We start from the raw sequence: 72,089 nt of genomic DNA on the forward strand, positions 1-72,089 counted from the left end.
TTTTGGACATCAGAGGCTTATTGTTTGCTTTTATTAGGCTTGTATAGATTAGATATGAAGTTTCTGGGGTTTTTTCCACACATTTACGTAAAACATTTAAATTAGTATCTTGGGCTTTAAGTACACATTTATCAATATTCTTTCTGAAAGTGATGGTTTTGATGAGAACAACAAATGCCCATGAAAATCTGGCGAAGTATAAAGTGCTGAGTCACTGCTGTCCTCTGCTGAATTCATTCTGCTCCAGGAAAAATACACAAGTCAGCATAGCAACAAGAATGTCACCAAAGACAACAGCCTTTCTTTATCTGTAGCCTTTATTTCATTGAGTCAGAATATTTTCATTTTGCACTTGAAGACTTTTATTTCAGTACATGAAAAAAATATTTCATATAGCTTTAACAGTTCACAAAAAGAAAACAGAGAACACAGGAGAACAAGTTGAAAGGCACAGCACAGAAATCAAGTGCTCAGATCTGAACATTTTAAAGATCTCAAAAACCCTTCATAAGAGTTATGAATATGTCCTCTCAACTGGCTTCTGAAATACTTGTAACCTTCTGACTTCTCATCAGCTTCTCAAGAAGTTCTAAAAAGGCAAACCTAGGAATTTAGAATTGCTAGGAGTATTTTGTGTCTTCATTGCTACCACCCCAAAGATTTCAAGAACTATTCTACAGTTATGGTGACCATTCATTGCCTTCCTCTCTTTTAATTAACTCGTGCAACTGATGCCATCCTTCACTGCCTTCCTTGCCATTTCTGTAGGAGAGAGTTGTATTGAAACCAGAACAGGCAGTAATAATGTCATGTTCAAATTAAAATAAGTACATGCATGTTTCCAAAGAAGTAACCTTTTATAAGCAATGCTATGCTTCTCAGACTATGAGTTACTATCCTCAAAGTTTTAACTCTTAGAAGAAAGAGTAACATCTTGTAGAAAAATACTAGAGCAAGACTATCTTTATATTAAGCTAAAGAACATTTGAAAAACCATAGGAAACTTTTTCAGTAACATATGTCTATGCTATAAGTTGTGAATTCTACAGGTAAATATTAACAGAAAGAAATCGTTTATCTTAGACATTTTCTGTCTGGGTAAAGAGCACTTTAAAAACTACCTGAAATTTGTGTAGCAAATATCAAGGGAAGATTGTGAAGAACTTGCATCCAGAATCCTCAACCTAGCCTTCCACAGCCATTCTGGATATTCAATTTCAAGCTCTAAATAGAAACAGATGAGTAAAAATAAGTTGTTTCCTATAAAATCCATAAACATGTATTTCAGTTACTCATGTATAGCTACTAATTAGAATGCTTTCTGGATTCTGTTGTATATCTTTTCACTCTTTCCTAGTTCTCTTTGGCCATGGATAATTAAATAGTTATAAGCAGGCTTATCATGAAAGAAATATAATAATTTTTCCTTCTAATATAAAATGCCAAACATTTTGCTTGCACTAAGGAGTGTCTTCACTCTCTACTCCCTATGGAACAGGCTTGTCATTGCAGAGAAGAAGTAGCATTGGAAAAAGTCCGGCTTTGTTTGCCCCAGCAGAGGAGAGCAGTATATCTGTATGGTGCAGGATGCCTTATAAAAACATTTTGTGGAAGGAAGCATCTTACTAACCCAGTACCCAGTGTGCTGTAGAAACTCAACAAAAATGAATGAAGGAAGGAATGAAAACAAAAATTCAGAGATGTAGCCAAACAATATTCATTTTGTCTCCCTTGGCCATAAGTCACAATTTGGTGATAAATTTTCCACTATAGTCATAATCATTCAAATGTGAAATCATCCTTCACATTTATTGACTTGGTAACTGAAAACTTTGGAAAAGCAATCGTGAAGAAAATGGTTCCTTTTCTGTGATTACTGGCACTATTGAATCCTTTAACGGTACTTGACAATCTGTGGTATGTATAATCTGGCCACAAAAGTCTGACAGAATACTGTTGGTTTTGTTATTTCTAAAATATACCATGTCTCTGGCACTACTGAGTTCTAGTTTGCTCCTTTGGTTAGGTTTAAGACTTTAGAATAAAACACGCTTGGCAAAATTATTTGTTAGAAATTTTAGCATACCAGTGAAGACAATTTTAACCCTCCTATTCTTTTGACAAGTAGAGAGGATGTCTCTAGTCAATCAATACATAGGTAAAGAGCACAGAAGTATGCCAGCATTTAAAAAATAAAAAAGGGGTACTATCAAAGTACTTACCATTTTGGCACTTTGACCATGATCTGCGATTCCTCTTGGATCTTTGCTTGCTGGTTTCTAAGGTAAATAAATTATGTTTTTATCAGGAACTGTGCCAGATATTATATCTATGCATATACAAACACACACACACACACACACACACACACACACACACACACACGAATATGCACACACACATACGAGAATACACACATGTATAGACCACTTCTTACTCTACAAAAAAAATCTGTCTGTAAATTGCTATGTGAAATTTTATCAGACTTTTTCCTTGTAAGACGTGTGAACTTTTCCTAGAGCATAATAGGTAATAAATTTTCAAATATTTTTAAAGGATCAATGCTTTCATTCAGATAACATCTCTATTGGAATTCCAGTAAGACTAATTTTTATAAAAAATTGCACTGGTTCAGTGGGGTGTGGAGAGATTTCTTCATACCGCTCTACCACTACCATCTGGCACATTCTAAGTTCCTTTAGTGTGACCCTAGGACTTTGTAGAAACAGAGACTGAAAACTACTCTAGCATCTTTTTAGCCATTCATAAATAAAGCTTCATGGGAATCGCTGCTTTTAAAAATATGGAGTTGAGAATCTCAGTGCTTTCATTGCCCAGTTCTGAGTAGCAAGTGTCCTACTGAGTGACTTTGGTGATGCAAAAATAGAGATTCTAGCCATTTGGGTGATTTCTAGAGACTTGTAAGGGTTCTTTTTTTAAAATTATTGATTCAGTTTCTAATGCACGTCTGTGCTAACTTGACTAATTTGTTTCTATCTCATAAATATTGATGTGGGATTACACCACTGTGGTTAACTGAGGGTTCTAGTGGGGAGCCCTCTGGTTGATCAAGGCCTCACTGAAAACCATCACTGTGTCTTACACCTCAGAACCTAGAGTGAGGCAGTTGAGTCATCGATCTGAGGAACAGAATTTAAGGGGCGAAAATAAACATAGTGATTAAGATGCTATATACAGTATTAGTTAAAAATCAAAATTAATGTGTAAGAAAACATATGTATCATAATGAAAAGAGGTCAGTATGTTAAAGGATCTGCCCCAGGGCTTGCATGGCTACCTCACCCTCCTCGCCCTACTCCCCACCCTAGTAAGTCTCTATGCCAGAGTGTCGTAGTTCTACCTCAAATTAGAGAGCTGTGTTACATTATTGGGCGTTTTTAAGGAGCCAACAAATGGTTAAGTGGCATCAAAATTAGTTTTGAAATGGACACAGATACCACAACCAAGAAAAGGGGCTGGGGAACATACCAGTGTGATGTAATGGGGACTTGAAAAACTGGTTGGCGGGCTCTCCAAGGACTCTGCAGTTCTCTGCTAGTGAAAAGGGATATTATTACACTGCAATTAGTATTCAAGCAAGTACTAGTATTTTTCACACCCTCAAAATAAATGTTTCAGCCATCCCTGGAATGTATTCCTAGTAAATGTACAATTACTAAAAGACACAGGTACAGTATTCTTCCCTATACTGTTATCTTACAACAGGTAGGCCTATTTAGGGACTTGTCTATAAAGCAAACATGCATGAGAGGAGTGGGTATTCTTTATATTAATACATTGGATATGAGTAGCAGAAGGTGCGTCTGTTAGCCAACAAATCTTAATAGCTCTCTGTCTGAGTGCCTAAAATGCCACAACAGCTATGCTCCTCTTTGGACCTTGAAGGTCTTTGAGAACCTCTGGAACTTCCAATTAAAATATAGATATGGGTAACTGAGGGTACCCTCTTTAAAATGCTTTCTATTAACTCCCCAGTAGACATTAATACAACTAGAAAGCATGGAAGTGGAAGCAGAACCTGAGAGAGACACTGGGTGCCAGAGGGGGAAATAGCAAGCAACTGGGAAAGGATACCAAAGACAGACCTTCTTCAAACCCCAGTTTTGCTGAGGACTGGCCTTTGATGGGTAACTGTCAAACAAGCATCAGCTAAATCATTATTGTTTATAGGATTTTGTGCCGAATAATACAACATCCCTAAATGTGAGATTTGAGGCTCTAAACTCTTCTATCCAGTCTGTGTCTATAATATATCATGGTGTATATGCCATCAGCAGTAATTGAATTTATATATATATACTCAAGCAATATTTATCAACCCCCTTTTCTCAGTGCCCCTCATTGAACCAAAGAGCCAAAGACCTTAAAAGAAGCTTACAATCTAGAAATGTAACAAATGTGTCCCAGGCCCTATTAGACTATCTGGTTGACTAATTTTTTATCATTGATGACACACTCAGGCCACCTTCATCTGATCCCCTTCTCTGGCAGTGTGCCTTTTTTGCATATTAATTAAGGAAAATGTAGTTAGGAAAGTAATCGCCACAACACATGAGGCACAGCAGATAATTAACACAAATTAAGTGCCAGTGCTAATCATTGTACTAAGAACGTTTACTTACGTTCTTATTTAAACTTCAAAGCAAATATATGAGATTTATATTAGTTTCATATGCTTTCATTCCAGAAAAATCTCAGCATAAACTTAAAAAACAACCCCATCACACTATATTTTATGTTCATTAGAGTGGATAATTAAGTTTTATTTTGATTATCTTGGGATCTCCATTAGCACAATAAAGAGAACAGATACATAAAAATAATAACAACCCATCATACAACCTGACAATTGTTCACTGTTCATCTCTTAAAACTCCAGTGAAGTTCAGAAGAAGCATTTCCACTAAAATGTCATGTATGTGTTCCTAAGAGTAGGATGGGAGATGTTCTGCAATATAATGCAGTAAAAACCACAGACCTTATGAGATGCATAGAATTGGAGCAAAGCTTTCAAAACTACTGGGACTGTATAACCAGACACCACCAACAACCAAAAAATATCTTAATTTTTAAAAACTGGTATCACTATATTTTTCTTGGCACTTGCATCTAGCAACAGTCAGTTAACTCTTAGCTTAAAACTTGAGGCTTTTTCTCCTTCCTTCAAGACTTAGGTTCTTGTGGGCATTTTCATTGACTTTTTTTTTTAATGTGGTGTACAATTCAGGGTTAGGTACCTAAGTGGTCATTGTATTTTCATTGTTTCATAGGTATAATCTTACCAATAATGTTCTTTCACATCCCTCCATGGTAACCCTCAGCCATCTAAGCATCAAAGAAACATACCTCAAAATAATAAGAGTTATCTATGGCAAATTCACAGTCAACATCATACTGAACAACCAAGAGTTGAAAATGTTTCCTCCAAATATGGAATAAGACAAGGATGTCCACTCTCATTACTCCTATTTAACATAGTAACGGACCAGAGCAATCAGGCAAGAGAAAGACATAAAATACATCCAAACAGGAAAAAAGGAAGTAAAATTACCTCTCTTCTCAGATGGTCTGATTCTATATCAAGAAAATTCTAAAGATTTGATCAGAAGATTCCTAGACCTGATAAACGACTTCATAAGCATCAGGCTACAAAACTAACATTTAAAAATCAGTAGTATTTTCTCCATGTGCCAACAACATTTAAGCTGAGAACCAAGCCAGGGACGTCACTTACAAAAGCCACACAGAAATAATTAAAATATCTGGGAATAAATTTAAGCAAGGAGGTGAAAAATCTCTGCAACAAGAACTACAAAACACTTTTGAAAGAAATCAAAGATGGTAAAAAAAACAAAAACAAAAACAAAACTATTCCGTGCTCATGGATTGGAGAAATCAATATTGCTAAAATGTTCATACTACTCAAAGAAATCTACAGATTCAATGCAATTCTTATCAAATGACCAGCATCATTTTTCATGAAATTAGAAAAAAATTCTTTAAATTCATATGGAAATAACAAAGAACCCTAATAGCCAAAGTAAATGTAAGCAAAAAGAACAAAACCAGAGGTATCACATTACTGGATTTCAAACATTACTACAAGGTTGCAGTAATTAAAACAGCATGGTACTAGCACAAAAATAGACACATGGATCAATGGAACAGAATAAAGAACCCCAAAATAAAGCCACTAATCTACAACCAACTGATCTTTGACAAAGTTGACTGAAATAAACATTGAGGAAAAGACACACTATTCAATAAATAGTACTGGAAAAACTAGCTAATTATATGCAGAAGAATGAATCTGAAACCCTACCCCTTACCATATTTAAAAATTAACTCAATATGAATTAGAGACTTAAGTGTAAGACCTCAAACTATAAAAATCCTAAAATAAAACTTCAGAAACATTCTTCTGGACATTAGTCTATGCAACAAATTTATGACCAAGTTCTTAAAAGCAAATGTAGCAAAACCAAAAATCGACAAGTGAGACCTAATTAAACTAAAGAGTAAAATACACAACCTACAAAATGGTAAAAAATGTTTGCTAACTACACATCAGACAAAGGGCTACTATCCAAAATCAATAAGGAACTTAAACAAGCTGACAAGAAAAAAAAAACCTCCATTGAAAAGTGGCCAAAAAAATATAAGAAAAAATATCCAACATCACTGATCATCAGAGAAATACATATCAAAGCCACATGAGATATCATCACACAATGGTCAGAATGACTACATTAACAAGTCAAAAAACAATGGATGTTGGTGAGGTTAAGGAGAAAATGGAATGTTCTTTTCAATTTTCTGGATAAGTTTATGTAGAATTGGTGTTATTTCTTTATAAATCTTTTAGTAGAATTCACCATTAGAGCCATGTGGGGCCAATGTTTTCTTTGTGTAAAAGTTTTCACTACAAATTTAATTTATTAGATAAAGAACTATTCAGGTTATCTATGTGAGCAAAGCTCTTCTTTCTGAGCAAAGCTTTAGTAATTTTTAACTTTCTAAAAACTTTCATTTTCACTGTCAAGTATATTGAAATAATATTTTTCATAATATTTTCTAGTTGTCTTTTTAAAACTTATAAGACCTTTAGTACTTATAGGACCTTTAGTGATGTCACCTTTCTGACTATTGATGTTGATAAGCTGTACTGGTTGATCAGTCTGGTTGGAAGCTCATGACATTTATTAATCTTCTCAAATAATAGCTTTTGATTTTTTTCTGTTTTTGTTTGTTTGTTGGTTTCTATTTCATTAGTGACCAATTAGATATATATATATTTTGTACTCTGCATATTACAGGTTTTACTTGCTTTACTTATTCCTTATTTCTTGAGGTCATTGATCTGACACCTTCCTTCTTTTCAACATAGCATTTAGTGCTAAATTTTCTTCTAATTACTCATTTTACTGCCTCCCATATATTTTGATATGCTGTGTTTACTTTCACTTTGTTTAAAATACTTCCCAGTTTCTCTTTTGATTTTTTTCTTTAAATGTGAGTTATATAGAATTTGTTATCTAATTTCCAATTGAGAATTTTTCTGATATCTTTCTGTTACTAATTTGTAACCCAATTTTATTCTGAGAAAATATTTTGTAAACTCCAAAAGTTAAGACTTGCTCTATGGCCAAGACTATAGTTTATGCTTATAAACTGTTTCAATAATGCCAAAATTAATGTTTTATTGAGCCAATATATTCTGCTCTGAAATAGTGATTTAGTTGTTGTTCCAGGTTTGGTTAAACCCTACTTTCCCTTCCTCACTTGTGAATTCAAAGCTTCACTTATGGAGCAAAGGGTCACTTGTGGAACCATGTGAAATTGCTCCTCTGTGTCTCCTTCCTCAATCAGGGCTACTTCCGCTTTAAACGCACCTACAGCTACTTTTTAAAAAAAATCAACTATTGCAAACACAAGTTTCTTACATGTAGAGGATGAATATCTGGCAAGATTGGCTCAGTCCTTGTCTGCTGTTCATCACCAAAGTATCCTTTATTCTCTACTCCCAGTGTTTCTCTAGGTGAACTGCCAAGAAGGAAATTGAACAATGACACAAACTATGGGATGAATTTATGGCTAAAATTAAGTCATCTACAATCATTTTAAAATATGGATGCTCAAATTGTACCCTATAACAATTAAGCCACAATGTCTTGAACCCACATTAGTTTTTTTTTTTTTAAGATCCCTCTGTGATTTCAATGTATACAAAGTTTGGAAACCACTAGGATAAGCATTTGAATATGAACAAGACTTACTACTATTCTTACCTACGGTCAGTATGAAGCTTATACTTTTCCCCACTGAGTATCTTCTGTGGCCAGAAAGTTTAGATATTCTTAGTAATGATCCCCTTCAAAACATAGAAAATGCAGACATACCTCTGAACTTGCTTCAACTTAATACATTTTTGGTAGCGAATTAACAATGTTGCAACTCCAATACCAATAGCAATCAGGACAAGTATAACAACCAAGAAGACAACATCTGCAACAATAAAAAAAAAAGAACTCAGCTAGGGCATCAACTGTAGAATAGAGGAATATTAACACATACTGGGACTGTTACCATCCTGCTTCTTCCTTTCGAAAGGACTTTAATTCTACTTCCCTCTCAACTATGTTTATATAAAGTAAAAAGCAAAAACATGATACAAATTATCATTTGTGTTAGCAATTGACATTCCACCCATGATTCTATTATATTTAAGGGAACCACAATCAGCAGGAGAAGTCATGGTTGTCAGTTAATAGTTGACTATAAAAAAAAGTTCTCATCTTGTTCAGGCGTCTTAGAGGACTTAATCCAAATTTAGCTAGAAGAGACTACATTAACTTAAAAGACAATTGTAGTAAATTCAATCTGGGTATCTAAACATGCAAAATAATAATTAAAAGATCTTACAAATCCATATCAACGCACAGCAAACATGCAGCAGATTTGGAAAACAAGAAAAAAGAACTTTCTCAGTGGGTAGACTTTTATTATATGTAAGATTATATTCTAACAGGATGCTCACTAGTGACATTTAAGGCTTCTTTCCAGATTGCAGGGGCCTGGTCTTCCTCACACTGGCAGTGGAGTTTATGATTATCCACCTGGAAGAGCAGTCAACCACATTTCATCAAATTACTGACATAAATTGTATTCTGCACCTCACTTAACTTAGTGCTGGTTCTACATTAAACACATACACACATGCACACACACAAACTTTTAAATTGATTGATTAATTAGACTGCCTACCAAAATCAATATCGCACAAATACAAGCAAACAAAATACAAGAAGCAGCCACGTTTGAAGAAGGCCTTTGATCAAGAAAATGATACTGACACATTCAAAGGCAGATGAACAAGACAGCATGATTTATCTTTCCAGAAAGCATTCGTATCTTTAAATGAACAGACTCTGTTAGGGTCGGACATATCATAGCCAAAGATCAGACTCTAAGCTTAGAAATGGTGAGATAATCATGACATGGGAGAAAAATAGTGGCACAGTGTTTGGTTGTCTTTCTGGGTTTAAATCTTGCCTTTTCCTAGAACACATCCATATGCCTGATTCTCCATCTGTGAAAATGGGCCTAGGAATAGTACTTACCTCTTAAGATTGTCATGAAGATTTTGAAAGTTTATATATGTAAGTTATACTGATGAACCCAGCTTAGGAAAGATGTTACCCATAAATTCTTAGTAACTGCTGGTTTTAAACAGTGTCAATTAAATGGGAAAAAAATACAATGTTTTGGGGTTTTTTTTTTCTCAAAAGCTTTAAGCTAAGGTTGACACTGGTGTAATTTAACTATAAGTCATGCTGCAATAGATCCAACTTAAAACTTCAGGTTTAAACTTTATATGTACATAAATCACTGAATTTCTAGATTACCAGTTCAATAATGAATTTTTTACTTGTGATACTGGTATTTTCTGTGTGTAATGATAATTGATTTGGCTCCTTGGATCAATCTTATTGATGAGATGAAAAAATGGATCCCAAATATATATTTTATTTAAAAATCAGCAAACACATATACACACATATAACATACACACACACACACAGGCTCAGGAATAAAGTACTATGTAAATATATGACTGAAAAGACATTAATTTCAAAAAACACCACCTCTTCCATTTTTTTTGCAGCACTATTTGCAATAGCAAATACATGGGACCAATCTATATGCCTATCAACAGTGGAATGGGTTAAGAAAAAGTGGCACACATACACTATGGAATACTACACATCCCTTAAAAGGTTAAGTCCTTAGCAGCAACATGAATGCAGCTAGAGGCCATTGATTAAGTGAATTAACCCAGAAACAGAAAACTGAACACCCCATGTTGTCTCTTACAAGCGGGAGCTTAACACTGGGTGCACAGGGACATAAAGAAGGGGATGACAGACACTGGAGACTTCTAAAGTGGGGAGGATGTGGAGACAAAGATCAAAACTCTGTCTGTTGGGTTCCATGTTCACTATTTGGATGATGAACTCAGTAGAAGTTCACACCTCACTATCATGCTATATACCCATGTAACAAACCTGCCCAATGTCCCTTTTTTAAACCTAAAATAATAATAACAAAAGAAAGCAGTTAAATCTTACATCATTTTCACTGCACTGAGAGGGGCAATTGGTTGAGTTGTAGACGTTTTCCATGTTTAGACATTCACCATTGCTGCACACCTAAAAATGAAGTAGCCAACGTCAGTTAGAATGACTTACAATGTGAAACCATGATTCATGTAGCATGTGAAGTGTACAACTTAGCATGGCATTCGCATGTGATATTTCCATTTGCAGGATTTAATTAAAAGTGATGCAACTCTTTTCTATTGTGAAATTCTACATATAGTGTCTTCTGTGGATGATGAAATCCTTTATAAATATTTGACAAAGGTCCTGTACATGCAAACATTGTTATTTCAAACTCATTCGTTACTAACATGTTTATGCCCTTATAAATCTTCGAATGCTAATGTATCAAAGATTCTATAATTCCAATTATAACAGGTTCTTCTGTTTCTATGAAGTTTTAGTTTTGATTTAGTGTAACAATCTATGTTTTCTATATCACCGTTGCTGGCATGGTATTTTATTCATATCAATATTTTTATTTATGCTTAATCCTTTTGTTTTAAATTTTCCTTTTTTTGAATGAATTTTATTACCAAAATATTGTTGAATTTGATTTTTGTTTGGTTTACCTGTGCACATTCAGTTAATATTTAGCTGTTTTTACTTTTACTTATAACTAAACACTTATTTATTGCCACTAATTCAAAAATTATATTTAAATTTTGTATAGAGAAATCTTAATCTATTCATATTTATTGTAAAAATGATGTCTAATTTTGCTCCTTTCATTTTATTATATGATTTCTGATATTAGACATTTTAACTTACTTTTAACTAAATTTATCGCATTAACTCTGAAATTTTTTTATTTTTGGCAGGGTCTTGCTCTGTCACTCAGGCTGGAGTGCAGTGGCACAATCATGGCCACTGCAGCCTTAACCTCCTGTGTCAGGAGATCCTTCCACTTCAGCCTCCCTATTAGCTGGGACTATAGGCTCACACCACCATGCCCGACAATTAAAACAAAATTATTTTATAGATATGTGGGGTGTAAGTCAGGATTAGCTACACAAACGAGCTGTGTGCAGGTGAAGCTTGGACCTCCAACTGGCCCTCATTTTCCCTGGTTTAGGACCAGGTACTCTTTATGATGCTACGGGCTGCCCCCCTCCTTCCCTGCCCTGGCAGTGTCCATTGACGGCTGATCCCTCCCTTGTGCTAATGTGATTAATGTCCAGGTTCCACTCAGGAGTGAGAACATTCGGTATTCGGTTCTTTGTTTCTGCGACAGATCACTAATTATGACGGTCTCCAGCTCCTGCAATTTTTAAAATTTAAAAGCTATATACCATTTTCTAAATATTGACTTTACATTAATATATTTGAAGCTAAACAATAGTATAATTTTCAAGAAAAATTCAGCATTAACTCTTCCTTCTGTAAGATAAGACATTTGCCATGCTTTTACTTCTTTTCTTCTCAGTTCAATTTTTTTGATTGAATAAATTGATATTCTAAATGGTGAAAATTATTATTTATTGTTCAAGAGATTTTTAACATTCTTTTAATAAATATGTTATGATAAATACCTAGAATTTACTCAAAAGCCTTATAGATTTCATTGCTTGCAGTCATTTCTTTAATATCCTATCTCCTAATTCTGACTTCTTAATTTAAATATAATTCCCAGCTGACTAGAATACTTTCTTGATTATTTTTCTTTTCAGAAAATAAATGCAAACTATATGCTGCTATATATTTTATTAGTCATGATGTGGTTGAGAATGTCATTCTATTGCCTTACTATCTATATAATAACTTGGCTGTTTGTATAGTTTAGGTATAGTGTTCCCCCAAACCCTGTAGGTGTTACACCACTACCTTCTGGATACTTGTTGCAGAGAAATATAATGGTAATCTGATATTTTTTTTTTTTTTTGAGTTGGAGTTTCACTCTGTCGCCCAGACTGGAGTGCGGTGGCCGCTCCCGGCCACCTCAGCCTCGACCTGCTGGGGCTCCGGCGATCCTTCTGCCTCAGCCTTCCAAGTAGCTGGAATTACAGGCCTGTGCTACCAGGCCCGGCTGATTTTTTAATTTATTGTAGAGATGAGGTCTCGCTGCCCAGGCGGGTCTCGAACCCGCGGGCTTAGGCAATCCACTCACCTCAGCCTCCCAAAGGCGTGGGATTACAGGCTGAGCCATCGAGCCCAGCTACCTGATATTTTTTATGTAGACAAACAATGACCTGTACTTTGTGTTTATAGCGCATATTCTGTTATTGACATTCAAGTCATGAGGGTAAGTAAAAATGCTCAGCTCTCTCTATAAATGTTTCCTAGTACTAAGTAAAATTTTATTTTATGCATTCTTCAGATCAGAAACATTTTAATTACTATTTCCTTAATTATATTTTCAATCTGTTCTGTTTTATCTAAAATTCCTATTAAACCTTTATGAAATTTCTTAGAACTATATTTCCTGTTTTTATTTATATTCTTCTATTTTTAAAATTCCTTTCTCTTATTCTGTGTTCAAAAGAGTAATCAGCCGGTAATCCTAGCACTTAGGGAGGCCGAGGTAAGAGGATTTCCTGAGCCCAGGGATTGGAGACCAGCCCGGGCAACTTGGTGAGATCGTGTCTCTACAATAAATCACAAAAACTAGCCAGATGTGGTGGCATGCATCTATAGTTCCAGCTACTTGGAAGGCTGAGGTAGAAGGATCGTCTGAACCCAGCAGGTTGAGGCTACGGTGGCTGTGAGCATGCCACTGCACTCTAGCCTGGGTGACAAAGAATGAGACTCCAACTAAAAAAAAAAGTATTTAGTTTCTAATATACTGATTTTTTTTGTAGTATCCATTCTATGGTTTGCTGCCCAAATTACATATAAAACAACAATCATAATATATTGTACTTTGAATGCATTGCTTCATCTCAAATTATATTATTTTATATAGATTTAATATATTTAAAATTGTAACCAAAATTTTAACTTTTTTTGGAGAAGGAGGAAATCTTTGAATATTAAGAAGTAGAAAGGAACAACAGAATGAGTACAGATATGGCTGAAGTGCTGATACCACCATGATGGGTGTGGTTGTTTCCTATGTCTTCTCTTGAAGAAACAGACCCTCTTTATGGAGGTACATGGTCACAGCATGCTTATGAGATAAAGAGATATTAACACGTGTTTTCCTATCAGTCCCTTTTTCTAGTCTCTGCCACTCTTAATGAAGGAAGCCCTTTATATCTCAGGCTGATTTTTCTTAACTGTAGTGAATAGCAAATTGTTTGGTATTTTCTTCAGCCTGAGGTCTAATACACTTTATCTTGCTGGATGTCCTGGAATTTTCTAACTTGTGGTTAGCGCACATACCTCAGTCTTCTTTTTTTCTTTTTATTGAGTTGGAGTCTCACTCTGTCGCCCAGGTTGGAGTGCAGTGCCATGCTCCCAGCTACCGCAACCTCGACCTGCTGGGCTTAGGCCATCCTGCCGCCTCTGCCTTCCAAGTAGCTGGAACTACAGGCTCACATCACCATGCCTGGCTAATTTTTTTTGATTTATTGTGGAGACAAGGTCTCACCAAGTTGCTGAGGCTGTGGTCTCGAGCCTCTGGACTCAGACAGTCCTCTCGCCTCGGCCTCCCAACGTGCTGGGACTACAAGACATGCACCACCGCGCTCAGTCTCAGTTTTCACAAACATGGATTTCTTCCCATGTTGATGTTCATTTAATCGTTTTAACGGAAAGTAGTATAGTTAAATATATGAATTGCAATGTAATTCTGTATTACATATTAAGTTCTATTTCCTTTTTTACATTATTATATTTTCCCCAATGTATTTCTCTATTACAAATGCCACTGCAATATGTGTAGGTGCCAGTATGAAGAGAGAGGAAAACACACCACAGAGAACTATTAAATTTCAAATAGTTACTTTTTTGGTAAAATAGCATATGCTTTCTGTATATTCTTCATAGTTAGCTATTGTTTAGAGCATATATTCTGACATTTTCATCTTGGCATAATAAACCCTTTTCAATTTGATCTCATTCTATCTGTTCAACTTCATCTGAAACCACTTCACCCAAAGCTCAAGTCACACTGAAGTTGTTGTTTACCTGAATATGTCATACACTTTGTACCTTGGCATATTGATAAGGTACTTCTTTCTAAAAAGTCTTTTCCTACTTTCTCTGTGTTGAAATGTTGTGCATCGCCAGCCTCGGTGGCTCAGCCTGTAATCCCGCGCTTTGGGAGATTGAGGTGAGTGGATTGCCTGAGCCCGTGGGTTCGAGACCCGCCTGGGCAACTTGGTGAGATCTCATCTCTACAATAAATCAAAAATTAGCCAGACGTGGTAGCGCACGCTTGTAGTTCCAGCTACTTGGAAAGCTAAGGCGGAAGGATCGCCGGAGCCCAGCAGGTCGAGGCTGCAGTGGCAGAGTGAGACTCCAACTCAAAAAAAAAAAATGTTGTGTACCAAGTCAAAGCTGAAATGTTACTCATTTAAGCTGTCACTCCATCTTCTATGAGCAAAATTAGCTACTTTTTTCCTTTGGACTCCCGAGATATATTGGTCACCCCACTATGAAAGCACTTTTGTTGAATTGTGATGATCTGTTTATAAAATTCTCAAGCACACCTAACTTTAGTGTACAGTGACTGGAGCCACAGTACATGGCTAGTAAATGTGGGTGAATGAATACAGCAAAGACTATATGACTACTTTATAGTCACATTAATTAGCAAAAACATCATAATTTCATTAGATGTCTACTGCGAGAAACTAATTAAGTGCATTTAGAACAATGACATATCATTTGCTATAACTAAAATTAGACAAAATGAATATTCATTACAGAGTTATTGCTGCACTGCTTCTCATTAAGAAGTTGTCCTCTTTCTTTCTTTTTCATATATAAACCCCTTTGGAACCAATTTTAGTGTCCAATGCTGTTTTTAAATGGCTGAACCAAGAAGTTTTAATAAAACAAAGGACTTTCATATTACCATTCCATCTCCACATTTTGTTCCAGTAGCAACCAGGCCAACATCTTGAGAATTGTGGTTTAAAAAAATGGTTTTGCATTGGACGGTGATGTTCTGCTCTGAATCCTTAAGATGGTAGGTTTTGCCTTCTCCAAGGAAAGATGACTGCTGTCCCCCAGTGCAGTATATCTTTCCGCATCTGATATTTCTGAAGGAAAGGAAGAGGATATTCACCAACTTGGGACTAGAAATAGAACTTTAGAGACTAAGCTAGCAGTGAAGTGGCCTGGTCACTTTTCTAAACTCAGGTTTCTTGGCAAATTAAAGAGGTCAGGATAGAAAGAGAGAACCACTGGACAAAGTGCTGATTCTGGCAACCAAGATGAGCAGGTAAAGTTGTAAAATGATTCTACTTCTTTTTTATTTCTTTGTGAACTTCACAAGTCAATATTGGCTAAAGTTCACAGAATAGTTCTCATTAGTAATTTGAATTAACATAACTTTAATCAGTGAGGACACCAAGGGTTCCTTCTTATTTTTTTCTTGCATGTAGCATAACAGTTGATCCTGACAACAAACCAATGAGGTTGGTATGATTATAATTTCCATTTTACAGATTAGGCAACAAATGAAAGTCAGGGAAGTGAAGTGATTGTCTATTCTCATGTAGCATATTTAGGAGCAAAGTTGAACTTGGCCATAGATTTGTGTGTGTGTGTGTGTGTGTGTGTGTGTGTGTGTGTGTGTGTGTGTTGTTTTCATCCAAATCCTGTTTTGTGGCATGTAAAATGCCTTGCAGGATGCTGGTAACAAGCCTGAAAGTCTTGTTCCACTCATGTTTTTTAAAACAGATATAACTTCCAAATTCTTCTACTCTTCCAGTTTCAACTTTTACTTTTCTTTCTTTTTAATGACTTCACTTCTTTTCTTCATTCTTTTTTTCACTTTTTCTACTTATGATCCTTCTCCTGTATCTGCTGTTCCCTTTTTTAGTGACATTCTTTCCCCCTCTTTCTTTCCCAAGAATCTTAAGTTTTCCCCATCTCTTCCTTCTATGTTCCATGACCTTAAGGTAATAAATACCAGTTAACACTGTCAGGGATATGTACTCTCTCTCTCTCTCTCTCTCTCTTTCTGCTCCCCTGTCTTTCTAGTCTCCCTAGTCGGAAGACGTATAAAGGTGTCAGAGCAGGAGCCATTCTGATTTTGAAAAAGGCTTTAAGAGTGCACTTACTTCTTTTTTCACAAGGCACTTACTTTTCTTCACAGGGAATGAATCTGTTTTCCTTGTTTTTACAGTATCCAAATTTATTTCCTTTTTTATTCATCTTGTAGCAGATATCATGACTTTCTTTTGCTTCTGGGGTACAAAATGGTATGATAACAGTAGAACAATGAAAGCATGAATATCATGAATCATAGAATACCTTATTTTTAAATGCAATTAAACTTTCAGTATCATGTCATATCATATGGTGGTGAAGCAGAATGGAACAAATAAGTCATTTTAATACTATTCTTTTGCCTCAGGGATATATTTTAGGATGGAGCAGTGATATAAAAAAGTAACAAACGTATATGACTCATATATTAAGATATTCAGTTAATACTGGAGGTAAGATCAACTAATACTAGAGGTAATATCCAGAGAAATGCTAGGTAATATCTTGGAATAATACCACAAATGGCATTATTCCAGTCTTGACTCAGTTCCTATAGGGCAATAGCATAGAAATAAAGGCCATTATCTTTATCAATCATTCACTGTGATTGTCTCTCACCATCATCAAAAAATTCAGAGCACTGATCATCCCGGGTGGGACATTTCCCCATGAAGCAGTAGCCTTGTGCATTCTTGCAAGGAAATCCATTGACTTGAAATCGATCCTTAGGACATGCCGCGGAATGGCCAGTACACACTTCAGGAAAATCACATTCATCTGTTGCTAGTCTGCATATAGACCCTGCTTTTTTTATCTGTTGAAGAAAAACAATGAGCCCGAATCTTGGATACATTTAGGTAGGTAAGGTTCAGTTAGTAGACAGAAAGCTGACCCATTTCATTTAACTAAAAAGGCTTTAAGGATGTATCATAACTTCCTTCTTTACCCCACTGAGAATTTTTATCATTCATAAATGCCTCAGCTTTGATGTAATTTTAGGAATCAAAAGATGGTGTTTTTAAGATTTTGTATTAGAACAGGCTTAGGTAAAGCTGAAATGGACATAAAATGGAAAAAATTATCAGGTATTCTCATTTATGTTGGATTTTCTTCATCTGAAGGAATCCAGTAGATGCCATTTCTCCTGTCTATAATGAGGCATTTTTATTCCCACGAAATCATCCATATGAACAGAAGGAGAATACCTTGACTCGTACTGCTAGAGGGAACTGCATAAAGATAGTCTCTCATTCAGCCATTCAACATACGTTTAACGTGCTGGGTCTGGTTGGTTTTGAAGATGCATAAGACATATTTCTATTCTTTAGTAAGTTTACAATTCAGTAGGTGTGGGAAAAGTGTTAATAAGCCCTTGGACAGAACTATTTCCGGTTGTCTTCCCTTACATTATTTTTCAACCTACCAGCCACTACCTCTTTCTAGTCCAATATCATCCCTTGCCCTTTTAGTTCACTCCTGTAGGAATATAAACTACTCCAGCTGAAGTTAAACAGATTGGCAACGATTTACAAAAGAGAAAGAACAGAGCTGATCATGTGACTTCCCTCCTGAAACACCAAGTCCTGCTTACAAGTCTTTCTGCTCCCCAGACCATAGCACCACACAATGCTCGGACACTGGGACATCTCAGAAACTTCACCGTTGGGTAATTGTAAGCCAACTCCTATTCTGGAATCAGTGGTGTAGGGTTGTCCAATAGTGAGACAGCTCTTGGATCCTACATATGTTTCAACTGAAAGCAGAGATACTCTCTCCCAGCCAAAGACCTTACCTGACATGATTCACAGCATTCTCCTTCTGCACAAGTAAATCCTGGCTTGAGTACACATCTATGTGCATCACAGCATGGATTAGTGCACTCCTGGCAGTAATCAAAAATAAAAGATTAGAAATTGATATGTGCTTTGACTCTTGTTTGAACAGTTAATTAGTTGTGCTTCTATGTAATCTTTCAGAGTTAAGTACTAATGCGTGATCCTTGGCCATGATGTAGAGATGAAGATCAGTGTTTGGAACTGGTATCTGGGACTTTAACTGTGTTTCTTTCCCTCATGCTTTTTAGTACACCACAACTAATGGAACCTTACCTGTAGATTATAAAACGCAAAGTTTCTGATCTTCCATTCATTCGCCTGATGATCTCCATTCCCTTGAAGGGTCTGGCTGCTTCCCTATGCTAAAGTGTGATATGAGATCATACCACTTCTGAAGATCTGATTTTACTTTTTGCTGAAGGTTTCAGGTATTTCAAACTGGAATGTCTTTATTTAATGCATCGTGAAATAATAGCATCAGGATGGTCACTTATGCTCTATCTCTTTAAACAAAATTAAAACCATAAAGGAAACTGTCTGTGTCTAGTCAGGTAAGAATGTGTTAGAATGAAATGGTAGAACCATTGCAAAGAATGCGCAAGACAAGATGATCTGTCTCCAAAATTAAGAACCTCTTCACATTTAATCTGAATTATTTGAAGATATACTTAGAACTACAGGACAGGTCACCATCCCCACTCTGATTATGCAGACTCTAACTGCTGTCCTATTAGACCTCTTTGAAGTGTGCAGTGTCCAGAGCGTAGGTACTAAAAATGCTGTTCTCCAACCAGTGGCATCAGCATCACTTTATAGCTTGGTGGGAATGCAGAATCAGCCCCACTCCATGCCAATGGACTAGGACTCTGTGTTCTAATAACATTCCCTGGTGGCTTATATGCAATTACTAATTTGAGAAGAACTTTTCTAGAACACATACCTATATGATGAGATCTTGAAAGAAATCACTTCTATGTTGGGGAAAAGCAGATTAAGAATTACTTTAAAATTTGCCTAAAGGCTTTTACTAAATGTTTCAACGACCAAGATGACAATAAATATGTGAAAGGTTAGAAGGTTTCTGCTCTATTAAGAAAGAGTTTTCTAATAACAGGAACTGTCCAACTGTGATATAGCCTCACCTCATAAGGCTATGAGTAAAACTCATTTGACTAAGAGAGATTTTGTAGAGCAGATTCCTACAGACTTAAGGACACTCATGAGCCCTTCTCACAAGAAGAGCCAATTAACACATAAGCCAAGCAAATGTGATGTTGCTGATCTCCAGCAAGATCATTATACATGATTCATCACTTGGTAAGAAGAACCATTAGAATGAGGTTGCACCAACCACTTTTTTTTTTCCAAAGGGAGAGAAAATAGCAGACTTTTTTTTTTTTTTGAGTTGGAGTCTCACTCTGTCACCCAGACTGGAGTGCGGTAGCTGCTCCCGGCCACCGCAGCCTCGACCTGCTGGGTTCCGGCGATCCTTCCTCCTCAGCCTTCCAAGTAGCCGGAATTACAGGCATGCGCTACCACACCCGGCTGATTTTTTTGATTTATTGTAGAGATGAGGTCTTGCTGCCCAGGCGGGTCACAAACCCGCAGGCTCAGGCAATCCACTCATCTCAACCTCCCAAAAGGTGCAGGATTACAGGCTGAGCCACCGAGCCTGGCTAGCAGACATTTTTTAAAAAGCTTTACAAGGAACACCATGACTGATTTGCTTAATGATCACATCCCTGCCTAGATGGTAGATGATCATGAACTTTACAATTTAAAGACAGAATCATTTGCAAATACCTGAAGAAGGCCACAGTCACACTCTTCTCCCTCATCCAAATTCTTGTTTCCACAATATTGGAAATCATTGAATTTGTCAGGAAATGGAATATTGAACATACACATTGGCTCATAGTTCTCCAGGTATTGCTTGTATTGGGTTTGACTGCATTTGCTGAATTTGAGTGCAGGAATGCTGTCGATAAGACAAGGTAAAAATAAAGATTAATCATATCAATGCATAGTGTTACAGCAGCTGTGAAAGTTTTATGAAGCAATTAGAAAAGCCAAATATAAATGTTCACTGTTAGAGCAGAGCAGGAACTACGTTCCTTTTCATTGGAAATATCTTCTAAACACAGCTAACTCAGGCTATTTTAGTGAAAATACACTGGCTATATATGCTCCAGCAAATCCTTCCTGAAGCCCACGGTTATGACTGGTTGTCTGTTTGCTGCTCCTGTATCTTTTTTTATTTGGTCGTCCTGAAATTACCACTTATGTGTTTATCTTCCTTGCAAGATTACAAACTTCTCAAGGCGAGGACTGTATCATGTCCAATTAAAAAAAAAAGCAGTTAACACAGAACCCGGCACAGAGTAGTTCTACATAAATCTTTTCTTTTTTTAAAAAACAAACTACTTAACAGTATCATGCATATCCCTAGGTATGCAATATACTTGTTCTTGAACTGAAATTCACCTCCTTGTTGTCTTCTTTTTGCTTTAACAGCCTTGACATTATTATTGACATCATAATTAAACACAGAAGGACTATTAGAGTCTTGGTTAGATGGGATCGGGATGTGAGACTCTGAAAATACTATTAATGTTATGTAGATAATGCTATTATAATGCATACTATTGTATAGATAATAACGTAAAGTTACATATCAGTTGCTGAGTTCTTACTCTGTGCCAGTCACTGCATTTGGGTGTGTTAGCTACCTTACTTCCTTTAATTAATCTGTGGAAACATTGATCATCAACAGGCATGTTTCTTACTAAATACATGCATTATGTGTACCTTCTGTGACAGCATTGAAGATGGACAAGAGTTAGGGCCTAATTGCAAGGCAAGTCACAGTATATGGAGGAATGTTGGACATTCATTTATTCTGTAACTTTGGAGTACCTAGCATGTGCCTGGACATGTTCTAGAACGATGGTTATCTAACAGTGACCAAAACAGGCAAAATCCCCTGACCTCATGGAGTTTATACTCTAGTGAAGGAGTAAACTTATAAATAAGCTAATTATGCAAAACATTAAATATCTTAGATATTGATAAGTACTAAGGATAAAACAAAACAAAGAAAAGGGGTGAAAATGTCAAGATATGTGGTGTGATGAGAAGTCACTGAAAAGTTGATCAGATGGCTAGGGAAGATTTTGCTGGAAATGACATTTAGGTAAAGATGTGAAGAAGGACAATACAGCTTATGGCAAAGATGACAAAACAAGGTAAGCACAGTCTATTCCTCCCCTGAGTGTCTTGGTAGAGATTGGTGTTAATTACCCACACTGTAGTTTTGGGATGTGCCCAGGTGGAATTTTAGAATTTCCCCCACCATATCAATAGAGAGATACTACCAGATGAGAAGACTTAACCCCAAAAGGGAAACTTTTTTTTTTACCATGCCTAGTTTTGTAATAGACCTTTCAGGAAATTTCACAGCATAACAATATATCTTATAGTAACAGAGTTTGATTCAAAAACTACCCCCAAAATATGTAAATAATTCTTTATATTGTTTGAACCTCACCTTCCACCACTATCCATCACGCATTTTCCCAAAGGGCAGGTGCATGGGAAGTTGTCATGCTGCATCCCAAGGTTATGCCCCAACTGGTGTGCCATTCCATTTGCAACTATATTTATGTCAGGTAAAAGATCCTGAAGCAAAAAAATGTGCATTAGAAATTTCCAAAATGTAGTACACAATGCTTTAAACTAGTGGTTAAAAGACCTGGCTTCTATCACCTAGTTAACTAATATCTATTTGAGAAATCATGAACTTAGTTATTTCTTTCCCTCGAATCTCAGTTTCTTTAATTCTATAAAAAGGTTGGGAAAATTACTTTTAAAGTATCTCTAGCTCTATCATTTTGAAATCTTTTTTTGTGACATAGTAAAAGTCATTGCTGGATTTACATAAACTCATTCTCACAAATAGCTAAAACTGTTAACTATTAACTATGGGTTGTGTCTCTCTAAAATTCATATGTTGAAGCCCTAACCCCAAGGCGATGATATTATAAGACAATGCCTCTGGGAGGTGATTAGATCATGGGGATAGAACCCTCATGAATGAGCTGCGCTTATAAGAGAAGCTCGAATGAGATCCCTTAATCCATCTACCATGTGAGGACACAGCAATAAGGCTCCAACCATGAATTAGAACGTGAGCCTTCATCAGACACTGAATCTATGGACCTTGATCTCAGACTTTTCAACCTCCAGAATTGTGAAAAATACATTACTATCATTTATTAGTCACCTAATTTGTAGTATTTTGTAAAATAGCCTGAATGTACTTGGAAAATGTATAAGTATATAAGTACTTATATAAGTAAATCCTATATAATATAACAGATATTATTATCTTCTCAGAATTGGGTAGTCAAAAGGGATAAAAGTAAAAGTAAGTGAAGATCAGGAATAAAAATAAAATTAAACAAGGTTCTTGTTTTCAATGTATAGTTTCACATTACACAGCAATACTATACAACCTTGAAGAGGAAGTTTCTGTTATGAGTAAAACCTATATAAAATCCATAGCAGACCTGGTTGCTAACTTAGTCTATAGTCCTATTTCATGTTTTAATTTCTATATTAATAAAAAGATTAGTTTTCAAAGAGGAGCGCAGTATCCTTCTATTGTGAAGTTAATAAAATACCCCTAATTTGGTTATTTCATTTCACTCATGTGAAGCTTGAAATGTGTCCTAGACAGGTTATAATATCATAGTTGAAGTAATAACAGCCTATATCAGATTAGATTGACTCTCTTATCCAAAATTCTGTTGCAGAAATACCATATGCAAAGCTATAAGCATAAAAATAACTATAAAATAAGTTACATAGTCATTTAAATAAGTACTAACTCTTAAATTTGAGGTCTTAACAAGATGGGACTGAGCATCACAACATCCAGGCAGAGACAAAAAGGAATACAAATCTCTCAGGCAGGGTTATTTAGTGTTTACTAGAAGCTTAGAGATGTGGAAAAAATTAAATAAACAAGGAGATTCAACAGTTTATAGGTCTTATGCTTTCTACAAATGAATTGCAAGGTTGTCTTGATATGAGATATTAATTGGTCATGCATTTTATTATCAGCATAAGAACAATTATCCTCACTTGCTAAATCAGTCATCAAGTTTTATGTGCATTACTCGTCCTTATAAATAGGTATACTTCACATGCAAAAGAACTTTCCCAATCATGGCATGTTGATCTGTATATTATATCCTTTAAAACTCTGAACAACTCTGATTTACCTTAATTATTTATCTATAATTTTTATAAGACATTTATTTTCTCATTTAATAGTAGCACACTTCATCCCATATCTTGGTGGGAATATATGACAAAATACACATATGATGTCTTTCAACAGGACACAGAATACTACAGAAATTTAATTCACACTTTTTGATTAAGTAATATAGCATAAATAAAACAGCCTACCTTAATGACACTGGAAGAATAGTAGGGCAAGCACATACCCGCTGGATAAGACATTCCTTGCGAATGTGCATACAGCCACTTTCCACTATAAAATAGATACAAATAAACTTTTTTTAAAAAGACAGGATTTTGCTTTGTCACCCAGACTGGAGTGCAGTGGCATAATGACAGCTTATCACAGCCTCGAGCTCCTGGGCTCAAAGGATCCTCCTGCTGCAGCCTCCCGAGTACCTGGAACTATGGGAATACACCACTTCGCCCAGCTAATTTATCTCTCTTTTGTAGATACAGGATGTTGCTTTGTTGCTCTGGCTGGTCGCAAACTCCTGTGCTCAAGCAATCCTCCTACCTCGGTCTTCCAAAGTACTGAGATTACAGGCATGGGTCATCATGCCCAGCCAAAAATTATACTCTTAACTTAGAGTGAGGCATTGAATTAACATAAACATCAAATTGTAGTGAACCACCACAATGCCAGTGCCTTTGCACATGAAAGTGCTCTCTTATTTTTGGAGTTCTAGAATTCAGGCTGACCTTAGTTAATATTGATTTCATCTTTAACCTGTGATATACTAAAGGCATTAAAAAAGTGAATGCTATTTAAATTGAAATAGCAGAAGCTGGGTTTGGTGGCTCAGCCTGTAATCCCAGCACTTTGGGAGGCTGAGGTGAGTGAACTGCCTGAGCCTGCGGGTTCGAGATCAGCCTGGGCAACTTAACGAGACCTCCTCTCTACAGTACATAAAAACATTAGCTGGGCATGCCAGTGTGGACCTGTAGTTCCCAGTGCTTGGAAGGCTGAGGTGGAAGGATCTCCTGAGCCCAGCAGGTTGACACTGGGGTGGCCATGAGTGCGCCACTGCACTCCAACCTGGACAATGGAGTGAGGCTCCAACTCATAAAAAATAAAAAAAATTAAAAAAATAAAAGAAATAGCAGAAAGATATACTCAAAGAAAATAAATGTCAGAATCCTATTTTGCTTGAGTTTTGTCTATCCTACACTCAGGTCTGGATAAAAGCACTTACAATAAATAAATTAATAATAAATTCATAAACTATTTTGAAGGAAAAAAGTAACATGATGAATGGACTTAACACCTCGATCAATGAACTATAGTTCAATTTTTTAAAAACATTTAATCAGCCATAGAAACTCAGATTATTTGACGGCTACAGTGAAACATTTAAAAGAGATGACTGCTCTTGGATTACCTAAAAAGACACAGGTAGATGTGTATATTATAAGGATCCAAATCTGGTTTGATTTCAAGAGCAATCAGAGTTGGGCCACTTTAAGAAGAGCCATTGGGGCTGGAGGATCACACCTGGAATGTGATAGGACTCAAAGACAGGAAGGATGGTGAGACTAGATGGTCCCTTTCGGTCTTTTAAGTTTTTGATTGAGAAAATATGCTCTATGACTGTCTTTATTGTTGAAATCTTTGTGTCTCTACATCTTAAGCATCAGTGTTGGCTATGCATCTTGGAGGGACATGGAATTCTGGTTCTTTTTCAACTCTGGACATCCTGGGAGATTACCACATATGGCGGTGAAGCACCAGGGGGAGTATAATCTAGAGTCTAGTAAGATTCTTATGGTCATTTGAAACCAAAAGTAATACCGTGATAATGCCACATATACTTTCTTGCCACTTTGAAACCTAAATGAGTATAGCAGGGAAGAAACATAAGAAACCCAACACATAAGTCCTAAATATAATATCCAGTTGAATATTTAGCAGCATTTCACTCTATCTCCTTATTTGCAGACATCTTATTGATACGAAAAACCACTGGTCAGAATAGGAGACATTCTATGGAAGTAAAAGGTAGTCTACTTACATTCATTTAAACATTTTGGTCTTATTTCCTAAGCATTTAAAATACATGTACATATGCATAATGGAATATTATGCAGCCATAAAGAGGGACAAACATATGGACTTCACAGCAACTTGGATGGATTTAGAGTCCATCATACTCAGCGATCTATCACAGAAACAAATAACAGAGCTCCATATGTTCTCACTCATAAGCAGACCTTGAACAATTATCATAATACTATTAGAAAGTGATTGGCAGTAGTGGGAAACTGCCAGGGGAAGGAAGGGAGGGATTGGCAGTTGAGAGAAACTGCTGGTGAGAGAGGGGCACACCTCATTAACAAGGGTACCTGTGTAATGAACATTTGTATACCTAACCCTGAATTGTACACCATATCTTAAAAAAAAATGTACAAGGATGAGGCAAAGTGATTATCCCTGTCCAGTATGAAGTCTATGGTGATACTTTACTATCATAATTTTGGGACATTCTAGTGCATGAATATGTAAACTCAAACCAGGCACAACTATACCCTTGGAGATATATGCTATGAGCCATCCCAGAAAGAAAAATCAGGAATGATGCTGCTTTGGATATCTGGTTCACTCTCATCAGTCTGCCAAAGAACTGGAACTGACCTCTGACTACAGACTTTATGTTTGAGTCCAAATGAAAAGTTAATGTCTAGATAACAATAGAAAGAATATTAGCATGTCATGTTTGCAGACTGTTGGAGAAATACTGAAATACTAATATTACAGGCAATAAGGTAAATAAAGTGGGCACCACTCTAATATAGCAGCTTTGAGGGATCAGAAAAGATATCATTGCTCCAAAGTAATTTTTCTACAATTTAGCATTCCTTAGGATAACAGGACTATGCTAAATATAAGGTTGCATTATGTTCAGTTCCATAATTGTTTATCATCTTCCACTGGGTTAAATACTGTGCTATAGATATTTTGAATAATAAAAATGATTTTTTTAAAAAGGCCTCCCTTTTAAGAGAATCAATGATGGAGTAGTCTAGACTAATTCAAACTTTTGCTGAGGAATATTAAAGCTGTGACAGATTTAATTTATCAGATTAGTTGTCTGTCCATTTATATAGTAGAGAAGATAGTCTTGAAGGGCGGGTCACTGGATAGGCACACTGTAATGAGAGGAAATGCCCAGAGAGTCCAAAAAGAGAGAGAGTGGGGTGCTTTCCCAGAAAGGCAAGTCTGGGTAGAATATTGGAGTGGCATGTATTGGAGGGTGAGGGGAGTTAGACTGGATACTGACAAGTAATGCAAAATAATTCTAAAAGTGCTTACGTAAATGGCATTTTCAACTTTACCAAGGAATATGAAAAAGATAATCAGATTTTTCCTTTCTAGTGTTAATCAATATTAGAAAAAAATTATTAAATAGTCTTGTTAATTTTCTGTATAGCTTGAAAGAACATTTTGTTCTTGTGTATTACCCCAAATTCAAATGTTTTTAAAAGTTTTTGTTGTTGTTCATTTGTTCAGTTTTCTTTTGTAATAATACACCTAAGGTGTGCAGGAACATAGAGTATTCACATACCTGAGTAAAATAGCATGATCAAAGTTCTTCCTCATTTTAAGGATCATTTCTTGCCAAGCTGCAAAACGCAATAAGGTGGTTTCTATATTTGAATGCTGTTCTATTTTATCTCCATTTGTCCATATTTCAAGGCCAACCAATGTCACCTGGATGTTCAAGGTTTTATAAATCTGTTCAAAGGAAAAAATAATTTTTCACAAATTCAAGTTGCTAGAAAAATCCTTCATCATTACTGTATTCCTTTACATTTACAAAAAACCCCAATGATTTTAATTTGTGAAAGACAGAAAAAAATAGTGCAGGCCTCACTTTACAAAGAGATGTATTAAAATTGCACGCAGGATGTATTACTCAGAGTATTGGGTGAATTTCCCTGAAACTTAATAAAAAAGGTCTACCCTTTTAACTACCATACACCTTATAGGCACTGGTCTTGGAATATGTCTAGAAGAAATAATTTATCGAAGTTCTGAGCTTATAACTGGCCTGAAAGTGTGAATTTACTAACAGTGGCAGGCAGTGGAGTGAATACTCTTTATTCACCTTCATGATTTAGGCCAAGAGCTGATTCTGTGGCGGGTTAGATAGTTAGTATTGCTATTCAAAAATTTAGCTAGGCTTCCACGCTTGATCTCCATGTATGATTTGTAGAATTACCTCTTTTTGTGTCTGAGAAACCTTATTGGGGATTGCTCAAGGCAGGCAGAAACAATTGCAGCCCATAAGCCTTCTTACCCCTATTCCCACCTGTTTTGTAAATACCTTGTTGAGAAAAACTTTTATGCCAGGACAAGAGAAAACAGAATTCAGGCAACTATGATGACAATTTTGAGAGTAGGGACTATGTATTATATCGACTTTTTATTCTATAACAGTCAGCCCAGATAGACTGGAAGAAAGAATGAATGATAAACTATGCATACTGAATTTAGAACAGAAATCGAAAAATCATCCATACAACTAGTTCTTAAGAAGTTTAATACTCATATCATTCCTATAATAATAACCTTGTGTTAAGTTTCTACTTCTCTTAACCTGTTGAATAATATACCAAATTTCATGTGTCAATATAATAGCCAAAAAAGGTAATTTCATAGACATGAGAGCCAGGTTCCTTTTAAACTCTCATGGAGTGAGTCATCAAGTCAAACCATGAGCTCAAATCCACACTGGAGTCTGTGATTCTCATTCTTCTTGTCTTGATCTTAATGTGGAATAGACCTTAGGAGTTGGGTCCTGCAGAGCAAGAATTTTAAAATCTGGATTTTGAGGAACTTCTCTATTCACGAGTGGGCTTTATATTCATAAAACTATATGCAAGTGCAAATTAAAATATTATTTGTCACCCTCTGAATGCATTTTCTTCTAGTGAGAATATATCCTATAAAATAAAAACCATATTTTGTCTGCTAAATGCTTGGGTAGCTTTGGATATACGTATCTGGAAACTTGTGGAGAGTTGAATTTCTCTTTAAGTGGAGAAAGAACTTTGAAATTTCTGAGTTAAAGGAAGGCAAAACCATAATAAAAGTCCAAATGAGAAAGAATCCAGTGAATAACGTGTAGAGGCTTTGTGAAAGGTTAGGAGTCAGTAAGAAGTGACACATGGAGGGCTCACAGATTTCTAGACTATGTTACTTTAAATTTTTCATATATAGTGTATTACAAATAGCCAAAATACTACAAACAGATCAAATATCCCTCAATTGCTGAACAATTACTGACCCAAGAGGAGCCATTCCTTACAGCTTCTTCCTATGGAGGACTCTCTTTATCCTAATAATGGAGCTGGGATATCTTAGAAGGTGTCAGTAGAGAAAGCTGTTACAATTCACAATTTTTTTTAGAGTTATAGTTCATTCTAATTTAGACAAATTAATCATTTAAATGTATTTTGCTGAATGATACCAATTTCTGTGCCAAACCATAGGAAATAAAATATAACTTGAGTGCTTTTTGTTATGTAAGATTATGGAGTAGTGATTTTAAGAAATGAGATTTGGTTGGTAGTGATCGGTTTTCAAATTATTTGTGCGCTGCTTAAATTTTGTGACTAGATCAATGTTTGAAAGTTACCTCAATATTAAATGTCATGAACTAAAATGAAAAAGAACTCAGAGCTATGGTTTGCTGCTATTACTTTTTCAATGGATTTTTGCTAATTAGTCTGCTTGTTGAATTTTTGTGTTTTGTGCCTTAAAATCAGGGTGACTCCAATAAAGATACAGCAAAGATCCATCCTAAAAGATTCTTTGCATTTGCAATTTCAGCTTGATTAAAAAACTATGTAAAACCTTACCATGTTGACAAAATTGACCATTCCCCAAATTCGGTTCCTTAGTTTATCGTGAGGATGACTATTCCTACGGTGCTGGAAATACAAATATCATATCAACATTCATTAATAATAGCTCAAACAAAAGACTTTATTATGAGATATTACAAAGAAAAAATCATTTACATAATAAAGAGAGACGATTCCTTCCAGTCAGCTAAAAAACTGCTTATCTTACACAGAAATAAACTTCTGTCATAAAATAACTACGTACAGTAGTAGATAAAGACATGCTTTAGCTTATACAACTTTAAAGTTTTTCTTTATGATGCTGTCCTTTTTTCACATTACATTATTTTACGTTGTATTAATTTATTAAATGGTTGGTTAGTGTTTTTTAGAATCCATTTTTATCATATCGATTAAATAACACCTGCAGCAACTTCATCAGCCCTTCTGTGTCCATGATGGTCACGAATTAAGGACGATGTAATGACAAAAGTACCCTGGAGCCAGAGATGTGTTCAAGATGGTTGGGAAACTGTCTATCCCTTCTCTTCAGGAACAAGCTAAGAGAGAAGCCAAAGCTGACTTTCCTGATTGAGTCTATTCTGACTTTTGCTCTCTCCTTACAACAAATTACCATTTGCACTTAACAACAACAGAAGACGTTGTGTAGAAATAAATGCAAATAGTCAAACTTCTTTTATAATAAAAAATAAACATAACTTTCCTGAGTCATGCAAGTATCCACTAGTTTCCATTCTATTGTTTTCCCTTTGTCTTGAATATCAAAATACTTCTGGGATATATAGCGCTAGAATCCCCTCAATTTTCATCTCTCACCTACTCAACCGACTCTGCTCTGATTTTTATTGTCACTATTCCTTTGAAATTATTTTTGATAGCCCATAAATGTTCTCTTAATTTCAAATGTGTTGAACACATTTTTCTTTCTGGCCACCCTGTCCACATTTAATACTGACCATTTTCTCTGTTGAGAAATTTTTTCTTATCTTGGTTTTTATTACACTACACACTTCTAGTGCATTATTATGGGTTCTGCTCATCCAGTTAAATACAGGATGGTAAATATATTTCATACTAGGGTTTCCATTGATTCATTGATAGAGATTGCCTAAAATTCACTGTTGAGAAAGATTTGAAGGCTATCTTCGGGATCACAGGGATAAGGCACTTTATCAACCATGATTTTTCAAAGGGGAGAAGAGAGGATGGGTAGGTATGAGCTTTGCATTGTTTTTCTCAAATTTTTATTAAATAGCTGGTGTCTCCAAAAATTCATACATTTGTGTTCTGCTCTTCCTTTTCAAGTTGCTAGCTCTGGGGGCACCATCCATATCCTTACTCCACTTCCCAGCTGAAAATGCCTTACATTGCCTTTAAGATATACAAACTCTTCAACATCATTTCCAAAGACTGCCTTGGTTTGTCCTATCCTATTTGTCTGGAATGAACCTAGCATATTGGATGCTCATTATTTGTCAAATGAAAATGGATGATTCACCATATGAACTTCTTTAAATAAAGAAACAAATATTTAAAGACACTACAAATTTAGCATATAAAGAGCTGTGCATGTAAAGCTCAATTTATTGCACCTAAAATCACACTGAGAAAATCTTTTCCTAGTATCTGGAGCAAAATATTCAATTCGATATACTGTTCTTAGTCTTTACTAATAAATATATTATTATTTAAAACAAAGCTTTTGTTAGCTTCTTTTTAAAAGTTAACATGTTCTCATCAACCTGCTAATGTAAACTTATCCCTTGATCTAGTGCTTAAAATTTAATTCATTAAAATAATTTTTTAATAGGTTATTGTTTCTCCATTTATTTATTTATTTATTTATGAGTTGGAGTCTTACTCCATTGCCCAGGCTGGAGTGCAGTGGCATGCTCACAGCTACCCCAGCCGTCAGCCTGATGGGCTCAGGCGATCCTTCTGCCTCAGCCTTCCAAGTAGCTGGAACTACAGGCACACGTTACAAGGCCCAACTATTTATTTATTCATTCATTTATTTATTTATTTATTGTAGAGATAAGATCTTGACAAGTTGCCAAAGCTGTTCTTGAACCCATGGGCTCAGGCAATCCCTTCATTCCAGCCTCCCAAAGTTCTGAGATTACAGGCTTGAGCCACTGCACCCAGTCTTTCCAATTTTTTAATGTGTAAAAATGTTGTATCTTTCTTTTCAAATAAAATATCTTACTTCTTTTTTCTTATTACATTGGCTAAGAATTTTAGAAAAAGGTTGCAAAAATCAGTTGGCAGCAATGCTTCTTATTCACTATTTTGGAGGAAAAACACCAACATTTTATTATAAACTTAATGTATGGGATAAGAATGGGATCAGAATTTGGTAAAAATCCTTTATTTTCTTCTATTTCTTATTTGCTAAAAAAGTTTTATCATAAATGAGTGTGGAATTATATATATGGGGATACCAAAAAATGTATGAACATTTTAGGAGATGTAATCTATATATTACTCTTCAAAGTTGAATTAAATTATGGTAGCAATGTATAGTATGATGTTTGCTCAACCATGCTTCTGCCATTTTCTTTGTAAGAATATTTGAGATATTTGCATTTTAAAAAATCTATTACTGGTAAAGCAAAGTAATATTCACATTACTAGAGTAAAACTTCATTGTCATGTAAACTTTTGGGGGGATACGCAGTGGATTGACTCTAAATATTTTTAGGACATTTGGAGTTGTGTTTATAAGTGAAATTGCTTATAATTTAATTTTTTCATAATGCTGTTATCTGGGTTTATTATAGGTATTGTTATAGATTGTTATAGTAATGACTCTCAAGGAATCATCCCTCTAAATTTCATTCAGCATTAATTCTAGGCTTGGCCATATGACTCATTTTGACTGAGACATTGTGTGTGTTTTTTTTTAACTTTTAATTTTTTATTTTAAAGATGTGGTGTACTATTCAGGGTTAGGTATACAAATATTCATTATGCAGCTGCCCTTGTTGATGAGGTGTGCCACCTCCCCCATCCCCGGGCAGTGGCACATACACGGCCATCTCGGTGTCGACTTACTAGGCTCCAGCGATCCTTCTTCCTCAGCCTTCCAAGTAGCCAGAACTACAGGTGTGTGCTACCATGCCCAGTTAATTTTTGATCTATTGTAGAGACAAGGTCTCGCCAAGTTGCTGGGGCTGGTCTCAAAACCACGGCTCAGGCAATTCACTCACCTTGGCCTCCCAAAGTGCTGGGATTATAGGCTGAACCACCAAAACCAGCCTTCGTATATTTTTTTATTTATATGTAACTCCAATTGCATTTATTGTTATGTTTTGCTTTCTAACTTTACTTCTACATCAAGTTTTTCTAAATACATATTGTCAGAAGTTTATCTGCTTCATTTAGCTTTTCAAAGAACTAATACTTGGGTCTGTCATGCTATTCAGTTGTTTTGTTTTGTCTTTTGCTTGGTTGCTTTAATGTGGCTCATTGCTAAAATTGTTCTCTTCCTTCTGCCTTCTTTGGATTTATACTCTTTTGTTCTGTAATTTCTCCAGTTGGATTCTTAATTAATTTATTTTCTTCTAAATAGGAATACTTAAGTCTACAAATGTTCTAAATACAGCTGTGCCATCTGTATCTAATAAATTTTATCTTTGCAAATCTTTTCTTTTTGCTCAGCTGTATTTTATTTATTTAGCCGATTAATGTTTGGAAATACATTTTACTTTTAATTTCCAAACCAAGTATCTTAGTGGTTTATTTTTTAACATTTTTTGCTATAATTCCTATGTGGTTGTAGAAAAAAACATAATTTTTATGGTATCTCCTTGTTACTTCTATTTATTTCCTTTTGTGGTCAAATATCCATTTAATTCTTGCAAATGTTTTATTGGACTTGAAAAGAATATATATTTCTGAATGCAGGTTAGTTTGCCAATTGATTATATCAAACATATTTATGTGGTTCAAATTTGTTTTTGCTGAAGTTTTTCCTGATTGACCTAAAATTTTCTGACAGAGGAAAGTCAAAATAAATTCTACTTTCTCTTGTAACCCTGTTTTTTTGGTTGTTTGTCTTTTTATACTATGTTGTTAGGTGTATACATATTTTGTTTCTTTCTGGTTATGAGTTTCTCTTTTTTAAGTAATTCCCCAATTTATCTCAAATAATTTTAAAATCATAAATTCTTTTTATATGATATTGAAATTATTTTTACAGCTTTGAAAAAAGAATTAATTTGTTATCCCATTTCTTAATGAGATTTTTTATGTCTCTGAGAGTGTAGGTATATTTCTTGTAAATGTCATAGTGCCTAATTTTGTTTTATACTCATTTTGAGATTAACTTCTAACAGGTAGATATACTTGTTATATTTACTCTGATTTCTGATCTATTTGGAAAGACTTTTACATAATACTTTCTGGTTTTGTATTTACTATTGTGTGTATATTTACAGTCATGCCTCGCTTAATGGTGGGTGTCCTTTCTGAGAAATGCAGTTAGGTGATTTCATCACTGTGTGAACGTCATAGAGTGTGCTTACACAAACCTATATGTTACAACATACTACACTAAGCTGACCATACTAAGCTACATAGTATGGCTTATTGCTTCTAGGCTTTGAACCTGTACTGAAAACCGTAGGTAATTGTAACTGAATGGTAAGTATTGGTGTGTCTAAAGACACAGTCACAAAATACGGTATAAAAGACAAAGAATGGTACACTTATCTAGGGCACTTCTCTAGATATGGAGCTTACAGGACTGGAAATTGCCCTGGGTGAGCCAGTGAGTAAGTGGTGAGTGAATGTGAAGGCCTAAGACATGATGGTACCTAACTGTAGACTTTATAAGCACTGTAAACCTAGGCTTCACAACATTTATAAAAATATATTTCTTTACATCAATAATAAATTAACCTTAGCTTACTAGAACTCCGACTTGGCAATTATGGAAAGGACTCATTTCCAAATTTCAGCCTTCTGCTCCTCAAGAGTTTTAATTCTTCACATCCTTATATCTGTATTATATATATTGTGGTAGCCAATCTTTGAATTTTACTTACTGTTCTGACATACATTTTCTTCTTCATTTTTAGTATTTAGAGGCTTTCAATGTTTTCTTTTGAGCTCAACTATAGATTGCTAACATGTTTTCAATTTTTGTGTGTTTTGCTCAGCATTTCTATAGGTTCAAAAGGGAGAAGGAAATTCGATTTTGGATGAGTCTCTTGGGAAGCTAAAGACAGAACTTTGAGCCCAGAATGAAACCCTGATTAGAATATTTTTTTCTCTATGTTAAAATCATAATTACCCATTTATAAGGATGAATAAAGAGAAAAGATTTATCTGAAAACTTACCACATTATCATCTGCAACAATGAACAGTTCAACATACTTTTCTTCGTGGATGCTCTGTAAATTTATGGAAAATTCAGTGAGGTTTGACTTTGTTTAGTCTTTCAGGCCAAATAAGAGTTATAAATAATCATGAATCTAGATTTTAACATTTAGGATTTGTTTCTTTGTTTGCAAACTGAATGCTTCATAAGTAAGCTCATGTAAAAAGCATCCATCTATAACTGAGAACTAAATTATAAGACAGGTTACTAGGACTGGCTTTATTCCTTCTGCTTCTCTCCGTGCCTCTCATTTGCAGTAGTTTCAATTCTGAGGAAATATTTATTACACGTTGCTAATTATAGGTCTTTTGTTCTGTGCTCCATGTGTCTTTTTTGTTTTAGATTTAGATACAAGTACATGTTTGTTACATGGGTATCTTACATATTGGTGAGGATTGGGTTACTGGTGTTCCCATTTCCCAAATAGTGAACATTGTACCCAATAAATAGCTTTTAAACACTCAGTCCTCTTGTTATAAAATCCCAGTACCTGGCAGTTGTTCTAAGTTTTCAACTTTCAGTGTGTATGCACTGATCTACATATGTGTTCTTTAAGGACAAATCAGAGGCATATTGTTCAAAGATTTCACTAAGTAATTCTTCTGTAGACTCAGTAATCATTTATTTGTTGATTTATTTAACCAAGAAACATCTATTAGGCATCTAGTATGTTTCAGATGCTGTATGAACTATGGACATTCAAAGACAAGAAACAATCATGTAACTTAACATCTAGTGGACATTTAAGGGGCTCTAGATTAGTTGTATAGAAAAGTCTAAAACTTAAGAGGACTGTGTTCATGCAAATATCTCATTAAAAATTGAATACTTATTTTATCCCTAATAGTCCTCAACCTTTAAAACATTTGGCTTGATGAAAGGGGGAGAGCATGACTGGTCATCAACTCCCCCTAAAATGGTAGGAAAGATAAGGACAGACAAGATCTAGGATTAGATTTCAGGACATTGCAAATTTCATTCTTTCTATCTACTTATAACCCCAATGCTGTCAATCTTTATGTAGGGTTGTAGGTATCTGCCTTTCTTGAAATTGATGAAACAAACTGAGACTTACTTTAATGAATAGACACTTTTTACATAGGTAACAAAAACAAAAGTTTGAATTTCAAATTTTAGATGATGAAGTGCCAGACTCAGAGTGGCAAATACATTTCACTAGCTGGACTCATAATCCCTCCCTCAAGAAAATAAGAGGTGTTTCTCCTGGGGTAAAGATGATTTAATAATAAGGTACTCACTTTCATTTCGAGGTCTTCCTTTGATTTAGTATCCCCTGGGGCAGTTTTCCTGGTAAAATTAAGCTCTGCACAAGAATAATTGGCAGCATACGGCACCCTTGGGTTATATTTGAACACAAAATGGTCTCCCTCATCTGAGTATTTCATCGGTTCAATGAGATATCTTTGCTCAGATATTCTGAAGAATCCTCTGTAGAAATTGGGAAAACAAAGGGTATTCAAAATTTATAATTTCTTGATATCATTTTTGTTGACTTTGCCCTTTCAAGAAAGGAAAACTACAAAGCCAGTGCCTCATAAGCATGTAGCTGTGTGCTTTCAGATGTAAAGAAAAGTGACAACATGTGGCCTTTGAATTAATACCTTTTTCTAAGAGTTAGTTTGTCTGAATTTTCAGAGGTTTCACAGTCCAATTTCTGCTTTGGATGCAGGTAGAGTGGCAAGTCCCACTGGTAGATGCGGACCACTGGCAAGTCTAGAGTTTTTACAAATTGAATTTCTATGTCCTTCATGCATTAGTTGTAGAGAAGTGTATGAAAATAAAAGTACTACTATGAGATAGTTTTGTCATTAAAGAGGTTTTTATTCTTGAAAATATCGGGAGCTCAAGTACATTTCCCATAAATGAAAACATAAGTTCCGTGTTCTTCTGCCTTTGACTACTCCATACCAGCCTCCTTTGTACCTGAGTCCATGATCTACAGATAACTATGGCCTTTACCTTTGACTTTCAACTTACTAGAGACTGGAGCCAGCCTGATTTAGTAAAAAGCTAAACTGTAGTGAAAATTCACAGAACTAGAAGTCAAGGGATCTGGATCTGGGGCACAATTCTTCCATTAGCAAATGGAATGCTCAGGAAAAAAAAGTCTCTAATTTCAGTATCCTGATTTATAACATGAGAGGACAGCCTAGATGATTTCTGGTAATCTTCCAAATCTGAATCCTTTGCTAATATATTGCAAAACTTGTCTCGTTCAGAACCGTGCATTGGACAACTTTTTGTCAAAACATAAATCATAGACTACAGCTGATACTCACAGTTAAAAATACACAGGAGCTTTTTTCCCATTAATTTTTCTATTTGCCAGGGTTGACAAAAAATAAATAAGTGGCGTGAATGTCTTTGAAGAACTGCAGAAAAACTCATAAGGGAAAAAGAAAGATACTTTGCATTACCTAAGACCATTACACGTACTGATACTGACAGCTGAATCGTCTTCATGTATAATGAATCCTTGGTAAAAACAATGATCCTAAAATAGAAGAAAACTCTATCAATATATGTATAAATATTGTTATTATTATCAATATTAATATCTAAATATTTTCTGTTCAGAATGTATCCGTATTTCATTCTAACTAATTATATTTATACTTGTTCATGCATTTATTCATTACACTCTTTCATTTTAAAATATTTGAGCATGCTTTAGAGACCTTTTGCCTTAATGGCACGATTACTTTGTGTAAAGCAAGGTATGGATTCTTTCCTTACAAATATAATAGTCTACTGGGCGATGATACTAGTTTCAGAAATGTGACTCTTTTCCTCAGAAATATTAGTTCTTTAATCCATCCTAAATTTTTAACCAAACTAATCCTCTGGTGATAATATTACAATTTTTCCTAGTTGCCTATGGAAACAAGCTTTGTGTCTGATAATTGCTAAAATTAGGTCTTGCTCTCCAGTCAGTTCCCCTAATGCCTTTCTCTCTAGCCTCTCTGCTTCAATCAAGTTGATATCTTTATTATTACTCCCTGCTTGATGCTCTACCTGTGGTAATCCTACCAGGCAATTATTTTTTCACATCATTTCCATCTGCTCAACTCCTGCCTATGAGCAACACTTTCCATGGTCCTCCAGGGACCTCACATCTTCACAGGCTAATAACCACTCTCAGTATAAAAGAAGGTTACCTCGTTTTCTTCCTGTTCTATTTTACAGGATTGTGAAAAGACTTAGCTCTCAGAGAAGTTGGCAGTTGCTTTAAATAGAGGAAATCTATTTTTTAAAGTATACTTTTTTGTAAGAAAAAGAAATGTTGTTCTTGAATAGAAGAAGGCTGCAGAGGGCATGCTCTGGAAGGGGAATGAGGGTATAAAAATAGAACCTATATCCACTGGAATAACATCAATGATAAATGAACCATGACTTCATGTGAACAATAAAGAGGAGGTCTAAATGTTGTTGCATCAGAAAGACTGGGCAAAGGGGCGAGAATCACCTAAGGATCAATATAACGGAGATTTTAAAGTTGCTTCATACTTTAGATTGTATCCCATTTAGCTTGACCACTTTATTCTTTTTGATGACCTGCTTACTCTTCTTCTAAACTTAACACCATACTGAGTGTACAGAAGTCAGTTTGGTTAAAACAAAACAAAACAAAACAAATTACTAGTCATTGATTTACTTGTTAGACAGTAAGCAGCTCTACTTAGGGTCCACAGGGTCAAATTTTCTACTGTAGTATTACTTGGTGACAGGTATCAATTCAGAATTAATTTCTGACATAGCACTTTCTAGAGCAGCAAAAGCTAGAGTTTGGTTTTAAAATCACATTAGGAAATTATAGTTTTAGAAAAGAGACATAGGAAAGTTCCATAAGATACCATGATCTGAGGATGCCTGGTGAGCATTTCTCCATTTATGTAGTAGTATGTTTCACTGTAATTTGAGGCCAGGAACTCCCTGAAAAAGAGGACAGAGAAGTAGTGAGATTTATTCTAAAACTCTAACAGTTAAAATCAATCATGTGCTAGAGAAGCCTTTGGGTTGCTTTCAAGTCTCAACAAGGTCCTCTTCTACTCAAAACAGAACATCAAAGCCAAGCTGACTCATATGAAAGTCTTCCTACATGAATTTCATGGTTTTAGAAAGATTATGGAAAGCCAGAGAACTTCAGACAATTTTTGTAAAGCAGGATTGGAAAACGTTATCTAAGTAAAAATCTATCTGAGAGCCAAAATTAATACAGAAAAAATGTGATGCATATATTTTAATATATAAACATGAAGACTGCATATTTAGATAAAACAGTACGTATTAATTATAATAAATTCCCACTAACTCATGCCATATTTGAAGTTGAACCCAATCTCCATCCCTTAGTGCAAGACCGACCTATTGCAGTGGTACCTATAACCTATTACAATGAATAGTCTGCCTTACTGTGTTTTTAACAACTACTACTGAATAGTTTTTTTCTTTAACATGCCTTTGGACTACCCCTGGCCATTTCTTGATCTCACCCTCAAAATGAAAAATTTCATTTTTGAAGTGCTTCAAAAGCCAGTTCAAAATACACTTCCTGACTCATACAAGCAGATTTTGAGATTTCTTCCTGTATATGTATATTTCACACTTCCAGAGATCTTTATTTCACATCTACCACATTTTTATCATGTATCATAGAAGTCATCAAGCTTTTTCTGTAAAGACCAAGATAAAAAATGTTTGGCCTTTGGGAGGCTGAGGTGAGTGGATTGCCTGAGCCCGCGGGTTCGAGACCCGCCTGGGCAGCGAGACCTCATCTCTACAATAAATCAAAAAATTAGCTGGGCGTGGTAGCACGCGCCTGTAATTCCGGTTACTTGGAAGGCTGAGGCGGAAGGATCGCCAGAGCCCAGCAGTTCGAGGTTGCGGTGGCCGGGAGCGGCCACTGCACTCCAGTCTGGGCGACAGAGTGAGACTCCAACTCAAAAAAAAAAAAAAATGTTTGAGGCTATATCGGCTGTATATGGTGTCTGTTACATGTTCCTTGTTTTTTTTTTTTTTTAGTTTGTTTTTACTCCAAATATTTCAAATTTTTAAAAAATTATTATTTGGTTGGGCGTAAACATACATAAAAAACATGCTAAAGTTGGCCCATCAACAATCATTTGCTTACCGCTGAGGTATTACCATATCAGTCTTCAGTGTTACCTGTGAACTACTTTAGGGAAAGGACTTTTTTTCTAGTATCTTTTTTTGTATCTTTCTGGTTCTTAAGACAGTATTTGGAATATTAGGACTGTCCAAAAAAATAAATGCTGAACTAATGTTCAAAGTAAATTAAATACAGAGTTTCATTCCTGCTGTGACTGAATGAGCTACTATCAGAAAGACATTTGGTATATAATAATTTAGTTCTGGACAGCACACAAAAAGCAGTGACCTAAAGGACTGGGTGCTGAACAAAAACAGGCATATTCTGGAGGAACTTCAACGTATGGAATAAGGCATTGCATGAGGTGAATTTTCTTTTTTCACAGCCCTTAGCCTGAGATCAGGTTAGTCTGCCTTATCTTTATATGGCTAAACCTCTGCTAGAAAACCACAGTCATCCTTATTTGAAAAGCTGTATTAGAGTTTGAGGTAATCATAGTCACAGGAATTTTTTAAGCAGTAATCATGGAAATAATGAAAGAAATATGAGAAAATACTTGTCTCTAACAAACTCAGCCTCAAACTCAGAATTATTCCTGAGTCATGGCTTACGAGGGGTAGATTAAAAGTAGCGCTGCTAATAGAACAACTAAACCAAAATTTAAACTGCCACCTTAAAGACAATGTGTAGTCTGAGCTCAACAAAGTTAATAACCTAATAGAATGAGAGTATCTGAATGCTTCAGTAGAACATTACAGAATCCAGAGTTCCTTTTGACATAGCATTCAAATTGTAAAGTACATAATCCAAATTTACAAATAATGAAATATGAAATTTTGAACTATTGTCAAGAGAAAAGACAATCAGCCAAGAACTGCCTCAAGTTAATCCAGAAGTTTAAATTATAGATGAATATTTTAAAGCAGCTATTATAACTATACTGAACAAAATGGAAGAAAATGTTTGAAGTGCATGAAAAGATATTAAACCTCAACAAAGAAATGGAAATTATATTTTAAAATAGTGAATTGAAAATTTTCCAGCTGAGAAACGTGTTAAATATTAGTTTTACTTAATAGGCTTAAAATCGGAGTAGAATTTATAAATGAATGAGTTCATAAACTCAATGAAATATCAATAAAAATTACCTAAACTGAAAAAGAGGCAGAAGAAAAAGAGCAGAGCTTCAGAGACATGTATGTTACATCAAAAGTACTAGCATACTGATAATTGGAGTGCTAGAAAGTGGAGAAATAGTATGATAGAAAAATAATAGCTGAAAATGTACTCAATTTGGAGAAAGACATAAATTATAATTTCAAGAAGCTCAACAAACATCAAGCAAGATATATACAAAGAAAATCACATCTTTGCACATCACTGTCAGATTGCAGAATACCAAACATGAAGACAAAATCTTGAAAGCAGCAAAAAGAAAGACAACATAATGTTTACTGAGAAAGAGAAATTTAAATGACAATTTACCTCTTACTAGAGACAATGCATGCCAGAAAACAGGAGAAGCATGTCAACATCATCTTTTGTTTAAAGGTACAAAATCAATCAACACAGAATTTCATATTCAGAAAAAAAAAGCCTTCAAGAAGGAATGAAAAATAAAGATTGTCAGATAAAAGAAAATTAAGGAAAGTTTTTGTCAGCAGATCTGCACTAAAAAATTGGTAAAGGAAGCTATTTAAATTGAAGGAAATGACAACAGATGAAAAATGGAAATTCTAAGAAAAAAATAGAAACATAAGAAGTGGTAAATAACTGGGTAAACTAAAATATTACATTTTCAATTATACAAGTAAATGTTTAAAGCCAAAATTATAGCTATGCATATGGGATTAATAGTGTATATAAATGTGTAATACACACACACAGATACAGCATAAAAAATTAGTAGTTGTAAATGGCCTTATATGATTGCAAGGTTTTTTAATATGTACATCTATAAAATATAAAAAATAAAATGCATAACTGAAAATATTAACTGCTAGTAATTAATTTTAACCACATGCTATAACCTATAACAAAAGTTAAAACTAATGCAGAGAAGTATTGCTAAAAGCCAGTAGATTAGTAAAAAGCCAAGTTAAAAAATAAATTAAGTAATCTAAAAATCCAAAAGAAAGCAGGAAAAAAAAGACCAGAGGAATAAATAAGAGTACAAAGAAACAGAAATGAAATATCAAATTCAACCACATCAATCACCACAGTTAATGTATTAAACATCCTATTAAAAATCAGAGATTGCTATGATTTATTAATAATTAAGACTCAACTAATTCCCATCATAGAAGAGACATATTTGAAATGTAGAGATACAGATATATTAGACTAGAGAGGCCAGAAATAGTCATTTAATTTTGGCCAAAGTTACCAAAGCAATCCAATAACACAGCACAAGCATTGATTGACTTCCCCATCACATTAAACACACACACACACACACACACACACACACACACACACACACACACACACACGCACACATTCAAGATAATAACAGACCAAAACTAAAAGCTAAAACCGTGAAGTGGCTGGGCTCAGTGGCTGGGCTCAGTGGCTCAGCCTGTAATTCCAGAACTTTGGGAGACTGAGATGAGTGGATTGCCTGAGCCCGCGGGGTCAAGACCTGCCTGGGCAATTTGGCAAGACCTCATCTTTACAATAAATCAAAAATTAGCCGGGCGTGTTAGCGCCCGCCTGTAGTTTCAGCTATTTGGAAGACTGAGGCAGAAGGATCGCCGGAGCCCAGCAGGTAGAGGCTGCTGTGGCCAGGAGCGGCCACTGCACTCCAGTCTGGGCAACAGAGTGAGACTCCAACTCTAAATAAATAAATAAAAGTAAAACCATGAAGCATTTAGAAGAAAACATATGTCAATGTCTTTGTGACTAGTAGGTAGGCAATGTTTCTCAGCCAGGTCCTAGAAGTCAATGACCATAAAGAAAAAGTTTGTTACATTAAAATTTATTTAACACTGTACATTTTTACTCTTCAAAGGATACACAAAAATGAATGAAAAAGTTACAAACTAGAAGAAAATGTTAACAAAAACTATATTTGACAAAAGGCTGGTCTCCAAGTTATATAAAGATCTCCTTTAACTCAATAATAGCAAGAAAAATATCCCAATAAAAATTGGGTAAATATTTAAACAGACAAAAGAAGATATACAAATTGGTCATTGCACATACCAATAAGTGCATGAAATAGTTTTTAACAGGAAACTGAAAATTTAGTCAAAATGAAATATTATTGCAAGTCCACCAGCATAGCTAAAATTTTAAGTAGTGACAATTCTAAATGATGAAGCCTATGTGGAGCAACTAGTATTCTCATACATTTCTGGTAGTTATATAAAACTATACAACCACTTTAGAAAAGATTCAGGCAGATTTTTATAGCACTAAACATCTACATATTTTATGACTCAGGAATATCACTCCTTGGTGTTCACCAAAGTGAAATGAAACCATATGTGTTAAAGACTGTTCAAGAATGCTCACAGAAGCTTTCCTAATGACAAACACTGAAAATAGCCCGTGTCTATCAATAGTAGAATGAGTAGTACACTGCAGTATATTTACACAATGGAATACTACTTGGGGACCTGATGTGGTAGTTCAAGCCTATAGTCTCAGTGCTTTAGGAGGCTGAGGTGGAAGGATCACTTAAGGCCAGGAGTTCAAGACCATCCTGGGCAATAGATTCTGTCTTTACAAAAAAATTAAAAAATTAGCCAGGTATGGTGGCACACTCCTGTAGTTCTAGCTACTTGGGAAGTGGAGGAAGGAGGTTCACTTGAGCCTAGGAGTTGAAGATTGCAGTGAGCTATGGTTGTGTCACTAAACTCCAGCCTGGATGACAAAGTGAGACTTTACCTCCAAAAAAAATCTTGCATTTCTTATTGTGTTTATTTGGATTTTCTCTCTCTCTTTTTTAGTCAGTCTAGCCAGGGGTTCATCAATCTTGTTTATCTTTTCAAAGAAAAACCTATCTGGCTTGCTGATTTTTTAAATATAAATTTTAATTAAAATTTTTTGATTTTTTAATAGAAAATTTTAATTAAGACATTTTTAATAGAAGGAATACTTCTCAAAAAATAAAAAACTAAACTTGATACATTCAACAACTTGAATGAACCTCAATCACGGTATGCCATTTTAATGAAGCTTTACACAAAATAATATTTGCAGTGTGATTCTAGTTTTAAGAATTTTCAAATGGACAAAATAAATCTATGGGGAAAAAACCTTTGTGAAAGGGTTTGAGGAGTATGAAGAAATTTTCTGAGTGATAGAACTGTATTTTTTATAGGAGTTTGGGCAATGGAAGCATGTGAATTTGCCAAAATCCAATGAATGGATCAAGCAATCCCATTTCTGGGTATCTACCCAAAAGTTGTAAAATCAACAAGCCAAGGAGATGTCTATACTCCCAGGTTCACTATAGCAGTATTCATAATAGCCAAATTATGGAATCAACTAAAGCATCCAACAAATGAATAGATAAATGTGATTCATATACACAATGGAATACTGTTCAGCCTTAAAAAGAAGGAAATTCTGTCATTGGTGACAACATGGATGGAATTATATAACTTTATGCTAAGTGAAATAAGCCAGGCAAATACTGCACGATATCTAAAATAATTGAACCCATAGAAGTAGAGAGTAAAATGATGATTACCAGAGGCTGAGGTGTGGGAAAAATGTTGAGATGATGGTCAAAGGGTACCCAGCCTCAGTTAGCCTGGGTGAAAAAATTACTTTTTTTTTTGAGATCTATTGCACAACATGACCACTATATGTAATGATAATGCATTGTTCTTCACAAAATTTCTGAGAGGAAATTTCAAATGTTCTTACTATACACAAAAACAAAATAAATATTTGAGGTGATGGATATGTTATTTAGCTTGATTTAATCATTGCACACTGTATTCATGAATCCTATAATTGGTCGATTTACAATAGAAATAAATAAATTGTATCCATTGTTGTACATTTAAGGTTTATGCATTTTATTGTATGAAAATTTTACACGAAGAGAAAAAACTGTAAACAAGTATTAAACTCTAATGATAAGCCTGTTGAAGCATTTTGGAGTAATATACAATATTGGATTTGGAGCAAAATGCAATATAATTTGAAATGTATGAAAATCAGATGGATGAATGGATGGAAAGAGGATTGGATAGATTGAAAAATAAACTTTAAAACAAGCATAATAAAATGTGAAGGAGCATATGTATAATATATCTTAATGAATCTATAGGTATAATATATATTTTAGTGAGTATATGAAAGTTCACAGTACTTTTTTTAACTTTGCTGTGTGTATAACAATTTTTTATAGTAAAGTAGAAAAATGAACTAGATACAATATGTAAATAGGATACAATTATTTTTGTGGTTATTTCAAAATAAGCTGCTAGTAAATATAAATATAAAGCTAGTAAAGTGCTTGGTTGTATAGTGGATTCTAAATGTGTATTTTCTTGCACTCATATGCACATACAAATGTAACTTTTCATTTATTAATAAAGTTATTATAACGAAAACAAAATTGACCCAATCAATGTTTCCACTGGATGAATAAACAATCTGATTCAACGTTATTGGGCTACAAAGAGTCACTGTTATTTCTTAACACCAGCTTATAAAATAAGTATGCACTGTGATTAAAACCAACCTAAATGCCACTCATAGGGTAAATGTTGAAAAATGTGATTATGGAGAAAAAGACAAACAGAAATTGAAGTTAATAAGATCAAGTTTCTGTTTCTTACCATATTATGAAAACATCTGTCTATAAAATGCCCACAGATTTGAGAGGTTCTCTGGTTTGCATTAAAGTCATTTACTTTGTAGAACTAAGGGAATAAGGCAATATTTCCCATCAGAGATGCTGAAATTATATTTAACTGCTTTATGTGTGTACAATTCTGTAGCATACCACACCAGGCTGATAGTAGAATTAAACAATGACTAAGATGAGACTGGCTACCAGAGGCATAGACAGCATGAGGACATTTTGAAAGCAGGCAGGGAAACTCTGGAGTAATTAGCCTCTTCATGTGCTTGAGAGCATTGTGACCCTGGACAAGTTATTTTTTCAGCACACCTATGAGTCTACCTCAGTTAAGTGGAAATTAAACAATATTTGATTCCTATGGACTTTTTAGGAATTAAGAAATGACTTTGAGAAAAGAGGCATAGAAATTTATCAATAAATGCTAACTTCCTGCATGCTGCAAATGTCAGAATATGTAGAGTCTAAATATGCTATCCATATGGTGTATTTGTGCACATTTGTCCAGTGAAGGATATGAATGGGCAAAGAAGCTTTTTTTAAAAAAATGATTTTGTTGTTTTTAGCTAATAGATGAGAATCTCAGCTGGGCTTGGTGGCTCAGCCTGTAATCCCACGCTTTGGGAGGCTGAGGTGAGTGGCTTGCCTGAGCCCGTGGGTTCGAGACCCGCCTGGGCAACTTGGTGAGACCTCATCTCTACAATAAATCAAAAAATTAGCCAGGAGTGGTAGCTCACACCTGTAGTTCCAGCTACTGGAAGGCTGAGGTGGAAGGATCGCCTGAGCCCAGCAGGTCGAGGCTGCAGTGGCTGGAAGCGGCCACTGCACTCCAGTCTGGGTGACAGAGTGAGACTCCAACTCAAAAAAAAAAAAAAAAGATGAGAATCTCAATCTCCAATAGTCTTCCTTTTCCTTCCTACTTAGCATTTGAAAACTCATATTGCTTTTCATTTTTGGGCCTCTGAGACAGCTATTATGTGTATAAATAGTTGAAAGGAAAACAATAGAAATAAAAACAACAGAAACAACAAAGGTTCTTGTTTGAAAATAGCTAATGAAGAAAGTTAAGAACAATGGAATTATAGTATTTAGCTATAGAAGATATCTTGATGAAGCAAATTCTTCCTAGCTCTTACTGTATTCTCCAATGGAACTTGGATTAACATCCATTCATCCATTAAAATAACTTAGAAATCACTTTAGAAAACATATTTTTCAAATTTCTTTTGTTTTGCTTATTCTCAACACGGTAAGATATCAACCCTCTTCTCGGAGTGACTACAGGAAGCTAAAAGAACCTCAGGTACCCAAGGTAGGAACTAAATTAGGAATTAGAGAACAGCATCTATGATTGTCTTGAAGTTGCTGAAATGCGATGGGCTTATATGTGAAGAGGAAGAATTCCCATTATACAGATAACAGTGACTTGAGGAATCGACTCTACTGGCAGGTTTTAATGAAAACTGGGATACCACAGACTAGTAAACCTATAAGGTGTTGATCATAATAGAACTTACCTGGATCGTAGAAGATGAAGTATTAAGGTTTTTCTGTTTAGTTTTATTTCATACCACAATTCTTCCTCATATGCTTCCTGAAAAACAAGATCCATCATGTGATTTAAACAGGTGCCCATGTCGTGCCTCCTAGGGTGAGCCTTGCTGAGAGTGGAAAGGGATGTTCCCTATTTCCAATCCAGCCGAGTCCTTTCTGAAAAAGCAATCAATACTGATAAAGGTGAATCAAAACTGAGCTAATTTTAAGTTGAAATTTATTCGTTATTTTTTATTTAAAACTTTCAAAGGGATTTTTTTTTTAGTTATGAAGTAAAATGGAAAATGCATGTTTTCCCTTTATTAAGGGATATACCAGTTACTGTATGTACATACAGTTACCCCCTGCACAGATCTCCTGTGTATGTCTTTAAACAGTTTTGTACATATTTTTTATAGTCTACTTTTTATTCAACAATAAATCCTGACAATTCACTATTTAGTAAATGTAATTTTACAGCATGTGTTTTATGGTTGCAAAGAACAATGTGTATTACACTTCATTTAATTATTTATTTATATTTTAATTTAATTTAATTTAATTTTTTGAGTCAGAGTCTAACTCTGTCACCCAGGCTGGAATGCAATGGCGCAGCCTCGACCTGCTGGGCTCTGGAGATCCATCCGTCTCAGCCTTCCAAGTTGCTCGAACAACAGGCACACACCACCACGCCCGGTTAATATTTTGATTTTTATTGTAGAGATGAGGTCTCACCAAGTTGCCCAGGCTGGTCTTGAATCCCTGGAGTCAGGCAATCCACTCACCTTGACCTCCCATAGTGCTGGGATTATGCCCAGCCCCTGCTTTAACTTTTATTTCCTTTTTTAATTTCTTCACATTTTAATTTATTATTAATTTATTTTTTGAGTTGTAGTCTTGCTCTGTCACCCAGGCTGGAATGCAGTGGTACACTAACAGCCACTACAGCCTCGATGTGCTGGGCTCAGGTGATCCTTCCGCCTCAGCCTGTCAAGGAACTGGAACCACAGGCACGCACCACCATGCCAGGCTAATTTTTTGATTTATTGTGGAGACGAGGTCTCACCATATTGCCCAGGCTGGTCTCGAACCCGCGGGCTCAGGAAATCCTCTCACATTGGCCTCCCAAAATACTGTGATTATAGGCTTGAGCCACCATGCCTGACGATCTTTGCCTTCTTATCAGTGTTAGATATTATCATTAATAAGTCTTTCAAATAACAAAATAATAATTTATTGTGATTTTTTTTGAATGATCATTGGCATTGATATTTTTCTTTTGTTTATTTACTTGTATTTTTCATATACATTTCTGATTTGTATCTTTTCTCCATTTTCTTTTGTGGTATTTTATTTCTTCTCAATTCATAAAAATTCTTTATAAGGTTCACAATTGTTTGTCATACACATACGTGTTGCAGATTTCTTTGAGTTTATTGTTTATTCACATACTCAAAAGCTGCTATTTCAGGCTCAGTGATGATATAGAAAATACAATGGTACACAAGACGGAAGTCCCTGCTGTCATGGAAGCCCCAGCTTGGCAAAGAAGAAAACCAGGTAACGAAGCACATGCAATTGAGTGTGATAAACCTCATAGTGGGAAAAATGCAAGGACTGTGCCAGGGATATAGCAAAGAGGAGTCAGGGACAGGGCACCGCACATACCAAGGCCCTGAAGTAGGAAGGAGCTTGACGTGTTTGATGAACAGAGACAAGCTCAATGTTGCTGAAAAATCAAGTGTATGTTGAACACATAGGAGATGAAAGGATAGGAAGGAGTTAAATCATGCATAGCCAAGTAAGTCAAGGATTTGGGCCTTATCTTAAGAGCAAAGAAAAGCAAATTGTCGAGTGGCTCGGTGGCTCGGCCTGTAATCCCAGCACTTTGGGAGGCCGCGGTGAGTGGATTTACTGAGCCCGTGGGTTCAAGACCAGCCTGAACACCTCGGTGAGACCTCGTCTCCACAATCAATAGAAAATTAGTCGGGCTTGGTAGTGTACCTGTAGTTCTGGTTACTTGGAAGGCTGAGGCGGAAGGATAGCTAGAGCCCAGCAGGTTGACGCTGGGGTGGCCGTGAGTATACCACCGCACTCCAGCATGGGCGATGGAGTGAGACTCCAATTCAAAGAAGAAAATAAAAGAAAAGAAAAAGGTCTGGATAGAAACCTGAAGAGGTAAGCATGGTATTTTAGAAGGCTTACTTATTGTAGCTAATGGACCAGCAAAACTCAGTGCTGTAAGACATGGAAACCATTTGAAGTCTATTGATAAGGCAGATGAGTAGAGCAGGGGAAGGAAGAGGGGCAAATGATTTTTTTTTTTTTTTGAGTTGGAGTCTCACTCTGTCCCCCAGACTGGAGTGCAGTGGCCACTCCCAGCCACCGCAGCCTCAACCTGCTGGGCTCCAGCGATCCTTCTGCCTCAGCCGTCCAAGTAGCTGGAACTACAGGCATGTGCTACCACACCCGGCTAATTTTTTGTTTTATTGTAGAGATGAGGTCTCACCAAGTTGCCCAGGCGGGTCGCGAACCCGCGGGCTCAGGCAATCCACTCACCTCAGCCTCCCAAGGTGCAAGACTGAGCCACCGACTGAGCCACCGAGCCTGGCTAGGGGCAAATAATTTCAAAATTATTTACATGGCAGAATCTACAAGGTTTAGTGATGATTTGATGCAGGAGGTAAATAAGAATAGTATAGAATGAACCAAGATTCCTGATTTAACTTTAACTGTGCCGCTATTGCACGGTCTTGAAGAGGGGCCGCTATGAGACAAGGAGAGGAGAGTTTTGCATTTGTTGAGTATGAAGTGTGCATTAGTTAGGGCTCTTTGATTGCAACTTCAACAAAGAAGGACTTTATTATAAAGACACAGAATCCACAGGTGGGTGGGCAAGAAACTAGATGCTCAATCAAAAGAAAGGGTTGGGTTGCATTTTGCAATAAAAAAATGAATGAGTTTTATGTGAAGGGGTGTGTGTGGGGGATGGGGGGACTATTTGGAGAGTTGAAATGTATCTTACTTATGATTTAGAAACCTAACAAGTGAGAAGCTGGAAAACTGGCTGCTCTGATAGCGGAGGGAGAAAAAACTGTTGCATTGAGAACGGTTTGCATTTCCATAGTATATTGGGGCAAAGTGCCTTTCAATATTCTCCATGAGCTTAATTAAAGCCTGATGGCTTCAAATCCAGTACCTCATGATAAATATCTAGGGACATTCAACTAATGTCTTTTATAACAGTGGAAATTGACAACAACCTGATTTTGAAGCTTGTTTTCTCCTATGTACATTATCTATTCTCTACAATAAACATTCATTACTTTTTAAAATAGTATTTTAAATATTTTTGGCATTTGAATAAACATCCTTCTAAGCAACAGGTCAAGCAGGCCTTTTTGTTCCTGTGAATGTCGTCCAACTTTGCTGCAAAAATCTATAAAGTAAATACACTTGCATATCAGATCTCTGGGAAAGCAAAATCCTCAAGACGACATTCCCGGGGTACCAGCTCATAACAGACGAGTTTGTTTTAAGTCAACCTGAAAAGCTGTTGGTGGAATTCCTTTGTAAACTGGAAACTGTAAAACAGTACCCCCCCAAAGCCTGATCTTTACTATTCTATTTTCTAACTCATCAGGACTTTGCTTACTCTCAAGCACACTCTGTAAGCTGAAAGGGAGTCCTCAGAAAAATTGAGACTCCTCTTTTTCTATTTGTTTCTGGTTGGAGCCAGAGGTAGCTTCCTACGTGCCTGTGAAAGCAACACATCTTATTTATTAAATCAAAATCTGTACCGGTATGTCATCATCATGGGTGTGTTCTGGTACAACATCTCGCTTCTGTACCAGCGGAAGCCTTTTGGGACGAACCCGTTCTTGACCCTCTACTCCAAGGATTATCTTTTCTACGAGAAAGCAGAAGGGGAAAAAAATCCATCTGACGTTAACCTTCGTCCACAGGGGTTGAAAAACAAAATAGTTCTCACACAGTTCACTTGCTTTCAGTTAGCAGCCACGGACAGAAACACTATGAAATATCAGGTCCGCTTTACATTTGAGGCAAGACATTTGAGACTGATATGTGCCAGTTTGGAAAATATAAGCAAACATGGGAAGGAGGCAAAGAAATCAGTGTTCCTTTGCTGCTTCCATGTTTTCTCTTTGCTCTGCAGTTGTCATCTTAGTCATTTTTTTCCCTCTGTGTCTGTCTCTGGACAATTGCCTCTTGTTAAAGCCTACACTGGAATGGCCTGTTTCAATGTGAATTACTGAATTTGATCTCCTGGAACTTTTACAATTGAAGTTTTATCTCCTGTACTTACATACAAGGCCTTCACTTGTTAAATAGTTTTAGGTAGCCCTGAATCAGTGTTCAACGTAATCTTCTATTCGTGTCCTATCACCTTGATAGTCATCTGTGAGGTGAGCTGTGGTCCTTAGAGGACTATAAAGAGGAGAGAGCATGGGCTTTTTGAAATTTGTTCTGATTTGAATCAAGATTTTGGCAGATTGTGTGTGTGGCTATGAGTAGCATATCTAATCTCTCTAATCTATCAGTATTAGCTTCATTTTCTTTATCAACAGAGTGGAGATATTGTTATCGAATTTTCAGCATTCTAACATGCAAAGTTTCAAATGATTAATAGGGTCGGTTACGTTGTAGGTCTTCAGTACACGTCCACTCCTTCCTCCTCCCCGTGGCTCAGGGTGTTTAAGAGCGATGTAGCATTACACAGACACATAGAATCTCACAATTAGCCATGACCTAGTCCAAGCCCCAGGCTATGTTCTCAGCAAGATCACCAATGCATAGCCAATGGTTTTTTTTTTGAGTTAGAGTCTCACTCTGTCGCCCAGACTGGAGTGCAGTGGCTGCTCCCAGTCACCGTAGCCTCGACCTGCTGGGCTCCGGTGATCCTTCTGCCTCAGCCTTCCGAGTAGCCGGAATTACAGGCGTGCGCTACCAAGCCCGGCTGATTTTTTGATTTATTGTAGCGATGAGGTCTCGCTGCCCAGGCGGGTCTCGAACCCGCGGGCTCAGGCAATCCACTCACCTCAGCCTCCCAAAGGCGCGGGATTACAGGCTGAGCCACCGAGCCCGGCTCATAGTCAATGTTTTTATCACTGACAATTGAACGTTTGTGAGTGAAGAAACATGACCTCATCACTTAATAAGAAATCCCTGATAAAAAGAGTAAGACATACCTTTAATCTGAGAAATGAGTACAATCACCAGAAATATACACCCCGGATGCATTCTGAATGATTCTGGTAGAAGAGAGCACAAATGCTTAAGAAAAGATATGCACCTTTCTTCCTCCTTGCTTCCACTACAAGGATGAAGAACCTAACAGATAGCACAGTTTTGATCCATCTCAAGGAAGTGTTCCTTGACTGAGTTACACAACTTGTTAGGTGCTTGAGGCTAAAATCTGCGGGTTGAACATTGTGTGCTAATTAAAGACAACTATGGAGGCGGTGGTGGGAGAGGTGAGCTGGGTGTAGATTCTTACCTCATGTCTAGTATAAATATGACTGAAAATGTTTTAAAACTTCAAAAGTGAAAAAATTCAAGAATGTTTTAGAAAAAAATTATTGAAGGATGTTTATATAAACTTTGGTTGAAGAAGTTGAAATTCTTGCTATGCAGAATACCCTATGTGGAAACTGTAAAGGAATATTTACTGAAATAAACAAGATAGAAATATTTAAAAATACATGTTGTAAGCAACATATTTATTAAAATCAAAAGACAAACCAAAACTCCGGCAGTGTAATGCGCCATATAGAGTAAAAGATGGGAGTATGTATCCTTGTAATATAACACTCTTTTGAACCAGTACAAATGAGAAAGTACTAATAACTGTGCAAAACACTAGGACAGACTTGTCTATATGTCTGTTGTTTTTGTTTTCTTTCTTGTGTTAGAAGAGATATCTCACTGCCAGTAGAATACCCTTATCTTCATTTGGGATTCTATCCCCTCCCCAGTCTCACATTATCTAATATTCACACAAACTGAGCCAATCTATGTCAACTTACTTTTGATATTTAAACAAGCTGAGGTCTCTCTCTTTTAAAAAATTCTACCCTCAATTCTATATCCCACATGCTCCTGCCTTCTTTTCCATTTCCTTTTCAGCTAAACTTCTTACAAGGTGTATTTGGACTTCTCTTGGCAATTTTCTTAGCTCCAACAGTTCTAACATCTGCTGTTATTATTCTACTAAAATAGCTGACTAACGTCTCCAATGATTTTTACCATTTCCATGTCCAATGAGTATTTTGGTCCCGTATCTTTTCCTCTCAACAACATTTGCCGCTGTTGACCACATCCTTTACCTTGAAATATTCTAATCTCTCCTTTGGCACAATAGCCTTTCTAACTTCTTCCTACCTCACTGGCAACTTGCAGACATATCTCCTTCTACTCAGTGTTGAAATTTTTGCATTCTTCAAGGTATTTATCTTATGCCTTCTTTCCCTCTAAGTATGATTGTTCCAAAGTCATTTTATCTTCAACTCATCTTAATTATTTTTGTGCTTTGCCTCATATTTTGTATCTCCAGTCATTTGAGCAACAGACCTATATGGCCGACTTTCGACTCAATGTCTTCAGTGAGAGGACTCAAAACCCCTGTAAAGTCAATATGTACAAGACAAAGTACTTTTCCCCTCAACTCGTTCTGTCTTAGCGAACGGTGCCAGCATCCCTTCAGCATTGCATATCTGAAAGTCAGTATCATCTTTGCCATCCTTTATCATCAAGCCATCACTAAGGTGTTTATTTGTTTTGTTTTGAGTTGGAGTCTCACTCTGTCGCCCAGACCGGGTGCAGGGGCCCGCTCTTGACCGCCATATGCCATTCACTTCTCTCCAGCTTTTCTGCTTCCATCTTAGTCCAAGCTACCATTGACTCATTTTTGGCCGCACTCTAACAAGTACGATCTTTTCAATATGCACACCTGTCATTCGTGTGCCTGTTAAAAATGCTTCCATAGTTTTTCGTTGGTGTTAGGATAAAGACTCGCTTGACTTTAAAGTCTCCCAAGGCAAATTGCCTGTCACTTATTAACTTTGTGATTTGGGGCATGGTACGAAACATTTCCAAATTTTTGTTTTTTTTTTATCTTTAAAATGAATATAACAGGATCTCTCTCATAGGGAGTATGTGAGTATTAAACGAATCTGTACCGACAAGAAATCTGACGTTCCCTGGTTCATTCACTTTCTAACTCTCTTCATTGACTGTTTTAAGCTCTTCCTTTTCTCCCCAAATCTCTAAATCTCCGTTTCCTTACTCTCATCTGATCATCTTGCTTTTCTATTTCCCTAAGAAAAAAGAAACCATCAGAAGAACTCTCACTTTGCCCCATTTTCACATCTGCCTTACTATCAACATGTGTGTCCATGGAGACTAGTTTCCTCCTGTTTTTATGCACATACTATCCATGCTTCTAAGGTCTATCCACCAAAAGTGCATGGGATTCTGTTCCTTCTTGTACCCTCGATGCTATCACTCCAGCATTTGTTCCTCCTTTCTATGATATCATGTCAATATGTCTACAAACATGGTCATTTTTTCTAGCTTTGACAAAGTACTATTTTGCACCACTCTCTCCTCTACTTAGCTTCTACTCATTCTCAGCTTCTAGTAGTAAAATTTCTTTTAAAAAAGAAAAGAAAAAAAGAAAGAAATGGCTGTACAAGTTGTCTCCAGTTTCTCTCTCCCCATTTGCTTGAAATTATTCCTGCCAGATATTTTATACTTTGTCCAACAAAGCAATTCTTGTCAATGTTACCAATGATCTGCACCTTGCTAAATTCAGTGGTCAGTTTCCAATCCTCACTCAGTTCATATTTTAGCAGCATTAGACACAGTTGATTGTTTTCGTCTTTTGTAAAGAGTTTAGCTTCTGGTGCATCATAGATCTCCTCCATGCTTATTCACTGCTTCTTTTTAGTCTCCTTTGTCAGATCCTTCTCTCCCTAGTGTCTAATTGCTCCAGATTACCATGTCTCAATTCTTGAAATTTTATCTTCTTTGTATAGGAATAAGGCAGTTCCCACTCAATCTTCTGGTTTTAAATATCATTTATAAAATGATGGCTGCCAAATTTATTTATTTAACCTGATCTTCTGTGAATCGCAGACTCATAGAAGCAACTAACCTTTCAGCAATTCACCTGAATATCTAACAAATATCTTAAACAGAAGTACAAAGTCAGGTTCCTACTCTTTCCTCCAAACCTGGTATTTCCAGTCTTTTTTATTTTAGGATATTGCAGCTCCATCCTTTCAGTTACTCAGGAGTCATCCTTGATTCTTCTCTTTCCCCCCACACTTTGCATCCCATCCATTAGCAAATCCAGTTGTCTCTACCCTGAAAGACAGCAAGAGGCTTACCACTTCTGACCGCATTTACTGCTAATGTGCTGGTGTTAAACAACATCATCTCTAGCCTAGTTTATTGAACTTGCCTCTTATCTTATCTTACTGTTTCTCTCTTGGTCCCTCACAATGTATCCACACATCACCCAGAATGATCTTATTAACATACATTACATTATGGGATTCTTCTGCCCAAACTTTTTTTAATGGCTTTTCATCTCGAACTGCTAGCCAACACCCTATGATAGCCTGCAGGATCCACATGATCTAGCCTGATGTCCTCTGGGTTCTTATCTTACTACTCTTCTCCTCACTCACTCTGAACCTATCTTCATGTGTCCTTGGCATTTACTGAGCAGACCAACCACATTCTTCCTCAAGGGCCTTTGTTTGTTGTTCCTTCTGCCTGCAATGTAATCCTCTCAGGTAGTCACATGTCTCGCCTGCTCTTTTCCTGCAGTTCTCTAGTCAAATATTATCATGTCAGTGAGGTCTTCTCCAAGCACCCTGTGCAAAATAGACTTGCCCACTTCAACTCTGTCACCTGTAAGTCCTTTTGCTTTGCATTAGTCAACATCTGAAATGCTTTATATTTACCTGTTCATTTATTTATTTTTAGTTGCCTGACTCCCCTCCTTAAAATGTAATCTTGTAAGGACAAAGATTCAAAGATTTTGTCTGCTTTGTTTCCCACCATATCTTCAGTGCCTGGAACAGTAGATTGGCAACAGATTTTTTTTGTTGTTTTTCTTTTTGAGTTGGAGTCTCACTCTGTCGCTCAGACTGAAGTGCAGTGGCCGCTCCCGGCCACTGCAACTTCGACCTGCTGGGCTCCGGTGATCCTTCCGCCTCAGCCTTCCAAGTAGCTGGAACTACAGGCGCGCGCTACCACCCCCGGCTAATTTTTGATATATTGTAGAGATGGGGTCTTGCCAAGTTGCCCGGGCGGGTCTCGAACCTGTAGGCTCAGGCAATCCACTCACCTCGGCCTCCCAAAGTGCGGGATTACAGGCTGAGCCACCGAGCCCGGCTAGATTTTTTTTAAATGAATGTGTTAATATTTTACAAACATGTAAAGGTATCTTTCTGGTACATAGTAAGCATTCAATGAAGTAATCTATGATTATTTTAGCTTTTAATTATAAGAAAGTTATGTAGTATAGTAAATAAAACTACTCACTAAGAACTACATCACTTCAGTTCAATTCCCAGCATGCATAATTTCTACCTGTAGACCTTGGATAATATCTGATCTCTCTGTGCCTGTTTTTTTATCTCCAATATGAAGATAGTAATAATATCTAACTTGTAGCAATTGCAAGGATTAAATGAAGCAATTTAGGTAAATCACTTAAAAGCAGTTTCTTCTGCATATCAAAATCTAGATAAGTATTAATTTCTAAAGAGCTATATAAATGAATGTTGGTTTTTGTTATTACTTTTACTGATCCATCTTCATCTGCTACTACCATTTGTTTCTCTTTCTTACCTCCAGATTCTCTGGCTTTCCCTATTGATCCTAACACACAATGCGTTCTCTCATTAAAGGACTTCTAGACATATCTGCCTCTTTACCTGTAGTCCTGTCTTTTTCTTCTCATGGCCAAATTAATTCCCTGTTTTTTAGTTCTCAGTGCAAGAGTCACTATCTCAAGAAACCTTTCCCAACACCAAAATCTAGGCTGTATTCTTAGTGAATCAAGTTTCTTTTTTTCCCTAAAACTTATATTGGCATATCATACACTTATTAGTCAAATATTTGAGTATATGTCTCCTCCTGAAAACCATATACTCCAAGAAACAAAGGGTGTGCTTGCTTTTGTTTACTCTAGCACCATAAACCTACATGCATCTTGCATGTAGACATTGTATTCAATATAAATTTGTTGAACAAATGACTATACTCATTTAAAACATCATTAATTGATTATATCCTTATATGTTTTCTTTCCAGAATTTTTTTAACATATCATTGAAACAGCTTAAACCTAACTATCATCTCTACAAGTACAATTTTCAACAATTTTTCAGTCAGTAGAAGAGATAATTAGTTGAAGACCAATGAGCCTACTCAGTGCATTTGACCCTTCACTAAACAAACATTCATACACATATCACATGGAAGTTATCAGCTCTTTTTCACAGTGACCAGTGACAGTTGAAAGAACATTTTAAGTTGGGTGACGGGAAATATATTGAGCTTGCCTTCCTTACAGTCATAATTGTAAAAAATAAAATAAGCAATCTCTAAAATACTAATTGTGGAATAACAATTAATTATAGTGTCATTTTTAATGATAAGGCTTTAAGGAATTTGTCTGATATCATTAAGAAAATTACAGTTAAGGTAACTATCTAATGAAATATTAGAGATATGGCATTATCTATGGTTAGCCCAGATGAAATAACCAAGAAACTGAAGGAAATTCACAAAAAATTTTATAACTCATTTCAAACACATATGTGGAAACAAAGATTAAAAGAAAATTTTTCTAACTCTATGTACATTTTACTGTACAACAGGGCCTCTCTTTTTTGAGATGGGGGAAGGGAAACTTTAGTCTTTTTCATAATCATTTTATGAATGTATTTAATCAATCCTTTCAGATTTGAAGAACATCATTCCTCAATTAAAAACTCCAGCAGATTATTGGTGTGAGATAGTAAAAATGAAGATTTCATAACTAGTCTGTAATCTGTTCTCATTCTCACATTATAGCTTTCTGTGTTTAAATTGATAAGATCACTAAAGTATACAAAGCTTTATTAAAAAAGAATCCTGATGCACAGATATCAGTATCAAAGGAAATCTGTAGAGTTCACATGTCAAGCAAAAGCAAATTTTTGAGAAGATCAAACAAGTATGAGAAAGCTCTGTTCCTTTCTTATTTCTCTGCTGCAAATTAGTGAAGCAGTCTCTCATGGAAAGGATTCTGAGTCCCATCTAGGTTGCCATGAGAAATTTCAAGGTTGGAGATTCTTATGTTCATTCTTTATTGCCGCTGGATCAGCTCTTTACAAAACAGTCAACCAGTAGGATTTGTCTTGGAGACTTCAGAGTTTTGTACAGAGCTTGCCTCTTTCTTTTGATTTTTCTCACAACCTACATACCTCTCAGGCTTGCCCTCCTAAGCTTCCTACTTTCTCTTGTTTCCATACTCTCATTTCCTCTCCTGGCTAGAAACTTAAAGAGCCATTACTTAGTCTTAGTGAATCCACAATGAAGGGGGCCCTGGAAGAATGATACATGACTAAGAATGATTGGAGTGAGAAATGGAAATCTGCTTACTCTGTGGACCCAAAACACTGACCCCATACTACTTTAAAGAGAAGCACTACGTAAAGCTGCAATATATTCAAGTGAATAAAGAGAATGAAGTGAATGAAGAGAAATATCTTATTCAAATTATAATGGTAATGGTGAAATCTTCATATAGAAACACTGGAATTGGCTGGCTCATTGACTCACACCTGTAATCCCAGAATTTTGGGAGGCCAGTGCAGGAAGACTGCTTGAGCCCAGGAATTCAAGACCAACATAGGCAACATAGTGAGATCCTGTCTGTATTTAAAAAAATAAAAATAAATTAGCTGAGTGTGGTGGTGCACAACTGTAGACCCAGCTACTCGGGTGACCGAGGCTAGAGGATTGCCTGAGTCCAGGAGGTTGCAGCTATGGTAAGCCATGATCATGCCACTGTACTCCAGTCTGGGTAAGAGAGTAAGACCCCCAACTCCAAAAAAAAGTACTGGACTAGAAATTAGCATTTTCTATCTGACTTTAAAATAAATATCATTATAAAGTACTCCAAAGCCACATTATTCAAGGAGAATTTGTAATTCTCTTTGTAGATTCAGAAGCTAATTTCAGCTCAGAAATTATATTTTAAGTGCATTGAAAAGAACACTATGTCTAAATCAGGAGCTCTGTGTTCTCCTGTAACTAATTCAGCTAACTTCAGCAGATCACTTATTTTTCCGGGCCGCAGTCCCTTATTTATAAATTGGGATTGTTATAATGTTTGATCTCTAACTTCAAATGTTTTAACTTCAAAATGCTATAATTCTATGTTTTTATAAATTTTTTTCTCTCTTTTCATATACCTTCTTCATTGTAAGTAGAAATTTTTAACTTGCCAGGATAATACAAAATTTGGGGCTTTTTATCACCTTCATATTTTCCATTTACAATCACAAATTTATCAATATGTATAGTAAATGTCATGTAATAAATGCAACAGGAGCCACAAAAAATCGATTCACTCTGTTGCCCAAAGAAACACTTCTAGAAAGGGACAGACCCAGAATGAATAGTGTATAATAATTTCACCTTTCAATTTTGGTAATCACATTATTTAACTAGTGACATTAAATGTATCGCTTAATAACTCTGAAATTTTGGTTTCCTCATTTTAAACTAGGAATAGTAGTGCATTTTATATGGGATCACAGCATAAGTTAAATAGGACAGTTACTAAATTGTGCATAACACATGCATAACTCTCAAATTGTGTTGAAGGGTTGACATAACATATTTCTCATCTTCAGTTTAACTGTTTCATAGCAGCCTTAGGAAATACACTAAATCCAATAAGGTCAAAGTGGTTTAAATGACATAGACTTAAAGCTAAATGATATCAGGGATAAAGGCAGTATAATTAGATATTCTCCTGTTGGATAAGTAGATCCAAGGTGATAGCATTCATGATTCTATTCATAAGTCTCATGTTCCTCCAGAACTAGGTCACAGCTTCACTTCACTCCCCAATCCCCCAGCACCCCCTCCCCTATCTCTAATAGCTGATGACCTTGGCTTCCTACTTACCTAGAAAAATAAAGACAGAAAAGAGCCTTCACAAGTTCCTCTTACCACACCTACCTACCTATCTGTGTCCATATCCTCTATCTCACAGTTACTAAGAGTCAATGGGCCATGATCCTATCTAATGTGAATACCTTTACTTGTATGCTGGACTCCCATTCCTCTTCCCTGTGAAAGGACACCATGACAGCAGTTAGCCCCTTCTTGCATCTTCCCTTCCCTCTCCATCCTGGAGCATAAAGACAAGTTGTAATGTTCTTCATGTCTAAACAAGTTGTGGTAACTCTCTTAATCTCACATCCCCTTCCAGCAGCTTCAACATTTTTCTGATCCATCTATTACAAAATCCCCTCGAGGAGTTACCTGTAATCATTGTCCATAGTCCTTCTCATCATTCTCTCTTTAGGCTACTCTGTCAGGTTTCTGTTTTCACTACTTTACTGAAATACTCATCAAAGTAATAAATGCTCTCCAGGTTTTCGATTCCCCAGGTTGTTTCTCAGCAGTCCTGATTTCATTTGACCTCTGCGTTATGCTTGATTTACTATTGATCATCTTTTACTTTGATACACTTTCTTTATTTGACTTCCATTCTGCTCCATTTCACTTTTCTTCACTCATTTCTTCTTATACTTGTAATATTTAAACATGAGAAGGGTCCCAAAATTCACTCCTTTTGCTTATTCTTTCTGTGTATACTTATTCCTTTGGGGAATCTCAACAAATTTCACATCTTAAAACTAGAGCTATGCTGTTGGTTGTCAAATTCATATAGCCCAGAAATATTTCTTTGATTTCAATTTTCTATTTGTCATCTCCATCATGATGTCTAGTAAGTATCTCAATTTTAATATGTATAAAATCCAAACTTTTCCTCCATATATCTTCCTCATCTCAGGTAAATGGCAACCCTATCAATATAGCCACCCTAGTCAAAGACACTGAAGTCATTCCAGACACATTTCTTTCTCTCATACCCCAAATGTAATATGTCAGTAAATCCTTTTGTCTTATCCCTCGGATTCTAAACACTTCTCATGTCTTCCACTGCTACTCCTCTAAGCAAATCCAATCTCTCACTTGGATTTCTGAAACAACCACCTTGTTGGTGGTTTCACTGTTTCCATCCTTGTTTCTCTCCTGTAATTCTATTTTCCAAAAGTAGATAGTCATCCTTTTAAAATGACTTTAGGCCAGGCTATTCCTCTGTTTAAAATCCTCCAAACCTTCCCATCTTACTGTGAGCAGAAGCTAAATTCCTTGCAATGATCTTCAAGCCCCACGAGCTCTGGTGCCCTGCTACTAGTGGATCTTGTCACGTTTTCTTCTTTTCTGCTTTCTTCAGCTTCTCCACCCTTCTTGTTGTACCCAGAACAACTATGCCAGAATGCTGTCACTTCAGGGCTCCATCCTCATGTCACTATCCCTCACTTCTTTTAGTTATTTCTTCAAATGTCAACTTTTCAGAAAGATCTTCCCACTTTTCAGAAAATACAAGCACTTTCTACTCTATCGTATATTAAACACCCTTCACACACATACATCTGAACACTCATCCTTCTCCCCATGCTTTTTAATCATAACATTTCTTAACATCTGACTAATGAAGACTTTTATTTACCTATTTGTTTTTCATATATCTACCTGAACTAGAATATAATATAGAGAGCATTAGCTGTTGTTCAGTGCTATATACCCAGTGTCAAGAATAGTTTCTCACATACAGTAGACTCTCAGTAAATGCTTTATGTATAAATTAACCATTTATTTAAGGATATTGTCCTCATAGATTACATTTCCCCCCAAAACTGAGTATTATCAATGAATGATTGAAACTCTAGACTTTTCTGCTTTTCTGAAGATGATTTCCTAAGGTGTCGCTGGTCATTTGTGGAGACTTAGGTTATCATATCCAGCCACTGTTGGCAAAATATTTAAAAATCATCAACTAAAAGAGCAGGGACTTTACTCTTAGCCAACAGATCATTTAGTTGGTTGGCCTGCTGAGATCTTGGTGTCCCTGCTTATTTTATTAGCACACCTGTGTGAATTCTGCCATGGAGCTGTTTTTCCTTTCATCTTCCTACAGTTTTAGCTGAAACATCTTCAAGGGTGACTGAACAGAACTCAGAGAGCACTTGTAAGTCTTTCGTGGCTTAATTATATTCTTTATCCCATGCCACCCTTCTCCTACAACTTATAGTTATTTCCTATATTATTGTAATTTGTTATAACCATAGAGTAAATAACTCTCTGGGATGAGGGACTTCTCCCATCTTCCTTTCCCACACTCCCATATGAGGTATCACATTCTTTCTGATAGCTGTGTTACTCTTCTCTGCCTCCTAAAACTCTGCTTACCTCTGCTCTACAGTCTGTATATTGGTGTGTGGTTACCTTTGAGTGAGTCTTGTATCTTTTCTTTGCGAACTAGTTGTAGTTAGGCCAGAGGTATTTAATAAGCCTGCTTGTTTAGATCTTAATAAGGGATATGTCTGAAGCTGCATGTCCTTTACTTATTGCTGTTCCCAAACATTTGCAATGCCAGGAATGATTAGTCAAATTTTCATTTCATCTTTGAAAATATGTGCAATCTCTTTGAAGACAGAAACCCTGGCAGACAATCACATGTTCTCTGCAGGGTCTAAAAACTCCAGACCATACACATTGCTGGGATTCAATAAGTAGTAGTTTTAAAAAGCTGTTGAATTTATCCTAAATTTCTTGTCGCATCCAGTTTATAGAACAGATGACAAATATTATAGATTTACTTTATGTGTGAGATGATTACCATTATAACGCTCATTTTCCTAAAAATATGTACTACTCTGGATCTTTGTATAGTTAGTCCATGGCTACCGAAAAGCCCCAGAGTTACCCCTGACCAAGAGGTATACATGATCCATCAAAAACTGAGAGCCAAAGTCATAATATTTTTAATAACTTGAGTATCCATCATAATTGTTTTTGAAAATAGAAATGAGTGTGATAGCATCTCTACAGTCTGCCAATACAAGCTCTGTTGATTGCTTTCGCCCACTATTGTACCCTCCGGCACAGCTTGATCTCTGCGTGCCTGTACCTGCAGCATTCCATTAATCATGGGTCAGAGGCTGAGTATGACCCTCAAACTTGTGCCAGAAACTCCCCACTCCAAGATTCCCTGGTGGCAAGAGAACATTAAGGCAGGTATTTTGACACCCAGAGATTCTTTATACTAGACTGCATGCTCTTGAGCCAGATTTGAAATTAACCCTGCTAAATAATGATGAAATAAAATAGATCCCCTGAGCATTCACTCTGCCAATCACTTGTTCTTTCAATATTTGTTATTGTTATTGTTTCATTATTGTTCGTTATTGCCATTTTACAAATGAAAAATGAAGGCTCCAGAGAGAATCATCCGCCCAAGAACAATCGGCAAATGCCAGAGCTTTGTGCAAACCCAAGATGTTAGAAAGTTACTTTATGCATGTTCCACTATTCCATTCTACTTATCACATCACAGAGATCATCACAGAGAAATCCTTTATCCATGATATTCTTCAAAACATTGTTTTCATCTGTCAAGGTAACCAACACCTGCACAAGGTTGGAAATTAAGAAACGTGCTCCCTTCCAATTTCAGATTCCAACCACACATTAGGCATGATGAAGGGCATATTTGGAGCCTTTATCCTCCATTGTGGTTTGGTGGTGGTGGTCCTGCTGTCAGCTTGTGCCAATGACTGTCCTTGAATGAAAATTCAAGATTTAAACATTTTTCGTTTATCAAAGTGTCCATTTCAAGAATAATGCTAATTTATTCCTACTTGTTAGGAGAATTCATAATTATTCTTACTCTCTCCCTATGAAATCATGAAACATGCCTTGTTTTCTTGGTTCTCTTCTCCTTTTTATATTCTATTTTGCTTGTTGTTATGGTTTAAGACCCTCCAGCATTGGCTCTGTCATATTCTTTGCTGGGTTGTCCCAGTTGTTTCATGTGAGTAATATATACTTGTAGCAATTGTAACACTTTTTTAAGAGGGAAAAAAAAAAAAGACATTAATAGGGTGATGAAATTTGTCCACGGGTACTCTCTAGTAGAGTATTGCTATGAGTTGAAACGAAATTGCTTAAAAACAACTTAGATGAAGTTAATTCACATCTAAAACTTTGATGAGTTCCTGAAACTGGTTCCCAGTAGAGATGTATTTAGCAATAAAATAGGTTGAATGAGTTTAGGAGAGAGAAGGTGGTGCCCTGAGATAAGGCTTCCCAGGCAAGTTGGAGATGGATTTGTGAAGAGGCCAGTTTGCCAGACTAAGAAGATGACAGGTAATAGCTACTAAATATTTTAAATATAGAAATAAAATTGTTAGACCTGTGTTTTGAATGATAAGTTTACCTAGAATGATAGATTGGATCTCGAAAGAAAGAGAATGATTTTGATTATGCAAGAGTTTCTGGCCAGGAAGAATAATTTGATCTCAGTTTAGTTCCCCCCCCCAAATTGTAAGTTTTATTTTTATCTTTCAAGCTCAGGGATTTTATTCCTGGGACTTTAGAAAGGGTATCCCAAAAGTATTTAGTACAGAATTTGAAATGTAATGATTTCTTACCCATTTTAGAAGATTTTTGTCTGTGATTTCAAAGATGGCTGTATGATTTTCTTCAAAATTAAGAAATAAAATGACACCAATACATTTATTAAGCCAGGGGAAAGGATACTGCGGTCTATGGACCACAGCAAATTTTACAAGTAAAGTTGTATTGGATTATAGTTATATCCACTTATCCATGACTATGTTTATGCTATAAATGGCAGAGTTGTTGCAAAAGAGACCATATGACCTGCAAGTCCTAAAATATGTACATGCTGTCTGGCCCTTTACAGAAAACATATACCAATCTCTGTGTTAAGCAATATTGTTTTTATATATCAGTATTATTTTCCTTTTTTTGTAAGCTTTTTAAAACTTGGAAAATTTTTGAACTACTCAAAAGATAAATATTTTATTGCATTTAGGTTGACAAGATCCTGGGCCAGGTTTTGCAAATGCATTTAGGCCAGGAAAATATTGGCATAATGTGAGTGTGTCATCTGACACTGGAATCCCAGTGGAAGTAGATTTTGTTTTCAATCCTTAATAACTTTATATATAAAAATGAAATAATAATAGTACACAAAAATCACATGATTTTGTAAGGAATAAATGGCACTGTGCATGTAAAATGTGCTTGGAATATCAGAACTTAATTGTTCTTTTTATAACTTCTACTAAATTTTAAAAAATAGTCGATTGATTTTAAAAACATAAATAGTCTTATTTAAGTAGAAAGCATATTTTTTTAGTAAGGTCCTTTCTCATACTTTAGTTGCTTGCCATCATTAAATAATAATAATTAACATTTATTAAGTGTTGATCTCTTACCAAAATACTATCTTCCCTCTCTAACTTCCTGCATATTCAAACATAAATTGACAGCCATTGACATAAAAGGCATTCTTTTCTGTAGTCTCAGGACATGAGGAGAGAAAACAATATTATGATTTTTAAATGGGCATGAACTGTATACAGAAAAGTTAGACTACACGTATGGGTCCCAGCACTGGAATTTAGGAGACTAGTTTGACTTTGATCAGGTCATCTGGGAGATATGTTCTTAGATTCTGTTGTAATTCAACCCGTTCCTTTAGCGTCTTCAGAATTATGCAATTTACATATATATCCCTGTCTTTCCCTTAATGAAATCAAATACTAATCTGCTAGCCCAAGCACAAAAAGGCAATTAAATTTTTTGTTTTTAAGTCTAGAGGAGAAAAATAATGATACAAATAGTGAGATTCAGTTAGCTCAGGTGATGGTATAAACTATCCATCATCATAAAGTGAAAATGATAATAATGCTTATTATTGCAATGAAAATGTGAGATTCAGAAATTTTTAAATAGCAGCAAAACTCATTTAAAAAATGCCTCTGTTTACATTCCTGAAGCTAAAGACTTATTATATAATGTAAGTGTAGAGTTCCTAGTGAGATTTGGGCAACAAAGGCCTAATCATGTCAAGAAATCTGAAACCCTAACTTTGATGAATATTATAATATCCTATATTTACTAATCACATAGTCAGGCAACTGTCAAGCTGAGAGAGGTCACAAACACCAGAGAAGAGCAAGTAAGTAGCCCAGAGTCAAATAAAGGGATACTATGAGCTCCATATTTTAAGAGACTAATCAAGTTGGGAGGAAGTGCAGTCTGTGGCGAAATAAGCAAAAATCCACACAACCAAACAGAAAAGGAGTCTATGGATTTTATGGGTAAAATTGTTGTTTTGTTTTGTTTTTAAGACTAATGTTACTGAAGTTTTCTATGTTTCCTGTGCTTTACATATGGCAGCATTTGAATCTTCTTGTCAACACTTGTAAGAAAGTATAGTTGTTATTCCCATTTTGCAGATGAAATTGAGATGCTGTTCATGTAACTCTGTCAAGGTTGCATAACTACAAGCAATGTGTGAGTATGTGTGCCTAAGATCAGTTTCAAGAGCTCATATTGGAATCATGACACTACACTGGACCCTGGTAGGTGAGCAGTGCTGTGCTTGCATTTATGGAAGACCTAGAATTTAACCTTCATAACCCTTCCCAATAAGTCATTTTGCCATATCTTTTAAAAATATAAACTGTATCAATTTATTTGCTTGTTTAAAACCATCCAATAGCTTTTCATCAATCTGAAAACAAAATCCAAACATCTTACTGACTTACAAGTCCTATATCTAGGCTATTTGCTTCTTTGACTCACTGCCTGTAGATAATCATGGTTGCCTGATTACTGCTCTATTCCCAGTGCTGGGCATATTATCTGATGTACAGTAGTTAATATTTGTTGAAACCAGAGATGACCAGGTAGATCACAATGAGGGCCTATGAACTAGGAGTATGTATTCTTATCCTAGGGCAGATGCTATATGCTGTTTGGACCTTGTTCTGGAGAGGTAAGAGCAAGATAAATGCATTTTGGCTGTCAGGCAAAAGTGTGATCTTACAGGTCCTTGTAAATCCTAACTCCAGTAAGGGAAGATTTACAAGAGATTTTATACTAAGTGTGGATTTGATGAGATTTATCAAAATATCTGCTCTTAGTTATTTCTAAGGACAATAGTCCACCCATAAAAAAATGTAATGCTGAGAAGATTAAACTCCAAGGAAATAAACAGGGAGCATAAATATATAGCTATGAGATGCTTTGATTTAGGTTATTCCTTCAAAAATAGATTTTCTACTAATTATGTAGTTGCAGCCATAACTCTGCTTTATTTCCTGGAAGGTAGAGTGGAGGTAAGGAGGAATAATTTTCTCAAAAATATATTTATGTCTCAAAGCATTTATTGTTTCTGGAAGTTTCCTGCATTATGTTTTGCTGACACAAACTCTTAAGAGGAGTTGAAGTGAAAATTTGGGGAAAAGAGATGAATAGAAGTCTCTTAAATATCCAAAGTAACAGAGCACTGCACATATACACACAGAATGTTCACACACAGAATGTTCACGCACAGATACAAACATATGCACACAGGTAAGTAGAAGAGCAAAGAGAAGGAAAAAGAAAACAAGAAATCAAGATGAAACAATTTGCTTTGCCCAATGTGTAACTTAATGGTATATCTTTTGTTAGAAAAAAAGCTAAGCTTGTTTCTTAGACTATCTAACCTTGTAATAAAAGCTTCTAGGCATTCTTCATCTGGACACTGGGGCACCACCACTCTTTGTTGAAAATGAGTAAATGATTGTGTCTGTATATGTGATGCAGAAACCTGAGATCCTCAAAAGGTGCACTGAAAGAAACTTGCCCGCTGTGTCATGGGTTACTCACTTCTAGGTCAGGGAGATAATGATGCTATGGACTGTCAGGAAAGCCTAGACATTACATCTGAAATTGGACAAAGAGAAAAAGAATTTCCACACTGATATTTATTTATTTATTTATTTATTTATTTTTCTCTCAACTGATTTTTTTTTTCTTCATTAATCAGTATTTTTTATTATGGTTTTGTGGGGTACAGTTAAGGGTTAGGTGTACAATGACGTTTCATTCAGGCACCCTGTAGATAAGAAGTGTTTTCCCATCCCCCGACAGATATTTGCTACTGTTAATCCCATCCCCCTCCCCCCCTGATATTTATTAATATTATCTTCATTTGTTGAGTGCTTATCATGTCTCATGCACACTGCTGATCCATTTCTACTAAGCTTCCCAAAGATGGCAAAAAATAACCCTGTTTCATTCAGGAAATACATACCTGTGTCCTCATCTATAAAATAGGGCAAGGGAAAGGAGGTTATTTCATAGTGAGTGAACCAATGTTTCTTTCCAATTTCATATAGGTAGCGAGTGGCAGAATGTTATTCCCAAGTTTATCTCTTACAATGTCAAAGCTTTTTCAGGATACCCCTGACTCTCTTAAAGGTAAATAACTTTATTTTGTAATACCAAGTATCTATCTCCTTTCAAGACTTATTTTTTAAAGCAGTTAGAAATCTCATTAAGGCAATAGGAAAATAGAGACCTAACTGGAAATGTAGACTTCTGAAGAAACATGAACTTCATCAGTACTAGAAATCAATATGTGTCCTAAATATATCTCTTTCTAAAATTAGCTGTAAATCCATTAAGGCTGTTAGATATTAAAGTTCTCTTCTAGCTCTAAAATGCTCCTTTTCTAATAAAGAACTCTGACTTAAATTGTATTCCCTGGGAAATAAAGCACTTTATCTGAAAGAGGAAAATTACTGAAAGAACATTCTAAGTCAACCTAATGAATCCTCCCTCCCCCGTTCAATTTACAACCACATATTTTGGTTTTGTAATTCTGCGGTGCTTATTTTAATTTCCTAATTGGAAGTAAGACAAATGCAAAAATTAAAACAAGATAGTCACATTTTTTGAAGTAAAAATAATAGATTTGTTTTGCTCACTTGTTTTCTGCATGTGTACGTGCACAAGTCTATCTGTTGATGTATTTTGTCTTAAATGGAGAATCAGTTAACTAGGAAACTAGTTTGATCTCTGGAATTTACTAGAAAGAGGATTTCAGGAACTTTATCTAGTGCTACTTTAGTCTACTTTTCTTGTTAATATAAGTTTTATGGTCTTAGAAGAATGTGAAAAATATATTTTTGTGTTTCTATAGTCTTGGGACTTTCTAAACAAAATTTGTAGAAATTTTCTAACCTGGGCTAAGAGCAAGTATTGGGAAATTAATTTACAATACAGGCAGTCAGAGAACGCCAGATACATTTACCAGGTTCTGAAAGTACAAGTTTACATTTCAGGGAAAATGAGACCCAGGACCTTGGAGATATATCTAGATCATCAAAACTACGACTCTGGGAGCATATCTGGCCTTTGGAGTGATATAGTCACATTCCAAAAGATTGAATCAAAGTCCATGGTCTTTTCCATCCACTCTAAGGAGCAAAGCTCTTTCTTTTTCTTTCGTTCTCTCTTTCCTTCCTTCCTCCCTCCCTCCCCTCCTCCCTCCCTTCCTTCCTTCCTTCCTCCCTTCTTTCCTTCCTTCCTTCCTTCCTTCTCTTTCCTCTTTTTTTGGAAAGGGTGAAGGAAGTAGCTATCTTTCTCCTATATATAAACTGAAAAAAAAAAATCCATTTTTCTCCATTCTTTGCCTAGAGAGTGTCTGGCCACTCAAATAAGATATTTTTTTCCTCTGTCTTTCACTGTGTTTTCTGAGGATAAAGGCTGGAGCCAAACAGTCAACACTGTTGATATAATTGTTATAGAATTACCAATAGCTAATCTTTCTTAATCCTTAACACCATTTATGCATAATGAGGAAATTAAGACTTAACCTCCAGCTCAGCAATTTTTCATTTCTCCCTATGCCTAAACTAGCTAGTCTGTCTCAATTAGGCATTAAGGGTTTTAGACTTTAGGAATTTTGATCTTTAAGGATTTCTACATTCAGGATTATGGCTTTTGGGTTGTGTTTTTCTAGATTATGATTGGTACTGCTTTATGCTTATAGATTTTTTAAAACTACATGAAATGGACAAATCTGTAAAAAACTGAAGTTACTAAAACTAATTCAGTAAGAAATAGAAAATCTGAATAAATATAGCAATTAGATGCAGAATTTGTAGTCAAAAATATTCCCACACTGAAAACTCAAGCCCTACATGACTTCATTGGTAAAATTCTACAAAGCATCATAGGAATTCTGCACAAACTCTTTTACAATATAAAGCATGAAGAAAAATGTCAAAATCATACTCTGAGGACCAGAAATAACCTATTACCAAAACCATACAAAGACATTTAAAAAAATGGTTGGCATATTTCTCGTGAATATAGCCCCAAAAATCTTTAAAAATATAAACAAATGAAATATGGCGACATATGAGTGAATAATATAACACAGTCAGGTGAGGTTTATCTTAGGAATAGAAGTTTGGCATAACATTCAAAAAATCAATTTCTACATTTTCTTGTGTTAGCAGAATGAAAGAGAAATTATGCAACTTACTAGTAGCAATAAAATCATTTGATTAAATTCTACACCTATTGATGATAAAAGATCTCAGAAAACTAGAAATGGGAGAGAAATTTATCAGCCTAATAGGGTGCATCTACATAAAACCTACAGTTAAAATCATACTTCATAACCGTGTGGCCCAATTAGGAGTGACTTTTGCCTTTAGGGAACTTTTGACAATGTTTGGAGACATGTTTGCTTGGCACAATCGGGGGGGGTGGTATTCTACTGGCATCTAGTGAGTAGATGCCTGAAATGTTGCTGAACATTCTACAATATACACGACCGCCACCCTCCATAACAAAGAATTATCCAGACTCAAATGTTAACCTCATCACAATGAAGTTGAGAAAACTTGCTTTCTAGTGATTGATTGTTTTCCGCCAGAAGATCAAATACAAGACAGAGATGTTTGTTCTCATCATTTCCATGAAATATTTTACTAGAGTACTTATATTGTGATACGATAAGGAGAAGGATAAAAAGTGTACTGTTAGAAAAAAGTAATACTATCTTCATTTGCAAGACACTATCATAATGTATGTGGAACTTTCTAAGAAATCTACAAAAAAATGCTACTAGAACTACTATGTTAGTTTAGCAATGTCAAAGCATCTAAAGCATTAACATATAGTTAAACAGAACAGAATAGAGAGGCCAGAAATTGA

At 35.8% G+C, this 72,089-nt stretch overlaps 1 protein-coding gene across 1 annotated transcript; it reads right to left on the minus strand.

Moving 5' to 3' along the window:
* Nucleotides 1-2,222: 2,222 nt before the first annotated feature.
* ADAM7 (ADAM metallopeptidase domain 7) lies at nucleotides 2,223-53,026 on the minus strand (the record flags this gene model as incomplete). Its single annotated transcript, XM_008056672.1, has 22 exons — nucleotides 52,874-53,026; nucleotides 51,464-51,573; nucleotides 47,648-47,724; nucleotides 39,051-39,129; nucleotides 37,614-37,690; nucleotides 36,435-36,624; nucleotides 35,135-35,188; nucleotides 29,786-29,857; nucleotides 27,487-27,656; nucleotides 24,092-24,176; nucleotides 22,164-22,294; nucleotides 20,420-20,594; nucleotides 18,574-18,663; nucleotides 17,400-17,595; nucleotides 16,876-16,978; nucleotides 15,640-15,826; nucleotides 10,650-10,730; nucleotides 9,059-9,137; nucleotides 8,421-8,526; nucleotides 7,965-8,064; nucleotides 3,490-3,555; nucleotides 2,223-2,279 (listed from the first exon to the last, which is right to left on the minus strand). Coding segments are annotated over exons 1-22 (2,337 nt in total), but the record flags the coding sequence as incomplete, so codon positions are not given.
* Nucleotides 53,027-72,089: the final 19,063 nt, after the last annotated feature.

The sequence above is a fragment of the Carlito syrichta genome, unplaced genomic scaffold (genome assembly GCF_000164805.1).
Source record: "Carlito syrichta isolate Samal-C Ts95f unplaced genomic scaffold, Tarsius_syrichta-2.0.1 Scaffold302439, whole genome shotgun sequence".
Taxonomy (NCBI): Eukaryota; Metazoa; Chordata; class Mammalia; order Primates; family Tarsiidae; genus Carlito; species Carlito syrichta.